Here is a 72,089-nt window from a genome sequence, read left to right as displayed (position 1 = left end):
ATCAATCATGGCAGTACAACGAACACCAGAAATAAAAATTATGTCTAGATACATAGACCACCTAGCAACGACTACAAACACTAAAGTGAGCCGAAGGTGCGCCACCGTCATAGCCCCTCCATCGCCGGAATCAGGCACAACTTGTTGTAATAGACAGTCGGGAAGTCGTCGTGCTAAGGCCTCGTAAGACTAGCGCACCAGAATAACGTAGGTCAGAAGGATTCAACCCAAAACACACGAACGTAGACGAATAATGACGAGATCCGAGCAAATCCATCAAAGATAGATCCGCCAGAGACACACCTCAACACACCCACCAACGATACTAAACGCACCGCCGGAATTTATGAAGATTTTTAAAAATTTGCCTGTTTTGAAAAACATTTCTCATAGCTGTAAAATTTACAAGTAATTTATAAGTTCATTATTTTTTCAATCCATTAATAATTTTTAATCAGCAAAATTTTCAAACTAATTTAAAAATGTGCCATGTTTTTTCCGTAAGAAATTAGAGCAGCAAAAAGTAACAACATGAACAAGCAACATGAATTTGCGTTCTTTCTCAACTACTTTAATTGTTTTCCTACTTTCTCATCTGCTTCGCGCCCACTCCTACTACTGATGTAGGATCCTCATGTGAGAGGCGGCAGAAGCCGAGCTCGGCCCAATGCTACGGCACCAACTCGACATCTGATTAGTCGCACGGCGGTGTTGCGGATGCCAACACTCTTCCGGTTGATTGCATGAGCGAGTGAAGAGGAAGGACTTGGGTGGTGCGGTGCGGTGTGACTGGACCACAAGAACTAAGCAAATCAGGAGGAAAAGGAAGGGTGCTAACTAAACTTTCTATGTGACACACCCAGTCAGCATAAAAAACAAAATGGGGCAGAAGGTGGCATAAGTTTGCATAAATGGGTTATAAATTACGAAAAATCTCTAAATGTGTTAATGTATGCCATGAACACGTAACTTGGGGCAAAAAAATTGAAATTAACTCTTGATTTTATACAATGTTTCTCAACTACTTCAATTTTTTTCCTACATTCTCATCTGCTTCGCACCCACTCCTACTGCTGACAATTGCTAAGCCCACCCGAGACGACATTCCCGCTACCCCCCCCCCCCCCCCCCCCTCCCCCCCGGCCCATAAAATAAAAATCTACGGAAAAAGAAGTCATAGATGAATATGGATATTAGAACATTGTTTACAAAACAAGCATCACTTGAACTTGTACACACATATATACACATGACCACATTACTCACACACCCACGCTGATGGTGAGATATTTTCACATATATGCTATTAGTTCTTGATTTTTTAGCACATATTTGCCATATACAGAGTATTAATTACCAGCGTATAACAATGACACACCAACACACAGTTTGATTACAAACTCGTTAGTTTACGTGCATGCGTGCTAATTAACTATTGACCTTCTCCTATAAGTAACCGTCACTTTTCCCCTGGGTCCTGGTAATATTTTGTCATTCTCTAGCTCGGGGAAAGGAGAGATCAACTCAAGCTCAAAGTTCCTCAGCAAATAGCTCCATATGACCTTGATTTGCATGAAAGCATAATCCTGTCCCAAGCAAGAATACCTCCCAGCACCAAAAGATATGTCCGAAAACTTGCCGCCGGTTTTGTCCTCTTCTCTCCCCGGGCCAAACCGGCATGGGTCATACATATTAGGGATCTTATAAATGTAAGGTAACTTGTTGCTGACCGCTATGGAGCATGCTAAAGCATGCCCTTTTGGAATCTCATATTCCATGCCATCTCTGGTTTGCACCGCGAATCTCTTGTGTGCATGACGAAGTAGTAATGGCGTCGGAGAATAAAGCCTCAGTGCCTCTTTGATACAGCAACGCAAGGTATCCATCTTTGACAAGATGGTGTAGTCTATGGGTTCTCCATTTTGCTCAATGATTTTCTTCTGCTCTTCCATGGCAGCTGTCATGTACTTTTGATTGCTTAGCAGTCAAGCTCCTGTCCAGGTGCTGGTACTTGAGCTCGTGTGCTGCCCGGCGAACAAGATGGCAATGAGTAGCCCGACGATCTCGCTCTCTGTCATGGATCGGCCATCACTGTATTTTGAGTCTATGAAGCTCTGCAACACATCGCCTTCGTCGTCATCATTGCTGTCCATGACTCGGACTGGGCTAATTCTTCTACGTGATCTGACTATCTCGTGGAGTATCTCTCCCAGCCTTGCATGCGCCGTCGCGTCGGTGGTGCGGCGGAATTGGGAGGTGCGGGAAGAATAAGTTGATCATGTGGAAGCTGTTTTCAAATAGTTCATGGAGGAGTCTCGACACTTCTTCCAAGTTGTTGCCTTTGATCTCATTGCCAAGCAAGCATCTGTTTGCGATCAACACGATTAGGTGGCCAAGCTCATGCTTTAAATCAACCGTACCACTTTGTCTCCATTTCGCAAAGTAGTCCTACATACAAAAGTTCCCATATCAAGCATTATTCTAAATAAAATAAAAGATTTATAAATCAAACAACTAATAATCATAAGGCGGAGTAATTAAATGGTGCATATCAATCAAAATAGAGGAACTTGCGTTCCTAATCAGGTTGCGTACATCTCCTGAGGCAGAGGCCGGGAAAGATATATCTTTATTATCTAAAAGTAAAATTACCTCCACTATGCAAACCATGGAATGAACATCTCTTCGAAACCTCGCCGGCTGTATCGCCTTGGTACAAAATCGGATCTGCTCATTCCTGGTAGCCATGTCCACGCCAAACAGAACTCCTGGACCGAGGACGGGCACAATGATCTTAGCTGTATCCCCGAAATCGATCTCGGATGGTGATCCCTTGAAGAAATGAGGAGTGACCTCTGGCCCAAAGAAAAATGTCACCTTCAAAAATTGGTCACATGTACGTGAGTTTGTAACTCAGAGAATACTCTTAAATTTAAGATTTGTTCCATCTGCAAAATAATGTTAATTAAGGTCACCTTCTTTAGCCCGAAAAGGTTCACTGTGAACACACTTCCCATCTTCATGTGTAGTTCATGGATTGCAGCATGTAAACCCTTCTTGGGCGTCACAAGTGTGAGCAGGGCTGCCATTAGAGGAGCTCCACTCACAACTTGTGGCGGGCGCAGAGTAATTGGTGATCTTTTTCCTTTGCGTGTAAGACGAATGGTTCTGATTCTTGCAATGATCTTGGAGATGATTGTGGTGAGAAACAAAAATGCTATGGTAAAGCATGCTGCCGTGTGTATTGTGATCCCATCCATGTCCATATGCATATGCAGCGCTCAACTTTATGAAACCTGGCTAATGAAAATGAGTAAATTGATTGAGCTGAGGATGAAGGAAAACATATGTAGAATGGAAGTTTTTAGAAGTTACGTACTGATGAGAGAGAGAGAGAGAGAGAGAGAGAGAGAGAGAGAGAGAGAGAGAGAGAGAGAGAGAGATTACATACGTACTAATTGTTTGTGCTTGAACCAGGCGTAGCTATAATCCTACAACAACTAACTAGATACAGACCTGCACTGAAGCTGAAAAGAATTGGAAATAGGATGAACCGTTTGGAGGTGGATGCATGAGAAGAACTACTTGTCGGGCAGGACAGGCGTTTTATAGATGCACCGAGGCTTCTTGACTTGTCCGGTCTCATTTAATAGTCGTTGCTGCACCGTATTGTTTACTACTACAAAGTGCCGGTTCAAAACTAAAACTGAACTAATAGTCTGGTCTTGGTCCTAAAAAAGCAATTGACCAGTTGCATGAAGGAAGAAAAATGCAATTAACCTTGGTGTGACGCAAACTACTCATGACTAGTCACAAACTATATATTCATTCATGAGAAATGTTTCTATAGCTCATGTATCTGAATAATGGATTCTCCACGTGGTTTGAGGTTTTGAATATCTTGTGAACTAATTACCTGGTAGTTTTGAATCTTGTACGAGGAATGATGGTGTGACTCAAACTCTTCTCTTAGTGGTGTCACGTGGGAGTTTTGTTGAGTTGGGAGAGATAGAAAGGAGACCTGCTCCAGTGCTCCCCCCTAACCTAATTTCGGAGGGGTATTTTTGTCCCCGCGAATTTGTTTTTTTCCTGGCCCGCCGCAACCCAGATCCAAACCCTGTCTAGCCCTGTATAACCCAGACTGTATACGTACAGTACCCTGGTCCGAAAAAGAACATCACACGACCCCACGTCCACGTAAGACCTGCCGAATCCAATCATTCACGCGAGCAGCTCCATCAATCTCGCGAGCATTGACGCAGCTCCATAAGTCACGTAGTAGATCTCCAGCGGCGGCTATCTCGTTGCCGGCGATGTCGTCGGACAGCGGCCGCGACAACGTCGTGAATCTCCAACGAGCGCGCACAGGTACCGCATCCCGCGTCCCCCCTCTAGTCTCGCTCGCGGCAACATCGAACGAACTGCCGCCGCCAATGGTAGTGGTTAACCTAGCGGGGCAGGTAACCTAGCTACCCGGCGGCGCATGCGATCGTGGATCTTGTTCCGGTAGTGCTGCTCCTCGTGATCTGGGTTCACGTAGCGTCGGTTGCCGTCGGCTGTGCGCACCACCGGTATCGTTATTTGATGTGGCGGCTAACCTAGGTATCCGGCGGCAGAGGTAATCACAGATCAAGCTAGGTTTTGAGATCGTGCAGTTCCTCGCGATTGAAAGTGATCACGACGGGTGCCGTGGCCATCTTCCTTACTAAGTTGGGCAGATCTGAACGGCCTCGGTTGCGGTTGTTTACATAACATCCGTGATCGTGTGCTATGTGTTTTATATTTCATCATTGATAATGTTTGCACATGTGATGATACATAATATTGGTTGTAGGAAATGGCGGACGAGGAGTTAACTGATATCATGGTAGACATGGAGTTTGGAGAACTGATGAAAGACTGGATAGAAGATTGGTCAGATGATGAAAATTCAGATCGTGAAGATCGGTCAGAGAATGGGAACGAATGGGACGATCTTAATGTGAGTGGCATTGTCATGTTGTAATTTTTTGGTGGCATCCGACAACATTAAATCTTTGTGTTGAAAATTTATAGATCGATGAGCTTGATGATGATCAGGAAAACAACTCGGAGCTCTCGAATGAAGATTACATTAGTCAGGTACGTAAGTGAAAAATTTGTTGGCATGCAAATTGAATTTCTTCTGGAATATTATATGATAAGTAATTATGTATTTGTGTTGTATTTTTCAGTTCATTTCCGAATGTCATAATGCGTACGACTATTACGGTGAATCCGACGCGGAGACAGGCCTTAACGACGAATCATTAGATGCACCTGGTTCTGGGGAGTCCGAGTCGTCGGTCATCATGAGTGAGGTATGTGTGTAATCAATGTTCTATGGAAGTAAGTAATGTTAAACCTTAGAAATCTGTTTTCATGGCTGTGGTTTGATTGTGTAGGTGACACAAGATGATGGGGCAAAGAATGTCCAAGATACTGCCAGTGCAGATGATAAGAGGGATATGTTCATGCAGATAATGGAAATGACCTTTACGTCTCACGATGCTGCGTATGATTTCTACAACAGCTATGCTAGAGATAATGGTTTCAGCATTAGAAAGAATAAGGTCAGGTATAGCAAAACAGAGTCACGTCATATGCGTTATAGGCGGTTTGTTTGTTCAAGACAAGGGAAACGTGACAGCAAGTTGCTAACCGAGGAAGGACACAGCCGTAGGCTCAGAGCCGAGACACGCTGCTTTTGCGAAGCGCACCTGACCGTCAAGCTTGACCAAAAGCGTGGGGTTTGGTATGTTGAAAGTTTTGAGGACAAGCATAGCCATATGTTGGCAGGACCGGACGAGGTACCTTTTCTTTGGTCCCACAGAAAAATCAAAGAGTACCAGAAGCATGAGATAATGTCCATGGGAGCTGCAGGGATTAGAATTCACGACATGATGGATTGCTTCATCAGCAAACATGTATGGTACGGCGGTGTTGGTTTTACCAGGCGTGAAATATACAATCTTTGCGCCAAGGAGAAGAGGAAGCTGCTTTCAAAAGGTGATGCTGCCACAGCCATAGGCATCATGGCCAGTAGGAAACAGAGGGATCCTAGCTTCTTTTTCGAGTACAGGCTAGATAAGGAAGGACATTTGAATAGGATGTTCTGGTGCGACTCCCAGTCTCGTCATGACTATGAGGACTTCGGCGACGTGCTTGTATTTGACAGCACGTACAAGATGAACCGCTATGGTATGCCATTCATACCTTTTGTTGGTCTTAACAATCACCGGAAGACCACTGTTTTTGGTTGTGCCATATTTTCGGACGAGACCGAGGAGACATACGTGTGGCTTCTGCAGACTTTTTTGAGGTCCATGTGTCAAAAGATGCATAAGAGTGTTATCACAGACGCCGACGCTGCGATGATCAAGGCAATTTGCGAAGTCTTGCCAGACGTGTGGCACCGTATATGTACGTGGCACATAGAGAAAAATATGAAGATTCACCTCAGTCACAAGTCCTTGAAGGAGTTCCGAACTCTTCTGTACTACAACACGTCCACGGCAACGTTTGAGTAGAGATGGCACGCATTTTCCAAAAGATGGCAGTCGGAAAAAACTGTAACATGGTTGAGGCGGATGTATAAGAAGAGGAGACTGTGGGCCGCGGCATATCTAACTGAGGGGTTTTGGCTTGGCATGAAAAGCAACCAGCGGAGTGAAAGCCTGAACTCATGCCTTCACCTCCACCTAGACGGTGAAATGACCCTGGTGGATATGATTTTGCACTATGAGAACGCAGTTGTGCGTATCCGTGAAAACGAGGCGCGAGATGACTGCACGGCCTCACAGAGTTTACCGGTGCCAGTTACTAGCTCGAGGGAACTTGAGATAGCTGCTTCTCACGTCTTCACTCCAGCAAACTTCTATATGTTGCAAGATGATCTTAGAAAAATTGACGGCATGGAGATTGTAGAAATTAAGCTGGGAGACGGATCACAGCAGTACATCGTGGCCTGGAAGAATAACCGGAAGCGCCGTTTTTGGGTGGAGTATACACCAGTAAATTCCGCAGAAACTATAAGGTGCAGCTGCAGAAGAATGATTCGAAAGGTCTACCTTGCAAGCACATATTCCATGTACTGAAGCACTTGAACATATCTGAAATACCAAAGTGTTTAGTTCTTATTCGGTTCACGAAAGAAGCAAGGTTGGGACTACCCGCGAGGCGCACAAGCGATCTGTTGGGATTTGGTTGGACTGGGGCCGGGGAAAGAATGAAATATAGCCAGGTCAGTGTGTTAGCGTCTGAAGCTATGCATGCGGCATGCAAACACCCTGCTTTGTGGGATCAGTTACACGAGAGTTTGAAGGCTGTGATAGCTAAGAGTCATGAGTATGATCTGCTACAGGAAAATTTGTTGAAGCAAACAAATGACATCAGTAAGTGTGCAGTTGAATATGTGGACGATGGTGAAGGCAACATGATTGAGGTTAAAGATCCTATGAAAGTGTCAAGCAAAGGTGCAACAAAGGCAGATGAGAGCCGCCATGTCTCGAAAAATGGTAGACCACTCTCTTTTGATGAGTTGAAAACCCAGTGCGGCGCTTGCAAATTGGTAGGACACACTAGACGTAGCAAGAAATGCAAACTAAATCAGAAGTAAGTGTTTGTATGCATTGTGGATTATTAAAGTTTGTATCATTCATTAACTTAGCTTGTCTTCTAGCAGGTGCAGAAAAGTGGAGAAGGAACAAGAGTAGAACACTTGCTTCAATTATTAACTGTGTTAATCGACCGGCTCATACTTTGCCAGGTAGCTGTAGGCGCTTGTGTTTCTTTGGTTTGGAGGCTTTGGCCCCCTGATTGTATCCTTAGTGTATTAGCAGACGAGATCCCAGTCTTTGTTTAAATAAAGTAACATGTTTCCTTGTAAACAAAAATCAAAAAAATTCTTTACTGTGTAATGACCGGGGCGGGAGGTAGAAAGAATATTATTGTACATTTCCCCTGCCCACGTCCTAAATGCCATTAAATAAGTAACTGTACCACTCTCCTCCCCACCACACACTCACCCACCTCCCACGGGCGCCGGTTCGAACTCCCCTCTTATCCCCACATACAGTAGATCGAAAATACCGTCGCCGGTGACCGCTGCAACCGCCTCCATGGAGAGAAGCCTCGGCTGGCAGAGAGCGATGATGGACCACACCGGCGATGACGAGGGGTGGCGCGCACAGTTGACGGAGGTGTGCAGCTGGTTCCCCGGCACGGAGATGTTGGTCAACCATGCGCGTGGCCTCGTCAAAGTCCTCACCGATGCCGAGAGGAAGCGCGCCTTCCCCTATGGCCGCGGCGTCCCGCCGACTGTCCTACTCGTGTGGGCAATGTGAGAGGCCACGCTGAGAGACTCCCCTGTTCAGCGCGCAAGGTGGTGGATGTACCGCTCCACCACCATGACGCTGCGGCCAGATTCAGCACGCACCGTGTCGAGGGCGGACTGCGTCGACGTCGAGCTCGCTGTCCCTACGCCCGTCAGCCCGGACTACCAGGTCCGCCATGTGTCGAAGCCAGTGCTGCCGTTGGACCATGAGGAGGGCGAGGAGGACGCTGTGCAGATGGTAGCGTCGGTCGCCGTCAAGGGTGGCAAGACAATGCCCATCGACGTCGAGCTCCTTCCCCTCCTCCCTGACATAGTGAAGGTGGAAGAAGAGGAGGTGGCTCAGGATTAGGTGGCGCAGCTGTCAAACAGAACGGTGGTCAAGAAGAAGGCTTCTCCGTGTGTGGTGCGCCGCTCATGCCGCCTCAAATTTCTGTCTGGCGGAGGTGTTTGCCTTTCTTCACTATGCGAAGGCAATCAAGGAGAACACACATGGTGAAGGCATTCCAGTTAATCTTTGAACTACGTTTCACATCTTCGACCAAAGCGTAGTACTGCTTTGGCACAATCTTGCTCGACATGGGAGCAATAATTATTCCTAACAGGACAAGCACTACTTTGCGAAGGAAATCATCATCGGTGGCTTTACTTTTAATTATGTCCTCAATGAGATTATCTATCACTATGTTTTCTGATGTCTTACTAAGAAATTGTGGCGGCACCCGCTCCTTCATGTCCTCGCCTTCTTCAGTCAGAATGTCCGAAGCGGACAGTCCTTGGTTCTCGAGGTTAAAGATGCACTTGACGTCGACCGCACGGAGAGTCACCTCCCCAACCTGCTCTTGTATAATGAATTTGCCCGTGCTGGCCTGAAAATTCTCAATCATATACCTAATCAGCAGGGTACACATCTTAATAGATGGTATCTGTAGCATGCTGTGCAATGATGTATCAGCCACTCTAGCATGTTGACCGTTTGATAGATCTGCAACAAGCTTGCACCATTTCTCAACTGCGCATACTATTTCTCCATTCAGCTCGTCCATCATGTTGAAAGAAAATATATAACTTCGTGACATTAGCTAACACTAAAGCAAAAATAACAATAGGCATGCAAAAATATAAAACTTTCTGGCAGTAGCTAACACTAATGCAAAAATAACACTAATAGAAATACAAAACTATCACCATGTATACTGCAACATGCAGCCAAGTGTGTGCTGACATGAGGCAATAAAAAAATAACTACAATTGGTAATTGAATTTACTTGCATCTGATCAAGTTCTTTGAGTATCATATAAATTATATAATCAACAAATTTAATATGGTAAACTGTTACTAATTCGTCTGGTTGTCTTACTAACAGGGTGACAAATTGTTCAGCTGTAAAAAACTAGAGTCTATAGCAATGGTACCTATTTGAGGTTCATCAACATCTAATGTTAATAACTCTTTAATGTTCTATGTGCACAACAATATAATTGGATCGCAACATCTTATTCTACCATGCTATGAAATAACCAAAGAATGTTTTCATCTACGCCATCTAGTCAGAACGCATCTAGTCGAGTTCATACTAGTTGAAAATATGTGGTAAACCTAAGTCCATCAAAGCAACAAGACGGAGGAAGTAGCTTGCTATGAAGGCGCGAGGGAAGGAGGACAATTTACTTGATCGGTCGACGAAGATGAAAGAAGTCGGCGATGCGTTCTCGACGTAGTTCGTCAAGGTCGGACTGCACGTGCGGACGATCTTGATCTTCTCGGGGTTTTTGTGGCGTGTGGGATGCGGCGGACGAAGCTGTCGACGCCTCGCCGGCAGGAGTCGATCTAGTTGACGACATGTGCGAGGAGGAGGAGATTATATACGAGGTCGACGCCTAGGTCGTCGTAACTTCACTATGGCTAATCTCGCGATCTATATTTTCCTCCGTTGAAGCGAGGCTGAACGTGCTCCTCAATCGTAGGATTAGGAACATATGGATTAGCGCGATCCCAGAATTGTGTAACAGCACGACAACTACTCCCGTGATCGACGTGCGTGTGATCGACGTGCATGGAAAGCGCAGCGTTGTAGGCTCCACAATATGGATCTAACACTTATTTGCGGTCTGGGCCGGCCCACCTACCTGCATTGTTTCTTCCCTCAAAATAAATATCATTGGTTCATCTCTAAAAAAACTCTTTGTGACATGTATTAGTTATTGTATACTTGTATATGTTCAACAATATTTATAGTATCTCTATCATTTCTACAATATTATACATGCATCGAGTGTCGAAAATGAACGATACTTGTCATGCATGCATGCCATGGTCATCGTAGGTTACGGATTAAGTTTGGGATCATTTCGTGAGATCGTCGGTTACGCATAAACCACTTTCAGACCTACCCTCCGGCAGACCCGAATGGTCATGTTTGTACATGGTGTATGTGGAAGCATGCATGAGATGACCCCAACTTTTGGAGCATGTGGGCTTGGCCAATGTGGTCCCCAGGCAAGGTGTGCACGAATTCGGACACAAAACGCACGTTGCGTCACGTGGGGGCAGTGTTGTAGGGTTTTCTCGCCAGAAAACCCTAGAAATTGCATCGAGTGTCGCAAATGAATGATACTTGTCATGCATGCAAGCCATGGTCATCGTAGGGTATGCATGTAGTTTGGGATCATTTGGTGGGACCATCAAGGAAAACCAATTTCAGACCTGACCTCCGGCAGACCTGAATGGTCCTGCTTGAACATGGTGCATGTGGAAGCATGCATGAGATGACCCCAACTTTTGGGAGCTTGTGGGCTTGGCCAATGTGGTCCCCAGGCAAGGTGTGCACGAATTCGGACACAAAACGCACGTTGCGTCACGTGGGGGTAGTGTTGTAGGGTTTTGTCACCGGAAAACCCTAGAAAATGCATCGAGTGTCGCAAATGAACGATACTTGTCACGCATGCATGCCATGGTCATCGTAGGGTATGCATGAAGTTTGGGATCATTTGGTGGGACCGTCAAGGAAAACCAATTTCAGACCTGATCTCCGGCAGACCCGAATGGTCCTGCTTGTACATGGTGCATGTGGAAGCATGCATGAGATGACCCCAACTTTTGGGAGCTTGTGGGCTTGGCCAATGTGGTCCCCCAGGCAAGGTGTGCACGAATTCGGACACAAAACGCACGTTGCGTCACGTGGGGGTAGTGTTGTAGGGTTTTGTCGTCGGAAAACCCTAGAAAATGCATCGAGTGTCGCAAATGAACGATACTTGTCACGCATGCATGCCATGGTCATCGTAGGGTATGCATGAAGTTTGGGACCATTTGGTGGGACCGTCAGGGAAAACCAATTTCAGACCTGATCTCCGGAAGACCCGAATGGTCCTGCTTGTACATAGTGCATGTGGGGGCATGCATGAGATGACCCCAACTTTTGAGAGCATGTGAGCATGGCCAATGTGCCCCCCCAGGCAAGGTGTGCATGAGTTCGGACACAAAACACACGTTGCATCACGTGGGGGCAGTGTTGTAGGGTTTTGTTGCTGGAAAAATCCTAGAAAATGCATCGAGTTTTGGAAGTGAACGATACTCGTCATGCATGCTTGCCATGGTCATCCTAGGGTGTGCATACAGTTTGGTCTGAATTGGTGAGACCGAGAAGATAAACCTAGTACATGGTGCATGTGGAGGTATGCATGCAATTGTCCCAACTACATTTGATTTAATAATATTTCAAGTATCAAACAGAAAATAAAATTTATAATTTGGAATGAAGAATTGAAATAATGAAGAAGTGCAATAGAACATAACATATTATCTTACATTTTGTAAATATTTCGAATATAAAGAAGAGAACAAATATTGGAACGAAGAAGTGAAATAAAACAGAACATTTTATTTTACAAACTAAAAATATTTCAAAAATAATAAAGATAAGAAATATTAGAATTAACAATTAAAATAAAACACACCCTTTTAGTTTATATTTCGTAAATATTAGCAATATACAAAAGAGAACGAATAAATGAAATAAAACACAACAGAATTTGGCATATTTTTTAAATTTTAGTAAACACTTTTAGAAATAATATAGAAAAAAGAGATTTGATTTTAAATATTAGAAATATAAACAAGAAAAGAAACAAACAAAATATAAAACATATCAGCGCGCGGGTAAGGCTGCCATGGGCCAGCCCGCCCGAACTGGGCCCAAGGCGGAGCCGTGCAGGGCACATCGCAGCGCACAACCATTGGGTGGTGGGAGTTTAGTCCCACCTCGCTAAGCGAGGGAGCGCCGCACCGGTTTATATACCCGGCTGCGACTCCCCTCACAAGCTCCTATCAATTGCAGGCAGTACATTGCCTAACTCTCGTCCCCTCTGCCCCTTGGGGCCTACTAGCAGCAGAGATATTCTACACCACGGGCCTGCATCCTGGCCCATGCACCGCAGGGTTCCTAGTCGTATGCAGACCGTGGAGTATGAATTCTCCTGCTCTGGTAGGTGGGCACTTTTTTTGGCATATTGCCATGTGTATTGATCTTCAAATCACACACTAAATTATACACATGCTCACTTGCATTCAATACACAATTTTTTTGTGCATACATGACAAGTTAATGTTTTGACCTTCAAGTCATCTAATAAATTTTACACATGCTCACTTACATGTAATACACATGGATATTAATTGGATTTCAACAAAAATGAGGCCGTGGTGTATCAATTCTACTACCACATGCATGCCATGGTCATGGTACGGTGTGCAAAAAGTTTGAGATCTTTTGGTGGGACCGTCAAGGAAAACGTCTTCCAAACTTGCCCTCGGGCAGACCCGAATCGTCCGGCTTGTACATGGTGCATGTGGGGGCATGCATGAGATGACCCCATCTTTTGGGAGCATGTGAGCATGGCCAATGTGCCCCCCAGGCAAGGTGTGCACGAGTTCGGACACAAAACACACGTTGCGTCACGCCGCAGTAGTGTTCTAGGGTTTTATCACCGCAAAACGCCTACAAGATGCATAGAGTGTCGGAAATGAATGGTAGTTGCCAGGCATGCTTGCTATGGTAATCGTAGTGTGTGCATAAAAGTTTGGTATCAATTGGTGAGACCGAGAAAAAGAACCTGCTTGTAGTACATGGTGCAAGTGGAGGCATACATGCGATTGTCCCAACTATATTTGATTTAATAATATTTCAAGTATGAAACAGAAAATAAAATTTATAATTAGGAAATACAACCATGAAAAGTGAAATATGAGAGAACATTATATGATACATTATTTAAATTTATAACTGTCAGAACAAAGAAAAGAGGAGAATATAGAAAACAGAAGAAAAAATTTGAATGAATAAGTGCAATAAAAGACAACATATTATCTTACATTTTGGAAATATTTCAAATATAAAGAAGAGAACAAATATTAGAATGAAGAAGTGAAATAAAACAGAACATTTTATCTTACAAACTAAAAATATTGAAAAAATAATAAAGATAAGAAATATTGGAATGAAGAATTGAATTAAAACACAACATTTTAGTTCATATTTCGTAAATATTGTCAATATACAAAAGAGTACGAACAAATGAAATAAAACACAACAGAATTTGGCATATTTTTTAAATTTTAGTAAACACTGTTAGAAATAATATAGAAAAAAAGAGACTTGATTTTAAATATTAGAAATATAAACAAGAAAAGAAACAAAGAAAATATAAAATGTATCAGCGAGCGGAGTAAGGTTGCCCTGGGCCAGCCCGCCCGAATTGGGCCCAAGGCGGAGCCGCGCAGGGCACATCGCAGCGCATAGCCGTTGGGTGGTGGGAGTTTAGTCCCACCTCGCCAAGCGAGAGAGCGCCGCACCGGTTTACATACCCTGCTGCGACTCACCTCCCAAGCTCCTATCTATTGCAGGCAGTACATTGCCTAACTCTTGTCCCCTCTGCCCCGTGGGGCCTACTAGCAGTAGAGATATTCTGCACCACGGGCCTGCATCCTGGCCCACACTAAATTATACACATGCTCACTTGCGTTCAATACACATATTTTTTTTTGCATATATGACAAGTTAATGTTTTGACCTTCAAGTCATCTAATAATTTTTTTTGAATTTTTTATTAATTTATAATGCCCTCTAGACTGACTGGTCAAAACATCGGTCAATACCTCAGGGGGGCATTGTAAAATATTCTTTTTCCAAATTTTCTTTCATAGCCATGATTGGCACATGTGGGTCACCATGTTCAAGAAAGTTTGTGTGATTTGGAGGTGGTGGGAAAAATCACATTTTTTTCAAAAACTGGCTTAAGTTAGACAAAATGGCCCCTCCGGAATGCGGTCATTTTTTCGACCACCTCCAAATGACCTCAACTTTGGCACACATGATCTATTGCACAAACAAAGGTGGGTTTCCAAGGTTTTATATTTTTTTAATTTTTTTTAATTTATAATGCCCTCTAGATTGACTGGTCAAAACATCGGTCTATACCTCAGGGGGGCATTGTAAAATATTATTTTTCCAAATTTTCTTTCATAGCCATGATTGGCACATGTGGGTCACCATGTTCAAGAAAGTTTGTGTGATTTGGAGGTGGTGGGAAAAATCACATTTTTTCAAAAACTGGCATATGTTAGACCAAATGGCCCCTCCGGAATGCGGTCATTTTTTCAACCACCTCCAAATGATCTCAACTTTGGCACACATGATCTATTGCACAAACAAAGGTGGGTTTCCAAGGTTTTATATTTTTTTAATTTTTTATTAATTTATAATGCCCTCTAGACTGACTGGTCAAAACATCGGTCTATACATCAGGGGGGCATTGTAAAATATTATTTTTCCAGATTTTCTTTCATAGCCATGATTGGCACATGTGGGTCACCATGTTCAATAAAGTTTGTGTGATTTGGAGGTGGTAGGAAAAATCACATTTTTTCAAAAACTGGCTTATGTTAGACCAAATGGCCCCTCCGGAATGCGGTCATTTTTTCGACCACCTCCAAATGACCTCAACTTTGGCACACATGATCTATTGCACAAACAAAGGTGGGTTTCCAAGGTTTTATATTTTTTTGAATTTTTATTAATTTATAATGCCTTCTAGACTGACTGGTCAAAACGTCGGTCTATACCTCAGGGGGGCATTGTAAAATATTCTTTCAATATTTTTGAAATTTTTTGAATTTATAATGCCCTCTTATATTTGTTTACTTTTTTAATGCCATCTTATTTTTTTGTTTTTATTTATAAAGCTAGGTTTCCAAGATGGCTAGGATGGCCCATGCTTTTCCTTTTGTTTATTTTTTTCCTTTTCATTCACTTTACATAAAAATTACCTGAGCACTCCAAAAATAACAAAAAAATTACATGACCCCTCAAAAAATAACATACCAAAAATTCAAAAGGTATTTTTATCAAACGCATCTTTCTGAATATTTATATTTTCTTTTCTTATAAATAAGTGACATTTTCAAAATTCTAATAAGTAGGGTAATATAACTTTATTACAAAATAAAGTAGATCTTATTTCAAATTCCTTCTTTTGCACACATTATTTTTAACTAGTATTACATTACTCTTCTAAATTTACATTTAATTCCTTCACACTTTGATGATGGAATATTTGCTCTCTAATTGCAACATAGGTTGAAATGATGGAACATTTGATCTTTTTGCTTATTCAAATTATGCGTTGATGGAATGTGTGAGGATGAACAATTATCAGTAACTTTACTAAACCCCATGTACTATAATTCATGACAACCATTTTGGAACATTACCACATTCAATATTTGGTATAATTGGCACATGGGCACAACACACTAGTAGGAACGGAGCTTTAAAACCGGTTTGTAAGGGACTTTAGTGCCGGTTATGGAACCGACACTAAAGTTTTGGCACTAAAGCCCCCCCCCCCTTTAGTACCGGTTCGGCATGAACCGACGCTAAAGTGCCACCACGTGGCGTGAGCTCGCGCCCTGGTACGGGGGACCTTTAGTACCGGTTGGTGTTACCAACCGGTACTAAAGGTTTTTTTTTGATTTTTTTTTTGAAAATTTTGGAAAAAAATTTGATTTTTTTTATTTTTCATTTTTCTGAATTATTTGATGATTTAGTCTCTAATCACCTCTCTTAACTGCTCAAGTGTGGATCACTCATTCCAAATCATCTAACTTCCCGACCGGTCACCCATCCCTCTCACTACTCCAGCCCGAGCATGCTTAACTTTCAGGTTCTATTCTCCTTCGTTTCTGAGTCTGCACTTGTTGTTTTTCTGACAATAGTAAGATGTCAATCCTATTAACCCTCAGGAGTTTAGCTTGAGCATGAAGTCACACATTTCACCGTTTGAGTTTGAAACTGTTATTCTAAAAAAACAGTAATTATTTAGTAATGCTAATATTTCTTGAATAAGTTTGACCATAGTTTGACCATAGTTTGACTAGATTTGACCACAATTCAAAAAATTGAAATAATTATTTAGTAACACTAATATTCTTGAATAATTATGTAGTAACACTAATATTTCTTGAATAAGTAGTTTGACCATAGTTTGACCATAGTTTGACTAGATTTGAACAAAATTCAAACAAACTGAGATACTTATTTAGTAACACTAATATTATTGCATAATTATTTAGTAACACTCTATATTTCTTGAATCAGTTGTTTGACCGGTTTGACAAGATTTAAGCAAAATTTAAAAAAACGTAAATTAGAGCATATCTTTTTTTCCTTTTACAATTTGTCATTTCAAAAATTGTCCTAAACCTGGAATTTAAACCTCGGAAACTCTATGCTAAACAGTAAAAACTAAGGGTTTAGACCATAAAACCTAACCCTAAATGCTGAAATCTAAACCCTAGCACTAAACGCTAAAAACGTCCAAAAAAAGTCTAAAACGCCCAAAAACTCTATTTTCCCTTTGGAATTTTGTGATTTTAAAAAAGAAAACTGGTTGTTTCAGCGGATCAATCTTTTTGTTCTGCAAATTTTGATATATTATATGTATTTTTCTGAATTAGGATGATTTAGTTATGATTTTTTCAAGTTTGAAAATTGCCCTATAGTGCCGGTTTGTGTCTCCAACCGGTACTATAGGTCAGACCCCTTTAGTACCAGTTCGTGGCACGAACCGGTACTAAAGGTTAGACCTTTAGTACCGGTTCTCGCCACGAACCGGTACTAAAGGTGATCGTGGGGCCCCGGCCTGATGCCAGCCTGCCACCACCCCTTTAGTACCGGTTCGTGCCATGAACCGGTACTAAAGGTTCAACACGAACCGGCATTAATGCAAATCCGTTCGAACCGGCACTAATGGTACCATTAGTACCGGGCCAAAATCAAACCGGCACTAATGTGCTTCACGTTTGACCCTTTTTTTACTAGTGACATGTTGCACTTGCCCACAACATAGACAAGTGTTGCAGCACGTCTCAAGCAACACTGAAGTGCCATTTGTGATCATTGCACCATCGAAACAACAACTAAAACTGAAGGAAGCATTCACCACCAATAAAGTTAAGGCCACACATATATAGATAGCATTCTAGGTTACCACCATAGGTAGCAGACATTTCACAATAGATCTAGTTCAAACACACAATACATTACATTACATTAATATAGCAAGTTTTCAAGCAATTCAGACCCAGATGCAGCTTTCCAAAAGTAAACATCATCAAATATACTGATGATGAGTACGGCTTCCAGCTTCCGATGATCAGCATGATGTACGACTAGAGGTCAGGGTTTCTCAGGACCTTCAGGAGGGCAGAATGCTGACCAATGATCTTGTAGTCATGACTGGAGATCGATGTAGCCCGACAATGTTCCATCAGATGCTCCAATAACCCAGACCTGGGCTTGGGCTTGCTGCAGTAGGGGCACCGGTACTTTTCATTCCTCCAGTTGTAGTACTTAGCAGGTCCTTGGGCCCTGATCTTCAACACCTCCTTCTCTTCAAAGGACTCGACGTTCCCCTCAACCACATCATCTCCAGATTCATACTACACACATTAATGACTGACATTAATACATTATGCATTCAAAAACTATAAACACATAATACTAACTCAATGCAGAAATAACATTTCAACTAGGCCTTACCTCGTACGGCTCATCTTCATGAGACTCATATGGGTAGAACCCAGTCTTGTCCCACTTTCTATTGTTGCCCAGAAGATCCTCCCCCTCCTGCTATATTATCAAACAAGCACATCAATTACAATGAATTGAATTGCAGTTCACAGAATGTCATTACAAAAAAAATTGTGAATGTGAACCACATTGGTATGTTGCAAGTGACCAAATGCTTTCCTTATAAGTACAGAATCTAAGCAATCAATCAACAGACAAATGATGTCCTTCATAAATGCTAATGAAAATGCAAGCTGGATACTTGACATTCCCTGGATTAACCCAACACTTTTCTTTTGAGGGAATCCTCCCCCCACACTACTTAATTGAAACATATAGTATATTTTGTTGCTAGGATCCTGCCTTGGAATGTTTACTTCACACTTTACATATAGTATATACTAATTATATAAGCCAACTAAAAATTTTAATATGCACAAATTACTGTTTTTGGGATAATGTAGCAAAGCTCCTACACATATTAACATAATGTAGTAGTTAATTAGGTACAACTTCAACTATAAATGCATACATCTCCAACAAACATCTAAAATTTCATTACTTACCTAAACAACAACAAATTATACTATAGATGAATCTTGTATCATCTAAATCAATTCATTGGCACATCTTAATTAATGCATTCCAAATGAAATATGTTTCCATCCAGTATCATTGAACCACAGATCAAATCAAATAATCATAAATGTCAGCAGCATTGAACTACAGATCTAATAATCATATGACATCTATCTGACCTTAAATTCCCCCTTTAATAAGGTATTCATCCTCATACTAATTAAATTCTAACAAGCAAAAATTCAACTACTAATCTAATAAGCATCTGAAAAAACCCCAAGATGCTTTTATCTCTGAAGCAACGACATTGCAGAGGATGTTCAATGCTGTCAATATCTCCTAAGCAACGACAAAATTCCATTACTAACCCAAAGTAAATAAGCATAGACTGCCCCTTCCCCTCGACCACGCTTCCCCTCTCCTTCAGAATCCCCAATCCAGCACAAAAAAATCCAGCCCTTGAGAAGCTCTTTTTGATTAACATGAGAACAACCAATACATGAGCACATCCTTCACTATATTTAGAACCAAACAAATGCACCATCTAATCACCTCACGTAGGCAATTTCCAAAAACACAAGGCCATGCACAACCCATCTCATAGCCTCTGCCTGACAGGCATCAATCAAGCATCAAATAACTGCAACTATGACAACATGCATCAATCAAGCATCTAAGAATTGCAACTATGACAGCCATAATCCCTAGAACTAAGCATCCATTTAATTAACCATCAAGCCAAAGAACTAAAGCAGGCACCAACCCAAACCAATACAGAAGTATATATTTGACTCCAAACACCTAAAGAATTGCAAAAAATCCACTACTAATCTAATAAGCATCTAAAAAAACCACATCCCTCAATCTGGCTACTTCTAACCTAATATAATAATCATATGTGGTCCACCATTCTTGCACGAATCAAATACAGAAAAACCCTAATGCAGAGAAAACCCTACCACCAACAAATCTAACGAAACAAAGTTCTGGCCACAAACCCTACAATCTAAAAACTACCAACTAAAAGTTAGCCGCAGATACCTTCTGTTGGCGAACGTAGTAATTTCAAAAAAAATCCTACGCACACGCAAGATCATGGTGATGCATAGCAACGAAAGGGGAGAGTGTAGTCTATGTACCCTTGTAGACCGACAGCGGAAGCGTTATGACAACGCGGTTGATGTAGTCGTACGTCTTCACGGCCCGACCGATCAAGCACTGAAACTACGGCACCTCCGAGTTTTAGCACATGTTCAGCTTGATGACGATCCCTGGACTCCGATCCAGCAAAGTGTCGGGGAAGAGTTCCGTCAGCACGACGGCGTGGTGACGATCTTGATGTTCTACCGTCGCAGGGCTTCTCCTAAGCACCGCTACAATATTATCGAGGATTATGGTGGAAGGGGGCACCGCTCACGACTAAGAAAACGATCACGTGGATCAACTTGTGTGTCTATGGGATGCCCCCTGGCCACGTATATAAAGGAGTGGAGGAGGGGAGGGGCCGGCCCTCTCTATGGCGCGCCCTAGGGGAGTCCTACTCCCACCGGGAGTAGGATTCCCCCTTTCCCAGTCCAACTATGAGTCCTTCCATGTAGTAGGAGTAGGAGACAAGGAAGGGGAAGAGGGAAGAGAAGGAAGGAGGGGGCGCCGCCCCTCCCCTTAGTCCAATTCGGACTAGTCAATGTGGGGGCGCGCGGCCTGCATCTCCCTCTCCCCTAAAGCCCAATAAGGCCCATATACTTCTTCCCCCGTATCCCCGTAACTCCCCGGTACTCCGAAAAATACCTGAACCACTCGGAACCTTTCCGATGTCCAAATATAGTCGTCCAATATATCGATCTTTATGTCTCGACCATTTCGAGACTCCTCGTCATGTGCCCGATCTCATCCGGGACTCCGAACTCCTTCGGTACATCAAAACTCATAAACTCATAATGTAACTGCCATCGAAACCTTAAGCGTCCGGACCCTACGGGTTCGAGAACAATGTAGACATGACTGAGACACGTCTCTGGTCAATAACCAATAGCGGAACCTGGATGCTCATATTGGCTCCTACATATTCTACGAAGATCTTTATCGGTCAGACCGCATAACAATATATGTTGTTCCCTTTGTCATTGGTATGTTACTTGCCCGAGATTCGATCGTCGGTATCTCAATAGCTAGTTCAATCTCGTTACCGGAAATTCTCTTTACTCGTTCTGTAATACATCATCTCGCAACTAACTCATTAGTTGCAATGCTTATGTGATGTGCATTACCGAGACGGCCCAGAGATACCTCTCCGACAATCGGAGTGACAAATCCTAATCTCGAAATACGCCAACCCTACATGTACCTTTGGAGACACCTGTAGAGCTCCTTTATAATCACCCAGTTACATTGTGACGTTTGGTAGCACACAAAGTGTTCCTCCGGTAAACGGGAGTTGCATAATCTCATAGTCATAGGAACATGTATAAGTCATGAAGAAAGCAATAGCAACATACTAAACGATCGAGTGCTAAGCTAACGGAATGGGTCAAGTCAATCATATCATTCTCCTAATGATGTGATCCCGTTAATCAAATAACAACTCTTTGTCTATGGTTAGGAAACATAACCATCTTTGATTAACGAGCTAGTCAAGTAGAGGCATACTAGTGACACTCTATTTGTCTATGTATTCACACATGTATTATGTTTCCGGTTAATACAATTCTAGCATTAATAATAAACATTTATCATGAAATAAGGAAATAAATAATAAATTTATTATTGCCTCTAGGGCATATTTCCTTCAGTCTCCCACTTGCACTAGAGTCAATAATCTAGTTCACATTGCCATGTGATTTAACACCAATAGTTCACATCATTATGTGACCAACACTCAAAGGGTTTACTAGAGTCAATAATCTAGTTCACATTGCTATGTGATTAACACCCAAAGAGTACTAATGTGTGATCATGTTTTGCCTGTGAGAGAAGTTTAGTCAACGGGTCTGCCATATTCAGATTCGTATGTATTTTGCAAATTTCTATGTCAACAATGCTCTACACGAAGCTACTCTAGCTAATTGCTCCCACTTTCAATATGCATCCAGATTGAGACTTAGAATCATCTGGATCAGTGTCAAAGTTTGCATCGACGTAACCCTTTACGACAAACCTTTTTGTCACCTCCATAATCGAGAAACATATCCTTATTCCACTAAGGATAATTTTGACCAGTGTCCAGTGATCTACTCCTAGATCACTATTGTACTTCCTTGCCAACATCAGTGTAGGGTATACAATAGATCTGGTACACAGCATTGCATACTTTATAGAACCTATGGCTGAGGCATAGGGAATGACTTTCATTCTCTTTCTATCTTCTGCCGTGGTCGGGTTTTGAGTCTTACTCAATTTCACACCTTGTAACACAGGCAAGAACTCTTTCTTTGACTGTTCCATTTTGAACTACTTCAAAATCTTGTCAAGGTATGTACTCATTGAAAAAACTTATCAAGCATCTTGATCTATCTCTATAGATCTTGATGCTCAATATGTAAGCAGCTTCACCGAGGTATTCTTTGAAAAAAAATCCTTTCAAACACTCCTTTATGCTTTGCAGAATAATTCTACATTATTTCCGATCAACAATATGTCATTCACATATGCTTATCAGGAATGCTGTAGTGCTCCCACTTACTTTCTTGTAAATACAGGCTTCACCGCAAGTCTGTATAAAACTATATGCTTTGATCAACTTATCAAAGCGTATATTCCAACTCCGAGATGCTTGCACCAGTCCATAGATGGATCGCTGGAGCTTGCATATTTAGTTAACACCTTTAGGATCGACAAAACCTTCTAGTTGCATCGTATACAACTCTTCTTTAATAAATCCATTAAGGAATGCAGTTTTGTTTATCCATTTGCCAGATTTCATAAAATGCGGCAATTGCTAACATGATTCGGACAGACTTAAGCATAGATACGAGTGAGAAACTCTCATCATAGTCAACACCTTGAACTTGTCGAAAACCTTTTGCGACAATTCTAGCTTTGTAGATAGTAACACTACTATCAGCGTTCGTCTTCCTCTTGAGGATCCATTTATTTTCTATGGCTTGCCGATCAACGGGTAAATCCATCAAAGTCCATACTTTGTTCTCATACATGGATCATATCTCAGATTTCATGGCCTCATACCATTTCGTGGAATCTGGGCTCATCATCGCTTCCTCATAGTTTGTAGGTTCGTCATGGTCAAGTAAAATGACCTCCAGAACAGGATTACCGTACCACTCTGGTGCGGATCTCACTCTGGTTTACCTACGAGGTTTGGTAGTAACTTGATCTGAAGTTACATGATCATCATCATTAGCTTCCTCACTAATTGGTGTAGTTGTCACAGGAACAGATTTTTGTGATGAACTACTTTCCAATAAGGGAGCAGGTACAGTTACCTCATTAAGTTCTACTTTCCTCCCACTCACTTCTTTCGAGAGAAACTCCTTCTCTGGAAAGGATCCATTCTCAGCAACGAATATCTTGCCTTCGGATCTGTAATAGAAGGTGTACCCAACATTTTCTTCTGGGTATCCTATGAAGACGCACTTCTCCAATTTGGGTTTGAGCTTATTAGGATGAAACTTTTTCATATAAGCATCGCAACCCCAAACTTTAAGAAATGATAACTTTGATTTCTTTCCAAACCACAGTTCATACGGTGTCATCTCAACGGATTTAGATGGTGCCCTTTTTTTAACGTGAATGCAGTTGTCTCTAATGCATAACCCCAAAACTTTAGTGGTAAATCGGTAAGAAACATCATAGATTGCACTATATCCAATAAAGTACGGTTATGATGTTCAGACACACCATTATGCTGTGGTGTTCCAGGTGGCATGAATTTGTGAAACTATTCCACATTGTTTTAATTGAAGGCCAAAACTCGTAACTCAAATATTCATCTCCGCGATCAGATCGTGGAAACCTTATCTTCTTGTCACGATGATTTTCCAGTTCACTCTGAAATTTTTTGAACTGTTCAAATGTTTTAGACTTATGGTTCATCAAGTAGATATACCCGTATCTACTTAAATCATCTGTGAAGGTCAGAAAATAACAATACCCGCCGCGAGCTTCAACATTCATCGGACCACATACATCTGTATGTATGATTTCCAACAAATCTGTTGCTCTCTCCATAGTACCGGAGAACGGTGTTTTTAGTCATCTTGCCCATAAGAAATGGTTCGCAAGCACCAAGTGATTCCAAAATCCCATCAACATGGAGTTTCTTCATGCGCTTTACACCAATATGACCTAAACGGCAGTGCCACAAATAAGTTGCACTATCATTACTAACTTTGCATCTTTTGGTTTCAATATTATGAATATGTGTATCACTACGATCGAGATCCAATGAACCATTTTCATTGGGTGTGTAACCATATAAGGTTTTATTCATGTAAACAGACCAACAATTTATTCTCTTACTTAAATGAATAACCGTATTACAATAAACATGACCAAATCATATTCATGCTCAACGCAAACACCAAATAACACTTATTTAGGTTCAACACTAATATCGGAAGTCTAGGGAGTGTGTGATGATGATCATATCAATCTTGGAACCACTTCCAACACACATCGTCACTTCACCCATAACTAGTCTCTGTTTATTCTGCAACTCCCGTTTCGAGTTACTAATCTTAGCAACTGAACTAGTATCAAATACTGAGGGGTTGCTATAGACACTAGTAAAGTACACATCAATAACATGTATATCAAATATACTTATGTTCACTTTGCCATCCTTCTTACCCGCCAATCACATGGGGTAGTTCCGCTTCCAGTGACCAGTCCCTTTGCAGTAGAAGCACTTAGTCTCAGGCTTAGGACCAGACTTGGGCTTCTTCACTTGAGCAGCAACTTGCTTGCTGTTCTTCTTGAAGTTCCCCCTTTTTTCCTTTGCCCTTTTCTTGAAACTAGTGGTCTTGTCTATCATCAACACTTGATGTTTTTCTTGATTTATACCTTCGTCAATTTCAGCATTACGAAGAGCTTGGGAATCGTTTCCATTATCCGTTGCATATCATAGTTCATCACGAAGTTCTACTAACTTGTTGATGGTGGCTAGAGAATTCTGTCAATCACTATTTTATCTGGAAGATTAATTCCCACTTGAATTCAAGCGATTGTAGTACCCAGACAATCTGAGCACATGCTCACTAGTTGAGCGATTCTCCTCCATCTTTTAGCTATAGAACTTGTTGGAGACTTCATATCTCTCAACTCGGGTATTTGCTTGAAATATTAACTTCAACTCCTGGAACATCTCATATGGTCCATGACATTCAAAACGTCTTTGAAGTCCCGATTCTAAGCCGTTAAGCATGGTGCACTAAACTATCAAGTAGTCATCATATTGAGCTTAGCCAACGTTCATAATGTCTGCATCTGCTCCTGCAATAGGTCCGTCACCTAGCGGTGCATCAAGGACATAATTCTTCTATGAAGCAATGAGTATAAACCTCAGATCACGGATCCAATCTGCATCATTGCTACTATCATCTTTCAACACAATTTTCTCTAGGAACGTATCAAAATAAACATATGAAAGCAAAACGCGAGCTATTGATCTACAACATAGATATGCTAATACTGCCAGGACTAAGTTCATGATAAATTAAAGTTCAATTAATCATACTACTTAAGAACTCCCACTTAGATAGACATCCCTCTAATCCTCTAAGTTATCACGTGATCCAAATCAACTAAACCATGTCCGATCATCACGTGAGATGGAGTAGTTTTCAATGGTGAACATCACTATGTTGATCATATCTACTATATGATTCACGCTCGACCTTTCGGTCTCCAGTGTCCCGAGGCCATATCTATATATGCTAGGCTCATCAAGTTTAACCTGAGTATTCTGCATGTGCAACTGTTTTGCACCCATTGTATTTGTACGTAGAGCCTATCACACCCGATCATCACGTGGTGTCTCAGCACAAAGAACTTTCGCAACGGTGCATACTTAGGGAGAACACTTATACCTTGAAATTTAGTGAGAGATCATGTTATAAAGCTATGTGTCGAACTAACCGAAATAAGATGTATAACATCATATGCAATAAAAATATGTGACATGATATGGCCATGATCATCTTGCGCCTTTGATCTCCATCTCCAAAGTACTGTGAGGATCTCTATAGTCACCGGCATGACACCATGATCTCCATCATCTTGATCTATATCAATGTGTCGTTACATGGTCGTCTCGCCAACTATTGCTCTTGCAACTATTGCTATCGCATAGTGATAATTGTAAAGCAATTATTTGGCGCTTGCATCTTATGCAATAAAGAGACAACCATAAGGCTTCTGTCAGTTGCCGATAACTTCAACAAAACATGATCATCTTATGCAACAACTTATATCTCATCACATCTTGACCATATCACATCACAACATGCCCTGCAAAAACAAACGTCCTCTACTTTGTTGTTGCAAGTTTTACGTGGCTGCTACGGGCTGAGCAAGAACCAATCTTTCCTACGCATCAAAACCACAACGATAGTTTGTCAAGTTGGTACTGTTTTAACCTTCGCAAGGACCGGGCGTAGCCACACTCGGTTCAACTAAAGTTGGAGAAACTGACACCCACCAGCCACCTGTGTGCAAAGCACGTCGGTAGAACCAGTCTCGCGTAAGCGTACGCGTAATGTCGGTCCGGGCCGCTTCATCCAACAATACCGCCGAACCAAAGTGTGACATGCTGGTAAGCAGTATGACTTATATCGCCCACAACTCACTTGTGTTCTACTCGTGCATATTACATCAACGCATAAAACCTAGGCTCGGATGCCACTCTTGGGGAACGTAGTAATTTCAAAAAAATTCCTACGCACACGCAAGATCATGGTGATGCATAGCAACAAGAGGGGAGAGTGTAGTCTATGTACCCTTGTAGACCAACCATGGAAGCGTTATGACAACGCGGTTGATGTAGTCGTATGTCTTCACGGCCCGACCGATCAAGCACCGAAACTACGGCACCTCCGAGTTTTAGCACACGTTCAGCTCGATGACGATCCCCGGACTCCGATCTAGCAAAGTGTCGGGGAAGAGTTCCGTCAGCACGACGGCGTGGTGACGATCTTGATGTTCTACCGTCGCAGGGCTTCGCCTAAGCACCACTACAATATTATCGAGGAGTATGGTGGAAGGGGGCACTGCACACGGCTAAAAAAACGATCACGTGGATCAACTTGTGTGTCTATGGGGTGCCCCCTGGTCACGTATATAAAGGAGTGGAGGAGGGGAGGGGCCGGCCCTCTCTATGGCGCGCCCTAGGGGAGTCCTATTCCCACCGGGAGTAGGATTCCCCCTTTCCTAGTCCAACTATGAGTCCTTCCATGTAGTAGGAGTAGGAGACAAGGAAGGGGAAGAGGGAAGAGAAGGAAGGAGGGGGCGCCGCCCCTCCCCTTAGTCCAATTCGGACTAGTCAATGGGAGGGCGCGCGGCCTGCCTCTCCCTCTCCCCTAAAGCCCAATAAGGCCCATATACTTCTTCCCCCGTATTCCCGTAACTCCCCGGTACTCTGAAAAATACCCGAACCACTCAGAACCTTTCCGATGTCCGAATATAGTCGTCCAATATATCGATCTTTACGTGTCGACCATTTCGAGACTCCTCGTCATGTCCCCGATCTCATCCGGGACTCCAAACTCCTTCGGTACATCAAAACTCATAAAATCATAATATAATTGTCATCAAAACCTTAATTAAGCGTGCGGACCCTACGGGTTCGAGAACAATGTAGACATGACTGAGACACGTCTTCGGTCAATAACCAATAGCGGAACCTGGATGCTTATATTGGCTCCTACATATTCTACGAAGATCTTTATCGATCAGACCGCATAACAACATACGTTGTTCCCTTTGTCATCGGTATGTTACTTTCCCGAGATTCGATCGTCGGTATCTCAATACCTAGTTCAATCTCGTTACAAGCAAGTCTCTTTACTCGTTCCGTAATACATCATCTCGCAACTAACTCATTAGTTGCCATACTTGCAAGGCTTATGTGATGTGCATTACCGAGAGGGCCCAGAGATACCTCTCCGAAAATTGGAGTGACAAATCCTAATCTCGAAATACGCCAACCCAACATGTACCTTTGGATACACCTGTAGAGCTCCTTTATAATCACCCAGTTACGTTGTGACGTCTGGTAGCACACAAAGTGTTCCTCCGGTAAACGGGAGTTGCATAATCTCATAGTCATAGGAACATCTATAAGTCATGAAGAAAGCAATAGCAACATACTAAACGATCGAGTGCTAAGCTAACGGAATGGGCCAAGTCAATCACATCATTCTCCTAATGATGTGATCATGTTAATCAAATAACAACTCTTTGTCTGTGGTTAGGAAACATAACCATCTTTGATTAACGAGCTAGTCAAGTAGAGGCATACTAGTGACACTCTGTTTGTTTATGTATTCACACATGTATTATGTTTCCGGTTAATACAATTCTAGCATGAATAATAAACATTTATCTTGAAATAAGGAAATAAATAATAACTTTATTATTGCCTCTAGGGCATATTTTCTTCACCTTCTGCTCCGCTTCCTCCTCGCCGGAGCCGGCCTCCACCTTCTCCACCTTCTCCATCTCGTGCGCCTCGCCAGAGCCTGCCCCCACCTTCTGCGCCTCGCCAGAGCCCGCCTCCACCTTCTGCGCCTCGCCGGAGTTCGCCAAAGCGGGCGCATCTGGCTGGACCGCGCCGCTGCGGCCCGCCCCCGCCTTCTCCAGATCTCCAGCGGAGGGAGCACCGCGCTGGATGCCGGCACGCCCCCTCACAAAGGTGCCCACAGCGACCTGCCGCGCCTGCTCCACCAGATCTGCGCCCCAATCGGGGCGCTCGCCTCCTGCATCCGCCATGGCGATGGAGAGGATGCGGTGAGGGAGACGAGGATGTTGGAGAGGAGAGGGAGTGGGGAGTGGAGAGTGGAGAGAGGGAGACGATGCGGCGGGGGGAAATTGTGGGCGATGCGGCCGGAGGTGGTTGCCGTCCACATTTATATGATGCGACAGTTTTGGCAACTACCCGTGACACGTGCTGCCCCACGCACGGGCGGCTTCACGCGTGCACGAAAGGCCGCCATATACAAACAAATACGTATACAGACGGGTATACGTATACGGCCGGGCATACGATCTATCCGGGCCCGTACGGGCCTCCCAGGGCTCCTCGACGGCTATACGCGGGGGCAACAAAGACGATCGTGCCCCTCGTTATGAACCGTTTTTGGTTCATCCTGGCTGTCGATGTGTTTTTCCACCCCGCGTTCAGCCCGGGGGGGGGGGGGGGGAGCACCGGAGCAGAAACCGATGGAAAGAAAATAGAGAAAAGATTGCCTTCGCTTGATGAAAGGATGATTTCTTCATGGCTACTAGATCATTTCTATTTATTCTGTGGTATTTCCATTTTATTTTTTGTTACCACACATTTGTATGTGTATTTGTGTGTGTGTGTGCCTGTGAGCTTTTCGTTTCTACTGTTTGAACCACAAACCTTGGGTTAGTGTAACATCATACATTCACCAGATATTAAGATTTGTCAGGGACTACTCATGGTGAAATGGTTGAAAAAACAAATGTCAAGCATATACGTGGAATTCTGCTGTTGGCGTGCCATAGGTGTGACGGAATTTGGAGGTAGTTGATTTCGTGTAAACATCTTGCTTGAAGAAGGCATGGAATTCTAAACTACCCAAGTCATTCAATTTTCGGCCAATTTTGTCATTAATTGTTCAGTTTTCTTCTTGATGAAAAACTAGAGCTCATGCTGTTCGCTAAAAAAAACTAGCGAAGACATGTGGTTTGCTTACCAACTCACGTTTTTTTTTTGCTTATTACCAACTCACGTTGACCTTACTTGTGGCATGACTATGGACAAAACCCCCCAAATAATATCGGTCCAAGATTATCCCAAACTATAACTAATTATGTATGCGTGTGTTGCGCTACAGTACCATTTTGGTTGAGGGTTATGTGTGCAAGCTTAATCCCGTATTTCTAGTGAAAAAGGAAGAACACCAACGTATGAGAGTGAACAAGGGACAGCGACACACGGTAGAGTCAAGACTATTCGGAGGGTTACATGTCTATTGGTAGGACGAAAATGCGCAGGTTGGATTATTCAGCTCCCGTATGTGGTTGTCACTTCTGTTTTCTTGCACCACTTGTTTTCATTTTTCAATGCAGTCCAGCACGTAGTTGGACCGGAGACCAAGGTCGGCAGCTGACCAGTCGCCATGGACATGATGAACCAAACTCTCTTACGGAAGCTTTGTGTGTGGTGGCAGTAGGCACGATTCTCTTTGTGTGGCAGGCTCTACGTGGTAAGGACACGGGAGCCAAGCTTGTTCGAGGTCCATGGATCCTTCCCATCATCGGCAGCCGCCACCACATCGTACTGCACATTCCTACGCCTGGAACGCCGGCATGGCTGCCTGTGCTGCTGAGGCTCTGCGAAGTGCCCATCGTCATGTGTCCACCCCTGGGGCAAAATGGAGGTGCTGAAGAGGAACGACCTCGTCTTCATATTAGCTATTCCCTCCGTCTCAAAATAAATGTTTCAAACTTTGTATAATTTTATATTAAAGTTAGTTTTAAATTAAGACACTTATTTTGGAACGGAGTGAGTAATTCCTTAATCACCACTGTTTTGCCATGAACCATCATTAGAGGGATGCGGCAAACGTTCAAACTATTGTAGCCGGTGACTATAAGTAATGGAAGGAGTGCATCGATCAGCTTACTCTGGCTTACACGTAGGCCACATTCTTTCTTGGCCGTGATTTCACCCGATGCGCCCAAGAAATTTGGAGGCCATTGGGCTCCCCTTGAGATCAAATTTTTTACATGGTTGGCGGTGCGTCGAAGACTTTGGGCGGCCGACAGGTTGCCACGCCGGAACCTTACAACCATTCAACAATGCCAACTCTGCTGCCTGGTCGACGAGAATATCACACACATGTTCCTTGGCTGCCCCTTTGCGCGTGAGGTGTGGTACCATATATTGCTGCCGCTGAGACTTCAATCTGTTGCAGCGCCGGCTGGGCATCGGAAGATGATGAATACCATCATCGCCGCCACACTGTGATTCATCTGGCTGGAGCATAACAGCCGTGTCGTCGACCACAAGGCTTCCTTAACCACTGCTGCCGTGTCCTTAATCCGTGCAGAACTACGCCTGTGGAGTGCTGCTAGGGTAGATGGTGGGCACCTGTTTCAAATTTGCTAAGCGGCAACTCTGGTATTGTCTGTGGAAGGTGGCCTCTGACCCTTCTAATGATCTATGTACAAAATCTCTTCTTCTTAATGAGAAAGACATGCAATGCTCTTGCATCTTCTTGAAAAAAGCACATCCAGGCTTTGATAACAGAGCAGTGGTGGCACTTGTTGGCGCCGCCTCCTCGCAGCGCCGCTCTTGTTCTTCTACCTTGGTGCTGCCTCTCACAGCTCCCTCTCTCTTTCTCTGGTTGTTTCTCTCAAACACAAAAGAACACCCACACACACACGCACCAAGAAGGAGCACAATGGCTTTGCTAGTGGCTCTCTCCTTGGTGAAACACATATACTACATTGCTTTTGCCCCAGCCCACACGGCTTGCCTTCATTCATTACTCACAGCACTATATATAGACAAAGTTTAGGCACTTCGGCCATGCTACTCAGGCCACTACCCAGCCACGACGCTCGGCCACTAACCCACTAAGCCACATGCACGGCCAAGTCCAGTCCGTTTGCAGCGCTCCCTCAACGGCCACACACCTGGTCAGCAGCTAGCATGCAGCCTAAAAATGCTCAATCCACGGCCTACCGTGTAGCTAGTCCACTAACTAACTCACAGACACTACCAGAAACGCGACTAAGCGTGTGGGCCAACAGCCGTCAGGAAAATAAAACTGGCCGTCAGGAATATAATTCCTGTCGGCCAACCGACAGGAACAACCGACAGCCATAGCCTGCCAGGAATGAAACAATATGCCTGCCGGTCGGCCCACAGGAATATTATTGCTGTCGGTTATTCCTGACGGTTGGCTCACATGAAAGAAATGCTCTGTCAGATTTATGCCTCCCGGAAAATACATATTCCTGTCAACCACCTATCAGGAAAGGACGCCAGGAAATTTGTACTAGGAGGCATTCCTACCAACTTATACCTGTAGGTTCAGCCGATAGGAATTTGTGCTAGGAAAGCTACAACGTTCGTGCATTCCTGTCAGCCGTTGGCCGTCACTGTTGCATCATGATGTTTTTTTTCATATTCCTGCCGGAAAAGCAATGTGCTTAACCCAGATGCTACAGATGTTACATTATTTCACAGAGACCATGTGAGAATAGATTTATATGACAACATCAGACTTCATATATCATCATTATTTCCATACATATAGATCAACAAAGTACACTACAAGGCTACAATGGTACCATCCACAAAAGGACCTTCCAACTACAACAATACTAGCAAAATACGCCGGCTTGCAACTACCACCAGATGTTAGTTCTCATTCCTAAACCATACTGGATACACAAGTCCACAAAAGAGCGTATGAAGACCACCTACAGTCTGATGTTATCATGTTGTTTGAGCAATCAGTTTCCGCCATGGTTGGCTGCTGCGTCAACGATCTGATCACCGACATTCCCAGTGGTGTCGTTCTCCTCGCTCGACTCCATGACATCATTGTTGACATCAACCGCTTGTGAGCCGGCTTGAGACGAGTTATTTGTCCCCTGAATCAAGCCCAAGTAACCAAATTGTTATTTAATCTGATTTAGAACAATAAAAACACAATACTTTGTTGGATAATAAGTGGAGACAACAGAACAAAATAATTTCCATTTATTGATTAATGCTTGGCACCAAGAATGGATTTTCTTTTCATTTACATGTCCAGGCTACTTTGAAGTTTCAAATATCTTGATATAAAACATGAAAAAAAAATTGGGCATAACAGCTAAAGAATCTTATGAGAGTAGACAAGCTCACAGATGCAAACAGCCAAATATCTTGATATAAAACATGAAAAAAAATCTCATATGCAACATAATGTTGATATTGCAGCTACATCAGCGTAGACAGGTCAGAAGGAATGCACAAATTCAAGTTGAGTAGTGGACATCACACATTCATCCATATGATATAGATAACTTCAAGTTTCTCATACACTTACTTGTGGTTGCGAAACAGCTCCATGGCTTAGTATATGTAGTATATGCGCTGGCAACTCTTTTCCTATCTCCTTGAAAAGTGCCTGCAAAAGGAAGAAATGTTACTCGAGTTGATAATTGAGAAGTTGAGATCCATTGGTTTAGAATTTGGGCGTTAATTTGTACATACAGTTATGAGCTGTCCATGCATATCTACTTTCTGCTGTAGCATCTCCTTAGCACGCCTGAGTTCTGCATTTTCTTCATTAGCACGCCTTTGCAATCTATCTTTTAGAGGGAGGTACCGCAAAACTTTACGTGGGATTTTCTTTTGGCCTTCCTCGTAACGAGATGTGCCACAAAAAAGTCACACTTCTCTTCATGTTTGTTATCTTTGTAATACAACATGCAATTATTTTTGCACACATCTATTTTGACATATGGCATCCCAAGACCTTCTAAGAGTTTCTTGGATTGGTAGAAGTCTTCGGACAAATTAGATTCAGGAGGCAAAAGTTCATGGATTATTTTTAAGGTATCATCAAAATGTGCAATGGACATGTTGTATTGTGATTTCATAGCCAACAAACGAGCTACAGCAGAAAGACGTGAGTGTTTTGTGTTCTCATGTACCAATTCATCGGCACTACTGACCATCCTATAAAAAGCCTTGGCAGAGGAGGTTGGCTCCTCAGTAACCGGTGGAAGATGGCTACCACCTAAGTCAACCAACATATTGTCCATTCGATCAGTTGCATTACAGCCCTCTTGATGTACTAAAGGGACAGATCCATCAGCAGCAGCTACAAAACTCTCACCATGTTCTGTCCAGGTTTTGTAATTTGGCTTATACCCATGTTTATACAAGTGTTTCTACAATGTGCCTTTCTTGCGGAAAATAATTCCGACATTTGGCGCATGGACACTTAATTTTACCACCTTCAGCTACAGAAGAGAAGGCCCGGTCTATAAATCGTGCAGTTTCTTCAAGCCATATATTAGAAGGGACTTGACCAAACACCCATCCACTATACATCCAATCACGGTTCTTCATTATTTAACCAAGAACTCATACTGAAATAAAATTCACAGAAATGGGGCTATTTCAGAAAAATAATAGCATACTAAAGGGCAGCAGCACAAATAACAATTCACAAAAAGACAATTGTTTCAGACATAAATTTAAGAGCTCAAAGCTATAACTTACCAATATACTTGTTCAAGCTGGGAAATTACGGCGTCGAAAAGGGTGGCCAGCCAACTCCCCTAGCTGTTCACTGATGTTTCTGGAATATGAAAAGATAAGATTATTCTAGGATTTATAGATCTTAAATTCACTTTAAATAAATAAATAAATAGCAGGTAGGTGTCACGGAAGCTACAACCTAGAAAAAATGAACAATTAGATGGTCATGTACATAAGCTACATGCTAGTTGTTCACTGATGTTGCTACAGAAGCTCCAACTTACGTCTAAGAACAACCAAAACTAATCTGTCCAAATCAACTTGCACACGAAAGAACTGTACATGGTCATGTACAACTAGTTTTGCGTTGGAACCCATAAAAATTGGTGTTTGAACTTATCCAAATCAACCGTATACTAATCAGATGTGCCTAAATTAGTTCCAACGAAGCTTGTACGCTACACAAGAAATAGAGCAAACAAATCGTAGATCTAGGAAAAGAAGGTAATATATTACCAGAGATATGGAGAATGGGGACTTGTGAGGCAGCGAGTAGAGGAGTACAGGCAGCCGGAGGTGAAGACGTGTAAATCTGAATGGGGGGACAAGTACGGGAGCTTGGTGGGGGGCAGATGCTGGTGCTCCGGCGGGTGGCGAGGCAGAGACCGGCACTACGCAAGTGGTGAGGAAGATGCAGGCGGAAGGAAGGCCTTCCGCAGGGAGGGGAGGCAGCCGCGACGGTAGATGGGAGGATGGTGTAGCTGCTGCCACGGCGGTGGACCTGCGGATGGTGTGGCGGCGGCGGCGGTGGACCGGAGGATGGTGTGGCGGCGGTGGCGGTGGACCGGAGGGTGGTGTGGCGGCGGCGGCGGTGGACCGGAGGATGGTGTGGCGGCGGCTCCGGCTGTGGACCGGACGATGGTGGCGGCGGCGGTGAAGCGCAGGACTGGATTGGGGATCGAGAGGATTCTGGAGACTACGACTGAATTGGGGATGGAGGCTGTATGTGTTTGCCCTCTCCTTTTGTATTGGGCCTAACTCTGTGAGCCCAAACACACAGGAAAATAGACAAAAGGGTGGGCCTCTCCGAAAAAATGTGCGCGCAATAAAAACCCGATGGCGCGAAGCGGCAGCCCGCGGGCGCGAAGGGCCGAATGCGATTCCTGTGGGCCGCGACGCACAGGGATATACTTTTCCTGTGCGCCTGCTCAGAACCTACAGGAATATGGTGAAAAAACCTGTCGGTCAGTGTCTGGCCCACAGTAAAATGACATTTTCCTGGGAGTCTACGCGGGGCCGACGGGAATATATGTTGGCTCACAGGCTTAATCACGATTCTGGTAGTGAGAATACTAGCTCTACCGATCAGCTTTGCATGGTGCACGTGATCACAACTTAACGTGCACACCCTGCCGCAGCTTGTACTAAATGCATGACTCAACAAAAACAAATAATCTAAAACTAGCGCTAATAACAAGATTAGTTCTAACATTCACCTCCCTAATCTTGTTAACTTATTTCTCTCTTGAAGCCAACCGTCGTCGATGTCGTCGTTGCAACACGGAGATGGCTGCCAATGCGATCTTGTCACGCCGATTACCGCCGTCGCCGCTGGCCTCCACGAGAGGCGCACCTCCTATGCCTTCGCCGCGAGTGCCGCCATTGCTCGCTTGCTGCCACATGTTCTTCACCGATGCCGCAACTTGCCGGTGGCTCAGCTCGATGTTGTCGTTGATGACGCACCTTGTCGACGACCCGCACATGTTCATCACCGGTGCCGCAACTCGCCGGTGACCCACCTCCACGTTGCCGTCGATGACGCACCTTGTCGACGACTCGGACGTGGATGATGACCTCCTCATGGTAATGGTCTCCACGCATTGGCCATCACCTCCTTGCCGCCGGTGCCACAACTTACCGGGCAACATATCTTTCTCCATCGCTCGTGACGCAGCTCAACGATGATGGAGACACGCACCGGCCGCAAGCAGCATCGCGCTGCCAACAGCGTCCACCTTGCGTCGCCGACCTCCACCTCACACGGAGTCCGCCGCGGCGCCACCACCGCCTTGGATCGACAAGGCTCTGATGCCAATTGTTGGCGCCGCCTCCTCGCAGCGCCGCTCTTGTTCTTCTACCTTGGTGCTGCCTCTCACAGCTCCCTCTCTTTTTCTCTGGTTGTTTCTCTCAAACACAAAAGAACACCCACACACACGCACCAAGAAGGAGCACAATGGCTTTGCTAGTGGCTCTCTCCTTGGTGAAACACATATACTACATTGCTTTTGCCCCAGCCCACACGGCTTGCCTTCATTCATTACTCACAGCACTATATATAGACAAAGTTTAGGCACTTCTGCCATGCTACTCAGGCCACTACCCAGCCACGACGCTCGGCCACTAACCCACTAAGCCACATGCACGGCCAAGTCCAGTCCGTTTGCAGCGCTCCCACAACGGCCACACACCTGGTCAGCAGCTAGCATGCAGCCTAAAAATGCTCAGTCCACGGCCTACCGTGTAGCTAGTCCACTAACTAACTCACAGAATACTAGCTCTACCGATCAGCTTTGCATGGTGCACGTGATCACAACTTAACATGCACACCCTGCCGCAGCTTGTACTAAATGCATGACTCAATAAAAACAAATAATCTAAAACTAGCGCTAATAACAAGATTAGTTCTAACAGCACTCTCTCCCAGCTTGGCATTGATTCGCATTGCCCCTTGTGCTTGTTCGTGTAATCTTGTTACCCAAATCCTTCTATCTGAGAGTAATTTATGTGCTATTCATGAGATCATGGGAGATTTCTAACACTAGGTATTTTAGAGCTAGATCACCACCCTTCCACCTCGAGAATTCCCCTAAATTTTCTCCATCCCTTCCACCATCACTAAGAACCAATATTTTTTTATTCAAGTCATATTTCATGAGGGGCCGGAAAATTAGGCTTCCAAAAAATCTTGGGAATTCTAGATTTTTTGGCCTAAAATTTCAAATGATTTTTTAATCAACAAAAATTTGGTGTGAAAATATAATATATTTAACCCATTTTCGGTTCTAGTGGGCAGCATACCTTCAGGAGGTCTCGATCTCCACTCGATGAACCACACCGCGACCAGTAATTTTTTAAGCAAAGCTTGAAAAGAATGGCGGGCCACACTCCGTACCGCTAATTAAGCCAAGTGCAGCCTATTTGACATTATTCAGTCATTTAATTTTTTAAAAACTTCAAAAAGCATTGAGTACTATCAATTTTTCGGGGGTCACTAAACTTTGCGGAACAGGTCGGTTACCGGAAATTCTGACCAAAAAGAAATCCTTCCATGAACCAGCTCACCACACCATCCTCCTCCAATGAAAACATGGAAGATATCAATAGTCGTTTGGATCAGATTTTTGACAAATGTTTTGATCGGATCCTTGAAAGGATGGAGAGGCATGCAGAGCAGAGAAACACCACTTCATCATTTTAGGTACTGATACAACACCTTATGTGACTGAAACAGCAGCTCTTGGAGCCTTATCCCCATCTTTCATGCCCATTTACCGAAAAGGGCTTATAAAGCAACGGATCTCATACATCCGAACCACACAACATGGGACCCAAACACACACACACACCCAAAGCAAGATACAAAGAGGTCGAAGATCAACTAAGCCAACTCGAAGCGAACAACAGATGTACAATAAGCATCACTACGAAGTTGACGGAGCCCTCGATCAAGAACAAGCCACCCTGAACAACGCAGCTGACCGCTAACGAACCGTCAGCTTTGTTAGACTATGTATAGCTTCTGTACCTATGTACGTATATGGTACATATTGTAACACAACCATTATATATAATGAGATAAGCCACCCCTAGAGGGTTGTGCTGGTTCCCCAAAACTTATTGTCTTACATGGTATCACGCTAGGTTACGATCGCTTCCGCTTCTAAACCCTAATACCCGCACCGCCGCCGCAGCCGCCGCCGCCTTCACCGCTGCCGCCGCGCCACCGATCGCGCCGCCGCCATGTCGAGCGCCGCCACCACCGGTTCCACTGCTGCGGGCTTCCTCCCGGCCTCTCTTGCGGCTCTGCTCAACCTCCCGCTCGATGCCGTCTCTGTTCCGGCTCCGATCGGGACAAGGAGCATCGGCTCCGTCTTCTTCACGCCGCCGGCCCCCTCGCTTGGGCATGACCTCGTGGTCCACACCGCGGCGCCGCCGTCCGCTGCGGACTCCGCAGGCGTCGTCCCGCCGCTCCTGCCGCAAGCGGATCACACTGCCCCGCTGGCGGGGTTGGCGGCGTCCGCCCCGGCCGCGGGCCTTGCGGCGTCCGCACCGGCCGCGAGCTTTGCGGCGCCCGCCCTGGCTGCGGTCCCGCCTCCTCCCGCATCGGCTTCGGTGCCTCCGGCTGCCTCCATGGTGTTTGCACCCCAGGCAGCCTCCTCGATGGGATTGTCTTCGCCGCCGCCGTTTCACTTCGGTCATCTCATCACCATCAAGCTCTCCGCCGACAACTACATCTTCTGGCGTGCGCAGGTTCTCCCGCTCTTGGGGAGTCACTACCTGCTAGGCTACGTCGACGGATCGCTTCCCTGCCCACCCGCGCTGGTAGACAGCATGCACGGTCCGGTCTACAATCCGGCCCATCGCGTCTGGACGGGGCAGGACCAGGCGAACCTCTCCTCCATCCAGGGGTCGCTCTCGCCGGCAGTTGCCGGCCTTGTTGTCTTCGCGAAGACGTCTCATGAGGCCTGGACCATCCTTGAGCGCACCTTTGCAGCGCAGTCCCAGGCTCGTGTCTCTGCACTCCGTCGTCAGCTTGGAGAGTGTCAGAAGCTTTACTCCACTGCCACTGAGTTCTACAACAAGGTCAAGGGCCTCGCCGACACATTGGCCTCCATTGGACAGCCCCTCACCGACTCCGAGTTCAACTCGTTTATTGTCAATGGTCTTGATGAGGAGTATGATGCCTTAGTCGAGATCATCAACGAGCGGGGCAACTCGACACCCATGCTGGCACACGAGGTTTTCTCTCGGCTCCTTCTCACTGAGCAACGGGTCGAGACTCGCCGCACCAGGGGCACTGGCTCCCTCTCGGCCAATGCCGCCACCAAGGGTGGCCGCTCTTCTTCATCACCCCGGTCTCCCTTGGGGCTGCCACCGTCGCCCGCCTCGGCCCCCCCACCTACTGCGACCTTACCGGGGGCTGGCGGTCCACGTGTGTGTCATATTTGTGGCCGCGATGGGCACTGGGCCTCCAAGTGTCATAAGCGCTTCCAGCGAAGCTTCCTTGGTCTTGGCAATGACGGCAAAGATACACGCAACAATGCCCGTCAGGTCGCCATGGCTGATCGTCCCGCGCCGCAGAAGCAACAGGGACACACTCAGTCCTACTCCATCGATCCACACTGGTACATGGACTCTGGGGCGACAGAGCATCTAACCAGCGAGATGGGGAAGCTTCACACTCGTGAACCCTATCATGGCTCCGACAAGATCCACACCGCCAATGGAGCAGGTATGCACATCTCTCATATTGGTCAAGCATCTCTTCTCACTAGACATGCCAATAGGAGTCTTCAGCTTCGCAATGTTCTTCGAGTTCCATCTGTGACCCGTAATCTTCTTTCAGTTCCTAAACTCACACGTGATAATAATGTGCTTTGTGAATTTCACCCTTTTGATCTTTTTATTAAGGATCGGGGCACGAGGGACATTCTTCTTAGTGGGCGGTTGTGCCAGGGCTTCTACCGTCTGGAGCATCCTGGTGCCGCTCGTGTTTTCAGTGGAGTTCGGGTCTCTCCGTCACAGTGGCATGCTCGTCTTGGTCACCCGGCCACACCTATTGTCCGTCATATTTTGCGTCGTCATGAGCTTCCTAGTTTGTCTAGTCATAAAGATGTAGCAGTCTGTGATGCTTGTCAGCAGGGGAAGAGTCATCAACTTCCTTTTTCGGAGTCCAGTCGTGAGGTGAAACATACTTTAGAACTTGTGTTTTCAGATGTATGGGGTCCTGCTCAGACTTCTGTCAGTGGTCATAATTATTATATCAGTTTCGTTGATGCTTATAGTCGCTTTACCTGGCTCTACCTTATTAAACGCAAATCTGATGTGTTTGATATTTTTGTTCAGTTTCAAAAACATGTTGAACGTCTTCTCAAGCACAAAATTGTTCATGTCCAGTCAGACTGGGGGGGCGAGTATCGCAACCTCAACTCTTTCATTCAGTCGCTTGGGATAGCTCCTCGTTTAGCATGTCCACATACACATCAGCAGAATGGTTCAGTCGAACGTAAGCATCGTCATATTGTTGAAGCTGGTCTTACTCTTTTGGCCCATGCATCTGTTCCGTTTCGGTTTTGGAGTGATGCTTTCACCACTGCATGCTTTCTCATCAACCGTATTCCTACTCGTGTTTTAAACATGAAGAATCCCATTGAGGTTCTCCTTAATGAACAACCTGATTATACCTTTCTCAAGGTATTTGGGTGTGCTTGCTGGCCGCATCTTCGTCCATATAACAAGCGCAAGCTTGAGTTTCGTTCTAAGAAGTGTGTTTTTCTTGGCTATAGCTCTCTTCATAAAGGTTACAAATGTCTTCATGTTCCCACTAATCGTGTCTATATATCTCGGGACGTCGTGTTTGATGAGCATGTTTTTCCCTTTGCCAACCTTCCTGTGTCCACTGTCGAACCACCATCCCTGCATTCATCCTCTGTTGCTTCTGACCAATTTGATGATGTTGCATACTCTCCTTTGCTGTTACCTAACCATGGTGCAGGAACCGGACGTGGAGCTCGTTTGGAGCTGTTGGAGGATTCACCATCATCATCATCGTCTTCTGGTGGGCACGTCGATCGCCCTATGTTGCATGGCATCGATTCACGTGCCCATGCATGGTCACTCGACGAGCCCGTCGCGCCGAGCATCTCCACTGCTCGGTCCATTTCGCCAGCGGCCGCCGAGTCGCCCGCGGCTCGGCCCGTCACGCCGTCTTTGCCTGCGGCTCGGCCCGTCACGCCGTCTTCGCCCGCGGCTCGGGTCCTCACGTCGCCTTCATCAGCGGATCGGCCCGCGACACCGGCCGCGCCACGGCCCACTATGCCGAGCTCGCCATCGGCCTGGTCTGTGATGCCGGAGTCGCCAGCTGCTTCGTCTGCTCTGCCGGTTTCGCCGGTGGGTCGGCCTTCTTCGCCAACTGAGTCCGAGGCTACCGTGACTGGCTCCTCGTCACCGGCTGACTCGTCAACGTCGCCGTCCTCCAGCCCGTTGCAGGCTGCTCCGTCGACCTCGGTGGTTCCTGTGTCCCGACCACATACACGCAGTCGCAGTGGCATTTTCAAACCTAAGGAACGTAAGGATGGTACGGTTGCTTGGTTGGCTGCTTGTTTGGCTGCTGCTGTTGCGGATCCATCTTCTGAGCCTCGCTCATATCAGGCTGCCCTGCGCATTCCACATTGGCGAGAGGCTATGGAGCAGGAGTTTCATGCTCTTCTTCGTAACAAGACATGGACTCTCGTTCCTCCACCACCACGGGTAAATGTTATTGACTCAAAATGGGTATTCAAAGTGAAGAAGCATTCGGATGGATCTATTGAGCGTTACAAAGCGCGACTTGTTGCTCGCGGTTTTCGGCAGCGTCATGGTCTTGACTATGAGGACACCTTCAGTCCTGTCGTCAAGCCTACCACTATTCGGCTTCTTCTCTCCATTGCTGTTTCTCGTGGTTGGTCACTTCGTCAACTTGATGTGCAGAATGCTTTTCTACATGGATTTCTGGAGGAAGAGGTTTATATGAAACAGCCGCCTGGTTTCTCTGATCCTGATCGTCCTGACTATATCTGTCGTCTTTCCAAAGCACTATATGGTTTGAAGCAAGCTCCTCGTGCCTGGCATGCCCGCCTTGCCTCTGCCCTTCGTGCTCATGGGTTTGTGCCGTCTACTGCTAACACTTCGTTATTTCTTCTACAGAAGCCAGAAGTCACTATGTATCTTTTGGTATATGTCGATGATATTATCCTTGTCAGCTCTTCTCAGTATGCTACTGATGCTCTTGTCTGCTCTCTTGGTGCTGATTTTGCGGTCAAAGATCTTGGGAAGCTTCACTACTTTCTTGGAGTTGAGGTCACTTCTCGTGCTACTGGTCTTGTCCTTACGCAGAAGAAGTACTCCTTGGAGTTGTTACAGAGAGCTGGCATGCTGAAGTGCAAACCGACCACCACACCCATGTCGTCTACCGACAAGATAACAGCTGTTGATGGTGAGCTTTTGTCTCCTGCGGATGCCACAGAGTACAGGAGCATTGTTGGTGGACTTCAGTACTTGACGATCACGAGACCAGATATCTCTTATGCTGTTAACAGGGTTTGTCAGTATCTTCAGGCTCCCAGAGATACTCATTTCGCTGATGTTAAACGCATTCTTCGTTATGTTCAGTTCACCCTGACATTTGGTATGCATATTCGGCCGACTTCCTCTCGGGTCCTTTCGGCCTTCTCTGATGCAGATTGGGCTGGTAGCCCAGATGACAGGCGATCCACGGGGGGTTATGCAGTATTCTTTGGCTCTAATTTGATCGCCCGGAGTGCTCGGAAACAGGCTACTGTGTCACGTAGCAGTAGTGAAGCTGAGTACAAGGCTGTGGCTAATGCTACTGCAGAGATTATTTGGGTGCAGTCTTTGCTTCAGGAGTTGGGTTTGTCTCAACCACAGCCTCCTATTCTTTGGTGTGATAACATCGGTGCTACATACCTTTCTGCAAATCCAGTATTTCATGCCCGAATGAAACACATTGAAGTTGACTATCACTTTGTACGGGAACGTGTATCACAGAAGCAACTCCAGATCAAGTTTATCTCATCTAAGGATCAACTTGCAGAGATCTTCACTAAGCCTTTACCGCTGCCACAGTTTGAGGCTTGTAGGCGCAATCTTACCCTTCTCAGTTCTTTAGAAAGTGGCTAAGATTGAGGGAGGGTGTTAGACTATGTATAGCTTCTGTACCTATGTACGTATATGGTACATATTGTAACACAACCATTATATATAATGAGATAAGCCACCCCTAGAGGGTTGTGCTGGTTCCCCAAAACTTATTGTCTTACAAGCTTCAAGGTTGTGCATTCAGGAAGGACACAACCACAGAGCGCCGCCACCACCCGATCCAAAGGATTGAGATTTTCATCTGGAGCAACACGGGGCATTAGGAGAGGCCGCGACAGAGCCTACAAGAATGGGACTATGCCCCGGACGCTACCACCGTCGGTCTGATCACGGTCAGACAAGGATTTCACCCCGGCATACAACTCCACCTCCGATTAGGGTGCGCCCTATCAAAGAGACTTGCCTCCCACCGCCATGGATCGTTGAGCCTGAGCCACCCCGCTATCCAGGCCACCAAGGTCGCCAGTCCGCACCCGAGATGCGAGCTCCACCAACGAACACCACAACTCCGACCCGATGCCCCCATCGGCCACCCAAAGGAGCGTATCTCCACCACAAGTAGACCCCTACCAATGTCGGTGCCGCCAGCAACGTCATGCTTCGAAAGATTGATGCAGAGGCAACTATGCAAGGGGAAAGAGAAAGGGGTGCAGCGGAGCAGTGCGAGACCTCAACCGACACACCCCACGCCAGCGACGGGTGGGCAGACCACCCATCCCTCCTTCCAGCCTCCTCAAGTTTCCCCCTACAACGCCCCACCACGGCCTCCAGTTCAGATCCGCAAGGAGCGGACACCCACCCAACGTCGAGGGCGCCCGAACAGTCAAGATCCGTCCCGGAGACGACCCCAGGAGGTGCCACGCCGGGCCTCGCTTACCGGCCACCAACAGCCGTGTGAGCCACAGCGGACATGCCCGTGCCCCGCTGGTGAGTCTCCGCACGCCATTCGTGGCCACCGGGCCGTAGATCCGACCGAGCCAGACCAAGCCGGAGCCCGTGCCATGGACGCGCACAAGCACGTGAAGCCCACCACGCCGCCGCCACGCGCCCACGACCCCGCCTCCAGCGCCCGCCACCACGCCGCCACACCTATTTGCGTACGCTAACATGCATGATTCTTTTCTACTCCCTCGGTAAAATTTTATAACACAGTTTAGTATAAGTTCGTATCAAAATTGGCAATATTTAAGTCAATAAGTACACAACATGTAGAAGCCCATGTTTTTGATAGCTAGGTGCACCCACTTGGAGATTGTTGTAACTATGTCCAACCAATTCAACTGATGGTTTAGCAACATGATTATTTATGCACAAGTGTGATTTACAATCTTTATTTCAGTTGATCTAGTCTGGCGAGTATGGTGTTTTCTTATTTTCTTTTTACAGACGATCACAAAGCAATAAAATGGATGCAAGCATGAGTCGTCACAGAGGCTAGGAGTTATTACCCTCCTTTTTTAATAAAAAGGAAAACATGAAAACTGGTTTATGTCAAACATATTATTGCATGTACACATCAGCTAGTAGCCATAATATAATATACATACATACGAAAATCAGATTATAAGTGATTTTTCAAGCTGATTTGTCAACTGTTTAATCAAAGCCGCCACCTATCTAGACTAATCAGAATTTTTTAGATGTATCAACACGTATTGTTAGTGACTTGACAATATCAGGATTGATTCTGCAAACATGCATGCATGGAAGTCTTCCTGCATATCACGTGGTCTGAAAAACGATGATGACTTCTCAAAAAAAAAACGAAGATGAGTTCTGTCCACCCGATTGTACACTTGTAAGACATGGAATTTTCCAAGTCTCCAAGGCTATGTGTGGCCACATGTAATAGTTGAAAAATCAAAGGTCAAGAACGTGCATGGAATAAGTGTGAAATTGGAATAAGTGTGAAATTTCATGGTTGGCGTGCAATAGATGTGATGGAATTTGGAGGCAGTTGATTCCAACATCTTGCTAAGAAGACGTGTACTCCCTCCAGTCCAGCCCGGTAAAAAACCAGTATTGAGAAAAATAAAACCTTGATGTGGATACATAAAGGATCTTGAAGCTCTAGAGTTGTAGTATTGCTAAGTGATGTGTTAGTATGTGCTTGTAGTAGCGATGTGTGCAGGCCTGCAGGCTGTATTTATTCCCTCCGATTCAAAATATTTGAAGTTTTATGTTTTCCCTAAGCCAAACTTTTTAACATAACAAAATTCACAACACTAATCCAGTTCCATTAGATTCATCATAAAGTATATTTTCATACATTTGTTTTTATGTGTGTGTGTGTGTGTATATATATTTACATACACATATATTACTATCTTTTTTTACAAACTTGGTCAAACTGGAGGAAGTTTGACTTAGGACAAACCTAAAACCTGGAAGCTAGAACCTCTTACAGCTAAGTCATCTCTTGGTTTCATCTCTTCGTTTTGACATGATCTGGACTTTCGGTGGTGTGACAGATAGCAACGTGTCTGTTTTCTTGCATGTCCTATCTTCGGTGCAGCAACTCCAACAAGCATCTATGCTACACTATAAATATACGAAAATGCTCCACTTACAGACCGCAGTTACGGAAACTCTCATACGGACAGACTTGGCAGAGTCTAATTCATCACTCCCCCCTGAATTTCAGGTGTGAGGCTCTCCTGTCTCCAATCTAATGATGCCACTTCCATCCGTAAGCTCCCATCTGGTAAAACGACTGTAAATGTAGCATTGCTCCATCATTGGCAGTCTCCACCACCTCGTCGGCACCAAACTGCCGCCCCACCGCGCATTCCTTCGCCTGGCACGCCGGCACGGCCCACTCAGGCTGCTGAGGCTCGGCGAAGTGCCCAGGATCATTGTGTCCACCCCTGAGGCAGCGATGGAGGTGTTCAAGACGAGTGACCTCACCTTCGCGACCCGCCCGAGCGGTCCCACGCTGGACATCGTCAGCTGCGGGGGCAAAGGCTTGGCCTTCGCGCCCTATGGCGACCACTGGCGGCAGATGCGCAAGCTCTGCGTCATGGAGCTGCTCAGCACACGGCAGGTGCGCCGGATGGACTCCATCAAGCAAGCCGAGGTCACACACCTCATGGAGTCGGTGGCTACCGCGTCTTCTGCCTCGGCGTCCGCCATCATCGACATTGGCAAGGAGCTGGCCAGGCTGACAAACAACATCATCGCCAGGGCGGCGTTTGGCGGCAAGTGTCGGCAGCAGGAGGCGTACCTCCGAGAGCTCGCCGTGTTGGCTTCGCTCGTGGGAGGGATCAGCCTGGTGGAACTCTACCCGTCGTCGCGGCTGGTGCGGTGGCTGACGGGTGATTCCCGCGACCTGAGGAGGAGCCACGCCCGGATACAACGAATCCTGGCAGATATCATCCAAGAGCGCAAGGAGAAGAAACAAAATAATGCCTCGGCTACTGCTACCGCTACTGGTACTCCTACTCCTACACCTAAAGAGGACGAAGACCTGCTGGACGTGCGGCAAAAAATCGCCCCCTGGGAACGCACCGGCGCTAAACCGCGCACTGGGGGCGTGATGTCACCCAATCGCGGCGCCCACGTTTTAAAAAAAAAGTCTAATACGGCGCAAACACGACTCAAATTTAACGCAAACATCGGCGAGTTCGTTCAAATTTAAACATACTTTATAAAAAAAGGGAAAAACTACCGCGGGCTACCCCGCCGTCTCCCTCGCCGCCCGCCTCGCCGCCCGCCCACGCGGTTCTACATGCCGAGGAGGCGGTAGAACCGCGTGTAGTCACCGCCGTAGTCGTCGTCGCCGTCCCCGCCGACGCCTCCGCCGTCCCTGCTGCATCCCTCCCCCGGTTGGCGCGGCGGGTTGGACGGTCCGGGGGCGTCGTCGTCGTCGTCGCTGTCGAGGACCACGACGCCGTGCTCGTCCTCGCGCCCACGCTTGCGGGCGGCCATCTCCTCCAGGGCCGGCGCTGCCGGACCATCTCGTCGCAGAGGTAGTCGTTTCCACGCCCACCGCAGGACGTCCTCGTCGGAGAAGCCACGCCGGGCTACCTGCTCGTACTCCGCGGGGAGGCCGGGCTCCGGCTTGAGCTCGACGAGGACGAAGCGGCCGGTGGGGGAGGCGTTGTCGCCGATGCGGACGCCGGAGCGGCGGGTGCGCGCGCTGACAGGCGCGCCCTGGGGCTCTGGCTTGACGGGGCGGAGGTGGAGGCAGGGGGAGCCGCCGGACGAGGAGGAGGACCCCCCGGTCTCCATGCGCCTCGGGGTCCAGGAGCTTCCCCGACGGCGTGTGAACGACGGGGGAGCGGGGTACTTGAGGCGCGGCGTGTTGCCGCCCTTGATGTACTCGAGGACGGCCTCCAACGTGCGCCCGGGCACGCCCCACCACCGACGCTGGCCGACAGCGTTGAGCCTGCCGGAGGGCTCGACGCCGTTGGTGGCCTCGAGCTGCTCGGCGTGACGGCGGCGGAAGTAGGGCTCCCACAGCGGGCTGTCGGGGACGTACCGTGGCCCCTCCCTCGCCGCACGCGGCAGGGACGAGCGGATGCGTGCGATCTTCGCACGTCGCGCCGCGCCGGTGGGTATAGGGGGCACCGGCACGCTGCCGGCGCTGATCCTCCACGCCCCGGGCAGCCGCATGTCCGGCGGGACCGGGTACTCGGCCTCGAAAAGGAGGCGAGCCTCGCTCTCGTGAAGATGGCGTCGGCCGAAGCCGTTCGCCGCCGTGCCGTTGCCTGGGAAGCGCTCGGCCATGGGTGCTGGAGACGGCGAGAGAGAGGAGAGGGAGGAACGACGACGGCGAGAGAGAGGAGAGGGAGGAACGACGACGGCGAGAGAGTGCGAGTCGCTGAGTGCGCTGGGGCGCGTCTTATATAGGCCGAGGCGCCGCCCATGCGCGAGCCGCCGTGAGTACGCGTGGCGGGCGAGGGAGGGCAAGGGATGCGCGTCATCCGGTCTTCACTGCGCCGCCCATGAGGCATCAATGGCGCAGGCTGACCGGCGCGGCAGCGCGGCAGCTTTGGCATTGATTCGCCGCGGGAAACGAGGCGATGAGGACGGCGAAGGGGCGAGAAGAGGGTAGAGTCGCTGACGCGGCGGGCCCGCGGCTATTTCGCGCCAAAACAGTTCGCCCCGGCGCCCCCGGGCACCCCCCAGTGCGTCGGGTTCGGCCTGGATCCGCCAGCGCTGTTTTCCGCCCAAGCCGGCGAAAATCGGGCTCCTAGAAACGCGACTAGGCTGATTTTTCGGCGCCGGCGCAAAAAAAAACACCTGGGGAGGCGTTCCTGGGGGCGCGGCTGGAGATGCCTGCACGACGAAGACACTCTCAGTTTCCCTTTGACGTCGGAGATCATCGGGGCCGTCATCTTTGTAAGTGATTCCGCTTCTACGTACCATCACTCATTTGCAACCAAATCTTTTTAGCTAGTAGTAACCTATTCTTGTTTTAAAATATATATATATATATTGTTCGTCTTTCCCCATCAGTTCGAACTTTTTTTTCCCGGACTTTTAGATGAACTGTTTGATACATGCAATTCAACATTGCCTAAAATTAACATTCAATAATTTGCAACAGGAAATATTTGGAGCTGCTACGGACACTACATCTTCCACCCTAGAATGGGCTATGGCAGAACTCATCCGCAACCCACACGTAATGGCAAGGGCCAAACTCGAACTCCAGTAGATGCTCGGACACCACCGCAGGTCCACCATCACCAGCGCAGACCTCGGCGACCTGCACTATCTTCGGATGGTCATCAAGGAGACGCTAAGGTTGCACCCCTCTGTGTCACTGATACACAGGGCGGCCATGGAGGATTGCCAAGTGATGGGCTACCACATACCCAAGGGCACCTCCGTCATGATAAACGCCTTCGCGGTTGGCACGGACCCGACACACTGGGGTGAGGATGCCGCGGAGTTCAGGCTGGAGAGGTTTGAGGAGATGAGTGTGGAGTACTTCAAGCAAGGGCCACAGATGGAGTTCATCCCGTTCGGAGCTGGTCGTAGGCAGTGCCCTGGAGCCTTGTTCGTGAGCACGACGATGGAGCTTGTGCTGGCAAACCTCCTGTACCACTTTGACTGGGCGATTCCGTGTGGGGCGGGCCCAGAGACACTGGACATGGGCGAGGTGTTTGGGATCGTCCATCGTCGTGCAAACTAGGTCCAGCCTGCGCCTGCAGGCAGTAGCATCTTGTCATGTACAAGATCATTAGTGCACCACAAGCTTTACTAGTTTTGCAAGCAAGTTGTAGTAACAAACGGAGAGCTCATTACCAAACCGTTATTAAGTCAACATAATGTACTTTCTAAGACGGCCATCACCAAACCGTTATTAAGTCAACATAAACGTCTGGATTGCATGGTTTCCTTTACCGTGGACAAACCAAACAAACTAGGAAAGAACTCATAACACCTCTTGAAACTGTGTAATCTGATTACCGATACCATTCCTGTAACCAAACACCTCCTAAGTCCATCACAACGTTCTTGTTGCCAGCGATATTGCTGAACCTACTGCTTAATAAAGTTCTGTTTACTTGAAAAAAAACATTGGCGGGCCACGGGCGAGCTGCCGGACAGGAAAGTCATCGCTGCAGTTGGCACAGCATCTCCACCCAGACCCTCGAATACACTTGTGACAGCTGACCAGCAGCTTGCCTGTGAGATTTCGGGCCAAATGATGGAGCCCTTCTTGTAAATTTCAGTATGTCTGATGCTTTGGTAATTGCTCCGACCCTAGTTATTACAGGGAGCAAATATTAAGGGGGTGTTATGGAGCAACGTATCTATATCGCATAGCCCATGGGGCATATATAGTACTCCGTCTGATTTTATTTACTCCGTATATTAGCTTTGAAATAAGTCAAATTTATTAGGTGGACCAAGTTTATCAAAAACAATCTAAACTTTCACAATAAAAAATATATATGGCATGAAAATTTACGGAAAGATGATTATAATGGTAGTGACTTGGTGTTGTGCATGTTAATTTTTCTATTATAAACTTGGTCAAAGTTTATAAAGTTTGACCCAGAACAAAGCTAATATGCGAAATAAATGAAACGCAGGGAGTACATAAGACTTAAAGTACAAAGAAAGGAAACATAGCTTAATCGGACTCCTAGACCTAACACTACATAAGGGGAAAGAAAACAATTTCATGTACGCAAGCAACTCCTAGTTTTTAATAGAAAGCAAATGAAGTTTCGTCCAAAGCGTATCTTGCAATTTCCTTTTTTCTATTTTTACCATGGTGGGGATCAACAGCAGGTCAAGCCTCAACTCTGAGGAATGCACAAGCTGCAACAATCTTGGATCTAATACCGAACTAGCACAAAATAAGACACTTAGTCAGACTGGGTTTTGAAGAACCGACAAAAGGATCAAATGTACAGACAAACTAGTTACATGTTCACTGGAAGATTTATACCCAAGTATGTAGTTGTGATGAAAAAAGGACCAACCTGCTTCTCTACTCAACTTTATATATTGGATGCCATGTAAAATGTATAGAGGGAGTCCAAGACAAGAGAAATAATTAACATAGATGTATTTTGTTCCGCAAATACTAGTCAATTCTTTTCATGATACTTGGATTGTTGGATTGTCTGTGTCACATGTGTGGACATTTAGACAAGAATCTGGCTGTCATCGACCGACTCGTCGCTGTCAACGGTTTAGTCACCCCTGCTGACTTTTCTACTTTGCAAAGAGTTTCTGTGAGACTTGTTTTCCACAACACTGTAAACTTGTTTGGCAGAGGCCACTTAATTTTTCTAGACACTCTTGATTCAAATAGGAAAGAAAACCAAGCTGTTGATCCTCTAGTTGCATCATGCTATTTTCCTTTTCCATTTTTACCCCATGGTGGAGATCAACATCAGACCCAAGCCTAAACTTTGAAGAATGCACAGGATGCAACAGTTTCTGGTTAAAGACTGAACTAGCGCAAAATAAGCCACACCATTTCCTTCCCAATGAGTTGAGCTCGAACTTTGCTAGAGTAGATAAATGCAAAGATATGCCGCGTGGTGTAAAATGTAAAACAGGTCCAATTAAAGATGAATCCAAAGATAACTTAAATATACATGCTGGTACGTAAATATTAAAGATATGTTGTCATGTTTCTTGGACAGTTGGCTTGTCGTTCTCACACTTGACCATAATTAATCTGGGCCTACTTACTATGGATATGAAAACCACTCCAACTTCAATCTGAGAATAATTAATCTAGGCCTACTTAGAGCATCTCCAGCCGCGTCCCCAATAGGCCTCCCCAGGCTACTTTTTCGGCGCCGGCGCGGAAAAAACGCCCCAGTCACGTCCTCAGGACGCCGAAAATCGCCGGTTCGGCCCTTTTTTCCGCCCGGCGGTCACAGGCCGAACCCGGCGCACTGGGGAGCAATTGGAGGCTCCCGCGCAAGGGAAAAGCGTGGCTGGCCCAGACCGTCAGGGGAAAAGTCAAGGTTTTCTTCCCCGACTCGCCTTCCAGCCCCCGCGCTCTCGGCCACCAGTAGCTATATCCCGGCGCCGCCCGCCACCCTACACCGCTAGATAGCCATTCCCCGCCAGAAAATAGAAGCGCTTCGCCGCGGCAGCCCCTCCAATAGCAGTTGGGTGTTTCCGGCCGCGGAGGCGCGGTTTAGCGGCGGGTACACGCCCACCGAGCGCAAGGTGTTCGGTGATTTGCCTGCCTCGGCGATGGGCTCGGATGACGAGGAAGCGCTCGCCGCGCTGCTGGAGGAGGAAGCCGAGACCGGCGTCCAGGAAGAAGAGCATCTCATGGTGCTCGCCGCCCTCGCCCAGCTGCTGGCGAGCAATGAAAAGCCGCGGCGAGGTGGCTCGGCGCCTGGGCGGGTGAAAGCAAAGAACCGGCATCGTATCGAAGGCTACTGCATGCTCTACTCCGACTACTTCGCTGATGCTCCACTTCACGGCGAGAAAACATTTCGGCGCCGTTATCGGATGAGCCGAAAGCTCTTCCTCAGGATTGTGAATTCCATCCGGGAGTTCGACAGCTACTTCAAGTGCAAGGTGGATTGCACCGGCGCTCTTGGATTCACCTCCATCCAGAAGTGCACGACAGCGATGAGTATGCTTGCATATGGAGCTCCCGGTGATTCACTCGACGACTATGGGCGCATGGCCGAGTCCACCAGCATAGAGTGTTTCTACAAGTTCTGTCGGGTAGTGGTGGCAGTGTTTGGACCACAATACTTGAGAACACCCAATGCGGAAGACACTGCTCGGATCCTAGCACAGAATGCAGCAAGAGGATTTCCTAGGATGCTTGGAAGCATCGATTGCATGCATTGGAAATGAAAGAATTGCCAATTTGCTTGGCAGGGGATGTACAAAGGCGCCAAAGGCGGTTGCAGTGTGGTACTTGAGGCGGTTACCACACAGGACCTCTGGATTTGGCACTCCTTCTTTGGTATGCCAAGAACTGACAATGACATCAATGTGCTACAGTGCTCTCCTATCTTTGCCAAGCTTGTTGAAGGTCTTTCTCCTCCGGTGAACTTCGAGATCAATGGACGGCACTACAACAAGGGGTACTATCTAGCTGATGATATCTATCCGAGATGGTCGACATTTGTGAAGACGATCTCAAACCCTGTGCCAGGAGGCAAGAACGCCTGGTTTGCGAAGGTTCAGGAGGCTTCCAGGAAGGATGTCGAGCGGGCATTTGGTGTGCTCCAATCTCGATTTGGTGTTGTTCTGTACTCCGCTCAGACCTGGTCGAAAGATCAAATGTGGAAGATTATGACTTGTTGTGTCATCTTGCACAACATGATCATCGAGAGCGAGCAAGAAGACCCGGTGTTTGACACTGAACCATACTACATGCAGGTTCCTCTAGCCGAAGTTGATCACCAGCTACCGGCAACCTGGACTGCCTATCTCAGTATGCGTCAGGAGATCTGAGACCCACAGGTGCATCATCAACTGCAGCAAGATCTGATAGAGCATCTATGGAGGCTCAAGGGCGACACCGGGCGCGATGTGTGATGAAATATGAGTTTTTATTTGTTGAACTATATAATTTGTATTTAACTATTTGTTGTTGTACTATTTTGTTGAAGTATCTGATATTTTTGTGATGAAATATGTGATAAAAAAATTTATGTGCGTAATTGAACGCCGAACAACGGCGAACCATGCCGAATATGGGCCTATTGTCATCCATATGGGCCCTTTATTCATCGAAATGAGGCTGAAAAGTGGGCCAACTTCAACGGCCGGGGGCGACGACTGGATGCGAAACCGCCCCAGCGCCGATTGCAGCGCCGACTCGCTCCCAGAGGACGATTTTTATGCGTCCTGGGGGGCCGAATGGCTGAAGATGCTCTTACTGTCGTAAATGAGACCCCTCAGGTGCCACTGCTGAGCTGCCGGAGCTGCCGGCAACGGAAGTTGCTGCTAGCTGCAGTGGCTGGCCGTGAAGCACACCCCGGATGTTGGAATCAACCACGGCAGACCAGTCCGGCACGGACTTGGTGCAATCATCCGAGTAGGTTTGGGTTAGCTAGCTTTGTATTAGTATAAATATAGCTGTATCCTATGCCTATAAACAGATCAAAATCAAAGCAATAAAAAGCACAGGACCGACACGGCCCTGTTTGCCATCAACTCGCCGTGTACAAGCGTAGAATCGATCCAGCTGCTTAAGGCGTTAGCTTCGAGCATACGCGTACGTCTCGCCGGATTGTCTCTTGTGTGCCTGGTTAGCTACGGCTGCTGCCTACGTACGACTCGCAACCCCTCCGTCAGCAGCTTATCTGCAACATTTTGGGCCAAAATGATGAAGCGCTTTTTTCTTTTTTGTAAATTTCGGAATGACTGATACTTTGGAAATTACTCCAACCCTAATAATTTCTTTTGCAATTTCAGTCGTACAGGTTACACAATACCATTTTCCTTTCTCCATTTTGAAGATCCGCATCAGGTCAAGCCTGAACTCTGCAGAGAATGCACAAGGTTTAACAGTTTCCAGTTAAATACTGAACTAGGACAATATAAGCGACATGACTGGTTGGGTTCTAAAGAAACCAACTTACAAAGCAACATGTGCCCTGAATCATGGAGTTGTGATTCTCATCATTACCGAACATGGTAAAATGGTGCATATCGTTTGCTTCCCGATGAGTTGAGCTCAAACATTGCTAGAGTAGAGTGTGCATATACTGGATATGCCTTGTGGTGTAAAATGTAAAACGAGTCCAGTTAAAGATAAATGCAAAGATAACTTAAATATACAAGCTGGTGCGTAAATATTAAATATATGTTGTCACGTTTCTTGGACAGTTGGCTTGTCGTTTTCACAATTGAAGATATAAAAGACAATAATTAATCTGGTCCTACATACTGTGGATATTGAAAATACTAGTCAACTATTTCTTCCTGCTTGGACAGTATAGGCTTGTCCTTGTCACATGTTAGCCGCCCTTGTACCAGTCAAAGTCATCCATGGAGACTTTTCTATTTTGCCAAGAATCTCCGTAAGACTTGTAAGAGGCCATCATAGTTAAATTTGTCCAGAGACAGGCCAGCAGCTTACCTCATGAATCCTAGCTATGGAGACTGCCATATCTGCAGTTGCTAGTGAACTCGTGAGCCAGTTTGTCTCCTTACTGATGAACAAGTACTACTCCTTGAGCCATGCCCAATCAGAGGAGAAGGTGATGCAAAGGTTGCATCACCTCCTGATGAGAGCTGGCACCATCCTTGAGGAGGCAGACACACGATACATAACCAACTCCGGGATGATGATGCATCTCAAGACACTCTCAGAGGCCATGTACCGAGGACACCGTGTGCTGGACTGCTTGAGGTACCATGCCCTCCAACACAGTGCAGGCTTCGACAAGGTTAGCATCAGTGACTCGTCTAGCAGCAGCTTGCATTTAGCCATTCCTTTCAAGCGTTCTCGAACAACATCTGGGAAGGATGACAAGGAAATGCGCCTCGAGTCACATGGTGCCTTGAAAAGCTTAGAAATTGCTATTGCTAATATGGCAGAGTTTATTGTTCTTCTGGGTGGATGCCAGCGCATATCCCGTAGGCCCTATGATGTTTATCTTTACACCGACAATTTCATGTTTGGCCGACACACTGAAAAGCAAAAGCTCTTGAGCTTCTTGTTGGAGCACAACAACCCTCCTGGTGATCATGCACTTTCAGTTCTTCCGATCATAGGTGGTGCTGGAGTTGGAAAGAAAACCTTGGTTGCTCATGTGTGTGGCGACCAAAGGGTTCGGTCACGCTTCTCCTCTATTTTGCACTTGAATGGACACAACCTCTTGACCATATTTGACCATGGAAGGACCATGTTTGGGACGATGTTGGTAGTGATTGAGTTTGCTTCTGATGTAGGTGAGGATGAATGGAAAAGGTTTCACTCTTTTCTCATAAGAATGAGCACAGGAAGCAAGATCATCATCATAAGTAAACTTAAAAGGTTAACCCGGTTTGGATCGGTACAGCCTATTTTCCTAAATGTTTTGTCTTATGACGAGTTGAGGTACCTTTTTAAGACACTGGCATTCGGGAGTGTAGACCCTACAGAACATCCACGGTTAGTACAACTAGCAGATGAATTTTGCAACATGTTGCATAATGTGCCAGCAGGTACACTTATTGCAACAAATATGCTCACGGATGTATTGAGAATGAACCTCAGTGTTCAATTTTGGCATTGCATACTAGAGAAGGGACTAAGATATTTTAAGAGAAACTATTCCACATGTGGTGGGCGCCTAAGCATGCTGACGGACCAAGCCCATTTAGTGGACATAACGGACTATGCTTTGCAACCACTTAGCATGATAGCTTGTACTCCTAATGTTTCAATCAAGAAGGAATTGCCAAGTCTAACATTTGGGGAACTTATAAGAGATCCTAGTGTTATCCCGAAACAAGACTTCATTCTAATTGCATGGGAATCAAGGATACCGCCTCATAATTCATTTCCTCATTTGGTTACAAGTCATGCTCAGGGTACACATGAAGGTGGTGCCTTAACAGGGAGGAAGCGAAGAGGAGCGCCAATCTAATTCTGTTTCAAAACTCCTACAATGTAAATCTTGTTGTATTTTAGTATTTTTTTTTTCATAGATGTAGAAAATGGATGTGTTCACGTGGCCATGGAAAAGCTGTTTTTAGGAGTGATTGTATACCACTCAAATAAATGTACTGGAGGTCTCTAATAAGATTGCACAGTATGTTCTATCATAACCAACTGTGTCCAACAGCACAATTCTGCTACTCATTTACCATTTCCTTGTTGTCATTAATTAGCTGTTTACCATCATCATCAAGATTGCACAGTATGTTCTATCATAACCAACTGTGTCCAACAGCACAATTCTGCTACTCGTTACCATTTCCTTGTTGTCATTAATTAGCTGTTTACCATCATCATCATCATCACATAGTTCTGGCTAGCATTTTACCACCGTTGGTAGCATACGTGGTTGCAATCGATAAAAGAAAATTGCTGTTGTTGACTCCATGTAAAAGAGGAGGAAGCTCTATGTGTTGTGTGGATCGCGGGCCAGCGCCTCGCACACAAATCGGTAAATGGTTGCAGAATTTCTGGAACCAAAACAAGTTTGGACTCAAATTACCGGGGAATTCAAAGAACGCGCAGGGAACCGCGGAGGCGCGGCGCATCCATGAAGTGCACGTCGCCGTGTGCGGGGCTCCTACGCCAGCCCTTGAGGAGCTCCCGTCGTTCCCACACTTCAACTCAGCGACCACCATGGCACTAGTAGAAAACAGGGTTTTGGTCCAGGCAGGGCCAGCCCATTAGTCCCGGTTCACTCACGAACCGGGACCCATGGGGGCAACTATCCTGGTTCGTGAGGCCAGGGGGCCGACCGAGTCTCGTGGGGCATTGGTCCCAGTTCCAGACACAAACTGGAAACAATGAGATGCCTATATATACCCCCTCGTCCGCAAGCAGAGCAGTGGAGTACTCTGTTTTTCTGGCCGGCCGTGGGAGAGCTTTATGGTGCTCTAGCTCATCTCCTATGCACACGATGTGTTCAATGAAATGCCTGAGCCACACTTAAGATTTCTCCTCTTAAAGCTCCTTGTCCAAACTCCATTTTCCTCGAGATTTGTCTAGGTTTGGCGGTCCGTCCTGTTCCGTCCCCATCCTGTCCCATCCTCGTGCTGACTAGCTAATTGATGCATTAATTGTTTTGGTATGTACATATATTAACCCTTCTTTATTCTTTTATAGCCCTTTGGATCGAGCCAAACTACGGTGACGAGACGAGGCCCGAAGAAAAGATTGCGCCAGGATGAAAGGTTCACGATCACAACAATCTCGGACGATGGCAAACTGATTGAACCCAGGCGGACCAAGAAAGCATTTTCTGTTCAGTGCGGGGCTATTGTTAGGGACATGATCCCGATCAGCATCCAACTATGGAATAAGCCTAAGAATGAAGACCCTCAAGTTTCTTATGTCAATGATAGACAGGAAGATGATCTTTGGAGCTCGCTGAAGGCAAATTTCACCCTACCGCCAGAGGAGGATCTGAATAAGCCGGTTATAGAGCCATTGGTCAAGGCGTGTGCTCTTAAGAAGATGGGAGATCTATTCAGGAGGTGGAAGAATGAGTTGAAATCAGCCTTTGTCGACGAAGGGAAGCCTCCAGAATTCACCGGATGATTTGAGAAGATAAGAGATCACTGGCCCGCATTTGTGGCCTACAAGATATCGGACATGAGTAAGACGATGTCAGAGACAACAAGCACAATGTTGCAAAGAAGAAGTTTCAGCATCACACGGGGTCAGGTGGATACCTCAAAGCCCGGCAGGTATGGGACAAAGCTGAGAATTACCTGCTTGCTAAAGGGGTCGAACCAGAGACATTGAACTGGCCAGACCATTCAAGGACTTGGTTCTTCGGGGTTAGGGGGACTTTGGACCCTAAAACAAGGAAGTCTGTTTGGACGGACGAGCAACTTGCAATACCCGTCAAGAAGCTTCAGAAGTGTATCACCACAGCGCAGCAAGGGACGTTCATTCCTGATAGAGAGAATGACGAGCTGATCGAGCCCCTCGGGAATCCTGAGCACGTTGGACGAACATGAGGGATGCCTGGCTCCGTTGCGCGGAAGATGTTGGGGAACGTAGCAATTTCAAAAAAATTCCTACACACACGCAAGATCATGGTGATGCACATCAACGAGAGGGGAGAGTGTTGTCCACGTACCCTCGTAGACCGAAAGCGGAAGCGTTAGTACAACGCGGTTGATGTAGTCGTACGTCTTCACGATCCGACCGATCAAGTACCGAACGCACGGCACCTCCGAGTTCTGCACACGTTCAACTCGATGACGTCCCTCGAACTCCGATCCAGCCGAGTGTTGAGGGAGAGTTTTGTCAGCACGACGGCATGGTGACGATGATGACGTTCTACCGACGCAGGGCTTCACCTAAGCACTGCTACGATATGATCGAGGTAGATTATGGTGGAGGGGAGCACCGCACACGGATAAGAGATCAAGAGATCAATTGTTGTGTCTATGGGGTTCCCCCTGGCCACGTATATAAAGGAGTGGAGGAGGAGGGGGGCGGCCAAGAGGAGGAGGCGCGCCCAAGGGGGGGCAATCCTACTCCAAGTAGGTTTTGCCCCCCTTTCCTATTCCAACTAGGAGAAGGGGGAAGGAGGAGGTGGAGAGAAGGAAGGAGAAGGGGGGCCGCGCCCCCTTCCCTTTCCCAATTTGGATTGGGGCAAGGGGGCCACGCGCCACCTCTTGCTGCCTCTCCTCTTCCACCACTTTGGGCCCATGAGGCCCAGTAACCCCCCGGTACTCCGGTATATATCCGATAACCCTCGGAACCATTCCGGTGTCCGAATATAGTCGTCCAATATATCAATCTTCATGTCTCAACCATTTCGAGACTCCTCGTCATGTCTGCGATCACATCTGGGACTCCGAACAACCTTCGGTACATCAAAACACATAAACTCATAATATAACCATCATCGAACTTTAAGCGTGCGGACCCTACGGGTTCGAGAACTATGTAAACATGACCGAGACACGTCTCCAATGAATAACCAATAGCGGAACCTGGATGCTCATATTGGCTCCTACATATTCTACGAAGATCTTTATTGGTCAAATCGCATAAAAACATACGTTGTTACTTGCCCGAGATTCGATCGTCGGTATCTCAATACCTAGTTCAATCTCATTACTGGCAAGTCTCTTTACTTGTTCCATAATACATCATCCCGCAACTAACTCATTAGTTGCAATGCTTGCAAGGCTTAAGTGATGTGTATTACCGAGTGGCCCAGAGATACCTCTCCGACAATCGGAGTGACAAATCCTAATCTCGAAATACGCCAACCCAACAAGTACCTTCGGAGACACCTGTAGAGCACCTTTATAATCACCCTGTTACGTTGTGACGTTTGGTAGCACACAAAGTGTTCCTCCGGTAAACGGGAGTTGCATAATCTCATAGTCATAGGAACATGTATAAGTCCTGAAGAAAGCAGTAGCAACATACTAAACGGTCGTGTGCTAAGCTAACGGAATGGGTCATGTCAATCACATCATTCTCCTAATGATGTGATCCCGTTAATCAAATGACAACTCATGTCTATGGTTAGGAAACATAACCATCTTTGATCAACGAGCTAGTCAAGTAGAGGCATACTAGTGACACTCTGTTTGTCTATGTATTCACACATGTATTATGTTTCTGGTTAGTACAATTCTAGCATGAATAATAAACAGTTATCATGATATAAGGAAATAAATAATAACTTTATTATTGCCTCTAGGGCATATTTCCTTTAGAAGGTTGGGTTTCCCGGCGCAGGTGGTTATAGAACCCAGGAGAGGAAGCGGAAACTTGAGCAGAGCGAAATGCAGAAACTCAATGCGAGAGTAAAAAGCTAGAGGAACATGTTTAGAGCCAGCGAGCTGCCAGAGCTACCCCGCCATCTCAGCGGACAAGCAACATGGCTTCCACGGAGCTCATGCAGCAGCCTGACTGCACGGCTCCTAGCTACCCCGTGGATGCTATCACGGAGGCTCAACATTGCCAGCTTATGACGAAATGCCAAAGCCTCACCTTGATGGCGGCTGTCGGCTCTGTTGCACCTCCTCAACCCGACAGAACTTTTCACTGCTATCCCATTGCACATGGCTATACTGTTGTGATGGTGGATGAAGTAATGGAGGGATTTGAGGAGCTCGAGCTTGACCACCCTACAGGTGAAGGGGAGAGTCAGTTGGTTCATGCTCTGAAGACTCCATGTATATGGCAGAAGGAGTACATCAAGCTTCCGAACTGGACGCCTCCGCCTCCGCCTCCTCCTCCGGCGAGTCAGGGCACTCCACCTCCTCCTCCTCTTCCTCCTCCTCCAGCGAGTGATCAAGGCACTCTGGCTCCTTCTCCGGCTGCTCTGGCGCGTGAGGCCACTCCGCCTCCTCTGGCGCGTCCGAGCAGTCCGCCTCCTCCTCTGCCTCGTCAGCAACGGCGGAAGACGGATACCGCCGCTCCGGCTACTCCGGCGCATCGGAGCACTCCGCCTCCTTCTCCGCCTCCTAAGCAACGACGGAAGAGAGATGTCGCTGCTCCGGCGGCTAGTAGTACAGTCAGAGACATGAGGCAATACAGATATGGTCCATCTCTCAAGACTCCTGAAAAGTTACCATATGAGAGGACCGAGGAGGAAAACGCGGAGATCAGTCAAGCCGAAGTGAGGGACTTCTTTGCAAAGAAACCTCCACCTCCGAAGGAAATGATAGATCCGGTGAAAGCGAACACTAGTAGAGAAAGGGCCTATTGTCCCGGTTCGTAAGGCCCATTTGTCCGGGTTTTTGAACCGGGACTAAAGGGTCGTTACTAAAGCCTTAGGCCTTTAGTCCCAGTTCTTACACGAACCGGGACAGATGAGCCTCCATGTGGCCGGTGCTACAAGCCCAGGCAGGAGAGCCTTTGGTCCCGGTTGGTGGCACCAACCGGGACCGAATAGGCGTCCATGCGTCAGCAGATGGCTGGAGCTGAGGTTTTTGCTTTTTTCTGAAAGGGGGTGGTTTAGGGGGTAATTTAGGGTGTGTTAGCTAGCTAATAGAGAGACGTTTCCTCTCTTATCTCCGTGCTTGGTTTACCAACGCTACTGCTATGCCTAAACAAGGCTTAGATTAAAGTGAAGGCAACATGTGGTGCATGTCGAAAGTAATACTAATCCTAACTTGATTAAGTTTGGATTAGTACTACTTTCGACATGCACCACATGCATGTTGACTTCACTTCAATCCAATTCATGTTCATTTTACCCACTGATATATAACAACTCTTCATGCTCGCATCATGCATCATCATAATAATAAATCCTACTAATCATCATCATACAACTTCTACTCGTTATTAATAACAAGTCATACAATCATCATCCTCATAGTCATCGAAACAACCCTACTTAATTGTTCTAGGCACATGATCATCAGTATTAGGTAGGACCTAAATACCCTCTTTAAGGTAAAATAGCATAAAACAATATAGACCCTGACTCTCCATTATGAATAATGGAGATCATCCTGTCTCCAATTCTTGCGCTTCGCTTCCTTTTGCTTCCAAGAACCTCCTTACAACTGTCCATACATTTTTTCCATTCTTTGGTTAGCATTTCTCCACTTCTTTTAGAAATCCGGTATGGACAGTTGAGATTCATATGATGACCTGGCTGTATGTTCAAAACATTAAGGCTACCTTTCTGATACATCAAATGAGGCACACAATCCTCTGGGATTATCTGTTGAAAAACGTAGTAATAACTTCATAGTTAGGAAATGATATACTAGTTTTAGAAGTATGCAAAAGATGCACAGATGTCGTAATAGTAAAAAATCTTACCAGGGTATCTCCAGTAGTTACCGTAGTTCAACACGTTCACTAGTGGCACGTATTGACCATAATGTTGAGGAGTTTGATTGTAGATATTGTAATTCCCAAGATCAGTATAAAATGCTGTCAGATGATTTTTCTCTGGATAAGTTAATTCGGAGCCTTTGGTATAGTAGGTTCTGTCTACCATCTTCCGCACATTCTTTGAAGAATGAAAATAAGTTGTCAATGGAAATAAGCTGTCAACTATTTTCACATGAACAATATAAATTATCTAATAACTATGTTTGAGAAACTCACATAGCGGTAGAATTGGAGGCGTATCAACAAGGACCCAAATGTCCATATTGTCTTGCTCGATTTCAGGATCACCAAGATCCATGGTGACAAGCATATCCTCATGAAAACCATACATCTTGCAAAGTGCTTCCTATTTTTTGCAACCAAAATGGGCTACACTCTCAGAATTGTACAACTTTACTTCAAAATCCACACCATGATGGGTCCGTATGTGAATTTTCTTTGTTTCGAAACTTTCATGGTCTTCAAAACCCATCCTCTCCAAAACATAGCGTCTTGCATGGCATGGTATAAGCTAGTCGAATTGTAAAAGATGAAAATTACACGTTGAAATAGTTGAAGTCGTGCTTAATTACGAAAAAACACTTGTCGTCGTTGCGTACCATTTCAACATCGAAGGTCTCCTCAAGCTTAATGCTGAAGCACCGATCTTCGTCCAAGTGAGGCCTGCCGAACAGACCTCGGTCGTCATGGCACCAATCGCACTCCCCCGGAGACTTTCGTCGTCCCAGTATGACATTTCCTATGTTCATAATTCAAATATTAAACTTATAATTAAATAAGTACTTAAAAACCTAAATTAGATCATTATTATTCATCACGGGCTGACTATCTGTCTGTCGAGTCTTTTTTTGAAAACTCTCAGCTCACGTGGTGTACATATTCGACCGTCGGTGATGAATGGTAGCTCCTCCTTTCATCCCCGAGTGCATTACACCAAGTTATCTAGCACACGGGAACGAAGGAGAAGCTACCCCCACGACAACAGTCAGGATTCTTCGTCCTCTCATATATGGTGGAGACTCGACGGACTTAAAGTCAACTCAAAATATAGTTTAATTATCTTTCTAAAAAAGGACATATCGAGCGCCTGAAATTTAACGGGACGGAAATATACATGTTTTCATCTATATCATATGAGCATTCAAACTTGATGCCATTACATTTCAATGGTTGAATATATGATAAAAAACATTTACAAATATCTTATAGGACTCATATTGACATGGAGATTTGGCTGGTCTCACCTAGAGGTTGGAGGGGGGTCGGTGACGGGGACGACAGCGGGGATGATGGAGGGGCTCCTAGATTTCTGCAAAAACAAAAACCCTATAAGCTATCAACTAATCAAATGCATACGCCTTGCATAGTGCTCTGCAATTTTAGCATTCAAAGTAGGAGTACTTTTTCAATTTGAGTATCCAATAAGCAAAACCAAATCGTAAAATAAAGTAGTATTCAAATTAGCATGCATTCAATTATAAGCAAAACTACATCATCTCTTGCGTCCGTACATCGTCGAATATTATCACTAATACACCTCGAATACTATCATACATATAGCATCGCTAATACAGCTAGAATCGTAGCGCCCGACGGGTATCGGCGCGGGCGGTGGACACCCAAAGAGAAGGAACCATCACAGGATCATAGCTCCAGTGAGATCCCTGAAGAACCTGCCAGGTATTGTCGAACTTGCTCTCCAACGAAACCATGTAGCGCCGGACGTACTCGTCCTCCTCGCTGACACGGTGACGTACCACCTCCGCGGTGTCCGGAAGCCTCGGCTCCGTCACTGGCCCACGCGACCGCCACCAAACAAGGATCGGGTCAACAACGGGCTGGCTCCTCAACAACCTACCCCCCCCCCCCGCAGCAGGTAGCACCTCCCAATACCAGCCCGACGGAGCCCAGTCCCGGACATGACCCCTCTGATCAAGCCGGCCTCCTCTGCCGAGTCGACGATGAGGATGCAGGATAGGCATCGTCGACGTCGATGTGGGAATGTCACACCCTAGCTAGTTCAAGCATTAGAGTGTGCATCATGTTTAAATTCCTCTTAAATTTGAAATGCCCTTCTAAAAAGTTCACTCTCTTTGTCTTGGGTTAGAACCTCTGGCAAAATTGGTGCACAATTTTCTAGGTCAACAGAAGGTCATTGAATTAAATCATAAGTATTTGAATTTGGGCATTTAAATGCTATAAAATAATTTAAATGCTCAAATAATTCTGGAAATAAGTGTGGGCTGTTGGAAATATTCTAAACAGAGCTCACAATTATTTTCAGGATTTTTGGAAACGTTTTAGTATTTTTTTAATACAGCCCAATAGTTGCAGAAATAAATAGAAAAGAAAACAAATAAGAAAAAAAAGAGAGGGAAACCCACCTGGGCCTTACCTGTGCTGGCCCAGCCCGCTTGGCCCGGCCCAGTCGACTGGCCTTGCCAGTCGTCCCCCTCCTCCCGCCAGGAGGACGAGGAGCGCGTGGCTGGCGCCCGCGGCCACACGCCGGCCACCTCCTGCTTCTGCCGACGCCCTGGAGGCGTCTAGGGGTGCCACGCCGACCGCCACGTCCCCCTCTCCCCCTTCCTCACTCTTCCCATGCTCCTCTCCGTCCTCTGGCTCTCCTCTCGCACGCACCGAGAGCCATTATCGCCGCCGCACGCCGTTGCCGCGCCCACCACCGCTGCCTCGCCTCTCCGACAAGCCCATTAGCTCCGCGCTGCCGTCCTTGACCTCTCCGTTGACCCTCGCAAGCTCGGACGACCCCAAGATGACGTGGTGACCCTCTTCCCCGTCCACGGCCGCCGGATGCCGTCGCTCGATTCGCCGGCCTCAAGTCCTCCCCGAGCTCACTAGCCTGCTCCGTGAGTTCCCTGTGAGCCCATCTTTCCTCCGCCCCTCTCCCCGCGCTCGTCCGCGTCCTCCAACCCCCTCTGCCATCGAGGCCGAGAGCTCGGCTCCGCCGGCCATGTCGTCGCCATGGCCACAGGCGCGTAAGCTCGAATCCGAGCACGCCTTCGTCTTCCACGCGCTCCCAGGAGCCTAACGCACCACTCCCCGCGCCTCGCCATGCCCCATAGCGTCGGGTTCATCCACGCCCGAACTCCGGCGACCGCCAAGGTCGTCGCCGACGTCGTTTCCGGCCTCCTCGAGCCCCACTTCCTCCACCAAACGATGCGGCTCGCTCCCCGCGTCACGTAGCTGCTCTCCGCCATCGTTTTGGTCGCCGGAAACGCAAACCCGAGCCCCTCCGCCGCGTCTGACATCGCCGGCGTCCAGCCGCCGGCGAGTTTGACTCAGTTTGACCCTGTGCGGGCCCAGGTAGACCCCCTGGGTCTATGACAGGTGGGGCCGGTCTGCTAATAAGTTTAAGATTAGATTTAACTAATTCTAATTAGTTCAGACACTGACATGTGGGCCCAGGCCCCACTGACAGCTAATTAGTGTTAATCTAATTATGTTAACTAGTTGTGACACTGACAGAGAGGGGCCACCAGTCAGGTTTGACCTGGCCGACCCAGTTGACCCACTGACGTCACACCTATGTCATGCTGACGTATTAATTCAATTACTGGATTTATTCTTATATAAGAAATTCTAGAAAATAGCCAAAACTTCTAAAAATCATAGAAAATCAACCATAGCTCCAAATGCAAAGATTTATATATGAAAAATGATCAGAAAAATTCAATCTATCCATCTGTAATGGTTTCATGCATGACAAAATAAGTTAACCTTTCTGTTTAAGCAGAATAAGGTAATGCACTAATAAGGCCATGTTAATGAGCTAAGATTTGAATCATTGATTCAAATGAGTTCATCCCTTCTGTTTTAGCTTGCATTAGGCCAAGACACTTTCATCTTGCCATGTCATAGCGTGCATCATATTGTTGCATATTGCCATGTGTTGATTATGTTTGGTGTGATTTTCGTGGTAGGTTCTGCCTCCGAGGATAACCCCGAGTATCCGTCTGAAGGGCAGTACCCTACTACCACTACAACAGGCAAGCAACCCATTGATCATTCCGATACAGACCCATGTTCTCGCTTTTGCTCTTGTTTACTACATTAAGACAACGCGATTCAAACTACTATGTGCTACGGTAGTTGAACCCTTATCCTCTGCATGACCTGTCATTGCCACAGTAACTAGATGAAACCCACTAGCATGCGTAGGAGTTGATTGAGCCATGTATGTGATTCCTACCTTGCTATGCCTGCTATGCTTAGAGTTGTGTCAGGTCTGGTTCATCTGGGTGATGGGCTAGAGTGGAATGTTTATGTCGGTAATGTGAGGGATGTGTTGAACATGTTTTGGTAAAGGTATCGATGAGAGGCCATGTAGGAGTACATGGTGGGCTGTTTCATTGAGACCGTCCATAAGAACTGAGATATGTATGCGTGATTTAAGATTCAGCTACTACCACACATTGGGCCCTGAAATATGACCCCGCTCGACTTACTGACCCCTCTCGCCCTCTGTCCAGGAGTTGCAACTAGTTTCTGGTGTTTGTAGGTTATGTGTTGGCGGCCGTGCGTAGCACTGACCCTAGGCGTGGGCTATGATGCGGTAGATACACTGTGGCCGGGTATGCCGGGTGCCCGTTTGGCGTCTCGGGACCCTGTACACATCGTTTGGGGCCGTTGAGGACACCCCGGCCGGATTTCCTTGCGGATGGAACCTGAATAGGCGATAAACCTGGACTAGAGACTTGCGCGGTTAGTCAGGTCGTGGTTTACACCCACGTCGGTTTTCGCTTGAAGTCTGCCGAGCACATGTCGTGTGCAGACTCTAAGTGGTGGAAACATGTGTGACGAAGTACACCCCTGGAGGGTATAAAACTATTCGAATAGCCGCGTCCGCGGTAAAGGACTACTTGGTTGCCTATACAATTCATAGACAAGTTAATGGATACTACTAAAAGACTCAAGATAAGTGTGAGTACCGAGGATGGCCCTCTCGTAGGATGACGAGGGAGGATCCCCGGTGGAGTATTGTGTTGGTGAGTAGTGGACTCGTGTGCGAAAACTATTTTCCTAGTGGAGTTCCGTAGGATAGCTTAGTCAAGAGTCAAAGCTAGCTTGCTGCAATAACCCCACCACCTACTTGAGAATGAGCATGTATAGTAGGTTATGTTGTAAGACTTGCTGAGTACCTTTGTACTCATGTTTTCTTAATTACTGTTTTCAGATGACAACACCGCCCCCTCCGATGGGTTCTACGTAGACCTTGACGTCGACGAGTGACTAGCCACCCAGGTGGTGATTCTGGCCATGGAGGGCCCTATGTAGATAGACAGGCTTCGAGAAGCCTTCTTTCTTTCTAGTGTCTGTACTCAGACTATTTACTTCCGCTTGTGCTTGTATGATTGTATGACTTGAGTGTCGGGTCATGTGACCCCTATATGTATGAACATGTTATGTATGGCTCTCTGGAGCCTTTAAATAAAGTACTTGAGTTGTAGAGTTTTGTTGTGATGCCATGTTGTATGTACTCATATCGGGCATATTGTGTGTATGATTGAACTGCTTGGTATGAGTGGGATCCAACAATCTAGTTGTTTATCCTTGGCAGCCTTTCTTATGGGGAAATGTAGTCTAGTGTTCCTCGAGCCATAGTAGTCCGCTACAGCCCGGTTTACCGGAGTCCTGCTAGCCCAGCACTACTGTTCAGGACACTTGATTGGCCGATATGTATTTCACTTCGTTCCTATGTCTGTCCCTTCGGAGAAATGTCACGCAGTGACTTCCGGAGTCCTGCCTAGCCTGCTACAGCCTGGGTTCCCCGGAGTCCTGTTAGCCCAGTGCTACAGCCCGGAATCACTCGCTGATGACCGACATGCTCGATGTGATTCATGTATGCCTGTCTCTATAGGTCTGTGCCGCTTTGGGTTCACGACTAGCCATGTCGGCCCGGGTTCTCTGTCATATGGATGCTAGCGACAGTATCATATACGTGAGCCAAAAGGCGCAAACGGTCCAGGCCATGGTAAGGCGACACCCGTGGGATACCGTGCGTGAGGCCGCAAAGTGATATGAGGTGTTACCGGCTAGATCGATGTGGCTTGGAATCGGGGTCCTAACAGGGAATAATTGCTTGAACTAAAAAATAAACTAGTTCTATTAATTTGCTTGCTAAAAATAAACAACTTCTATATATAGTCAAATAAAGTAGTTTTTATTAAATCAACTAGTTCAACTACTAAGCACTTACTATAAATAAAATAAAATAGTACTTACTAAAAATAAACTACTTATATATATAGTAAAATAAAGTAGTTTTATTAAATCAACTAGTTCAACTACTAAGCACTACCTGAAATCAAGTAGTACTTACTAATTTTACTTTTTCCTCTACACTAACCTAAAATGCACTAACATAAAATCGATATCTACTAACAACCTAAATAAAAAATTAATACATATATGAAAAAAACATATATAAACAAAAAAATGCTATGAACATTATATTCATACATACATAGCCACATCACTTCATCATATAGCTACCACATACATATATACATTATATATATGAAAAAAATGCAATGAACAAAAAAATAATACACATTATATGAAAAAAAGTGGTGTTCAGAGCCGTGGCGGCGGCGGATCACATCGGGGGCAGCCGGCGAGGGCGACGGCGGGGGCGGCGAGGGCGATGACGACAGCCACGGTGGGGGGGGCGCGGGCCGGGGCAGGGGCGTGGCCGACGACGACGGCGACGGTGGGGGCGGGTCGTGGCGCAGGGGCGCGACCGAAGCGCATTATCGATGCCCTGAAGCGACCACCACCACCTTCGTCGGATGACAACTATGTCCGCCCTCTTAAAAAGACATTGGAAGATGCGCGCCGGTCGGGAACTACTTCAAGTGATAAAAGGTTAGCAGAACGAATAAGTGGAAAAAAATTCCCCAGCTTGGTGAACAGGCGAACCAATCATGCCCCCCGCTCAAAGTATCTAGCGATTGTTGTTATCTGCCGGAGATGGTGCTCGGCACCAATCCTGCTGATTATATGGGCGATGATGTAATGTTTGATACAATGGAGGTGGACCAATTCAGATACCAGTACGGGAAGCCTCTCATCAAAGATGGCAGTCCTCCTCTAACAAAGATGATGCGAAGATTCCATGAATGGTACATGGAAACCTACAGCAAGTCTAGGAAGGATGTTTTTGAAGGAAATATGCCCTAGAAGCAATAATAAAGTTATTATTTATTTCCTTATTTCATGATAAATGTTTATTATTCATGCTAGAATTGTATTAACCGGAAACATAATACATGTGTGAATACATAGACAAACAGAGTGTCACTAGTATGCCTCTAGTTGATTAGCTCGTTGATCAAAGATGGTTATGTTTTCTAACCATAGACATGAGTTGTCATTTGATTAAGGGGATCACATCATTAGGAGAATGATGTGATTGACTTGACCCATTCCGTTAGCATAGCACTTGATCGTTTAGTTTGTTGCTATTGCTTTCTTCATGACTTATACATGTTCCTATGACTATGAGATTATGCAACTCCCGTTTACCAGAGGAACACTTTATGTGCTACCAAACGTCACAACGTAACTGGGTGATTATAAAAGTGCTCTACAGGTATCTCCGAAGGTACTTGTTGGGTTGGCGTATTTCGAGATTAGGATTTGTCACTCCGATTGTCGGAGAGGTATCTCTGGGCCCTCTCAGTAATGCACGTCACTTAAGCCTTGCAAGTGCAACTAATGAGTTAGTTACGGGATGATGTATTACAGAACGAGTAAAGAGACTTGCCAGTAATGAGATTGAACTAGGTATTGAGATACCGACGATCGAATCTCGGGCAAGTAACATACCGATGACAAAGGGAACAACGTATGTTGTTATGCGGTTTGACCGATAAAGATCTTCGTAGAATATGTGGGAGCTAATATGACATCCAGGTTCCGCTATTGGTTATTGACAGGAGACGTGTCTCGGTCATGTCTACATTGTTCTCGAACCCGTAGGGTCGGCACGCTTAAGGTTTCGATGACAGTTATATTATGAGTTTATGAGTTTTGATGTACCGAAGGAGTTCGGAGTCCCGGATGAGATCAGGGACATGACGAGGAGTCTTGAAATGGCCGAGACGTAAAGATCGATATATTGGACGACTATATTCGGACATCGGAAAGGTTCCGAGTGATTCGGGTATTTTTCGGAGTACCGGAGAGTTACAGGAATACGTATTGGGCCTTATTGGGCCATACGGGAAAGAAGGAAAAGGGCCTCAAGGGTGGCCGCACCCCTCCCCTTGGTCTGGTCCGAATTGGACTAGGGAAGGGGCGCCCCCCTTCCTTCCTTCTCCTTTGCCCTTCCTCTTTTACTATTCCATATGGGAGGTGGAATCCTACTAGGACTAGGGAGTCCTAGTAGGACTCCACACTTGGCGCGCCCCCTCCTAGGGCCGGCCTCCTCCTCCCTTGCTCCTTTATATATAGGGGCAGGGGGGCACCACATAGACACAACTATTGATCCTTGAGATCTCTTAGCCGTGTGCGGTGCCCCCTCCACCATAATCCTCGATAATATTGTAGCGGTGCTTAGGCGAAGCCCTGCGACGGTGGAACATCAAGATCGTCACCACGCCGTCGTGCTGACGGAACTTATCCCCGACACTTTGCTGGATCGGAGTCCGGGGATCGCCATCGAGCTGAACGTGTGCTAGAACTCGGAGGTGCCGTAGTTTCGGTGCATGATCGGTCGGGCCGTGAAGACGTACGACTACATCAACCGCGTTGTTATAACGCTTCCGCTTTCGATCTATGAGGGTACGTGGACAACACTCTTCCCTCTCGTTGCTATGCATCACCATGATCTTGTGTGTGCGTAGGAATTTTTTTGAAATTACTACGTTCCCCAACAGTAGCATCCGAGCCTAGGTTTTATGCGTTGATGTTGTGCACGAGTAGAACAAAAGTGAGTTGTGGGCGATATAAGTCATACTGCTTACCAGCATGTCATACTTTGGTTCGGCGGTATTGTTGGATGAAGCGGCCCGGATCGACACTACGCGTACGCTTACGCGAGACTGGTTCTACCGACGTGCTTTGCACACAGGTGGCTGGCGGGTGTCAGTTTCTCCAACTTTAGTTGAACCAAGTGTGGCTACGCCCGGTCCTTGCGAAGGTTAAAACAGCACCAACTTGACAAACTATCATTGTGGTTTTGATGTGTACGTAAGAAAGGTTCTTGCTAAGCCCGTAGCCGCCACGTAAAACTTGCAACAACAAAGTAGAGTACGTCTAACTTGTTTTTGCAGGGCATGTTGTGATGTGATATGGTCAAGACATGATGCTAAAGTTTATTGTATGAGATGATCATGTTTTGTAACTGAGTTATCGGCAACTGGCAGGAGCCATATGGTTGTCGCTTTATTGTATGCAATGCAATTGCGCTGTAATGCTTTACTTTATCACTAAGCGGTAGCGATAGTTGTGGAAGCATAAGATTGGCGAGACGACAACGATGCTATGATTTTGATCAAGGTGTCGCGCCGGTGACGATGGTGATCACGGTGCTTTGGAGATGGAGATCACAAGCATAAGATGATGATGGCCATATCATATCACTTATATTGATTGCATGTGATGTTTATCTTTTATGCATCTTATCTTGCTTTGATTGACGGTAGCATTATAAGATGATCTCTCACTAAATTTCAAGATAAAAGTGTTCTCCCTGAGTATGCACCGTTGCCA

At 46.2% G+C, this 72,089-nt stretch overlaps 1 protein-coding gene, 1 long non-coding RNA gene and 2 pseudogenes across 3 annotated transcripts; 2 read left to right on the top strand and 2 right to left on the bottom strand.

The window, feature by feature from the left end:
- Nucleotides 1-1,424: 1,424 nt before the first annotated feature.
- On the bottom strand, nt 1,425-3,260 carry LOC123191305 (obtusifoliol 14-alpha demethylase-like; annotated as a pseudogene).
- Nucleotides 3,261-32,614: 29,354 nt separating this feature from the next.
- Nucleotides 32,615-35,493, bottom strand: LOC123186975 (uncharacterized). Its single transcript, XR_006493760.1, has 4 exons — nt 34,982-35,493; nt 34,487-34,565; nt 33,303-33,383; nt 32,615-32,862 (listed from the first exon to the last, which is right to left on the bottom strand). It is a non-coding gene; the product is annotated as an uncharacterized lncRNA (long non-coding RNA).
- Nucleotides 35,494-44,403: 8,910 nt separating this feature from the next.
- Nucleotides 44,404-49,596, top strand: LOC123191304 (desmethyl-deoxy-podophyllotoxin synthase-like; annotated as a pseudogene).
- Nucleotides 49,597-53,977: 4,381 nt separating this feature from the next.
- On the top strand, nt 53,978-56,450 carry LOC123184237 (putative disease resistance RPP13-like protein 1). Of its 2 annotated transcripts, none has more exons than XM_044596390.1 (2): nt 53,978-54,132; nt 54,286-56,450. In XM_044596390.1, the coding sequence occupies exon 2, from the start codon at nt 54,961-54,963 to the stop codon at nt 56,437-56,439; it is 1,479 nt and encodes a 492-aa protein (XP_044452325.1). In that variant the 5' UTR covers nt 53,978-54,132; nt 54,286-54,960; the 3' UTR covers nt 56,440-56,450. The 2 variants fall into 2 exon arrangements, with proteins under 2 accessions (XP_044452325.1, XP_044452324.1); XM_044596389.1 differs by having other exon boundaries at nt 54,278-56,450.
- Nucleotides 56,451-72,089: the final 15,639 nt, after the last annotated feature.

Source organism: Triticum aestivum, chromosome 2A, assembly GCF_018294505.1.
Source record: "Triticum aestivum cultivar Chinese Spring chromosome 2A, IWGSC CS RefSeq v2.1, whole genome shotgun sequence".
Classification (NCBI taxonomy): Eukaryota; Viridiplantae; Streptophyta; class Magnoliopsida; order Poales; family Poaceae; genus Triticum; species Triticum aestivum.
The sequence above is the reverse complement of the archived record's forward strand: the minus strand, read 5'-3'. Positions and strand labels throughout refer to the sequence as shown.

Bases quoted from the DNA above. Each gene is read 5' to 3' on its own strand.
- LOC123184237 (XM_044596390.1), top strand. From the start codon at position 54,961: ATGGAGACTGCCATATCTGCAGTTGCTAGTGAACTCGTGAGCCAGTTT.